At 40.0% G+C, this 68,634-nt stretch overlaps 2 protein-coding genes across 5 annotated transcripts; both read left to right on the top strand.

The window, feature by feature from the left end:
- The first annotated feature begins 7,955 nt into the window (after positions 1-7,955).
- Positions 7,956-34,531, top strand: rfng (RFNG O-fucosylpeptide 3-beta-N-acetylglucosaminyltransferase). Of its 3 annotated transcripts, XM_063002804.1 has the most exons (10): positions 7,956-8,082; positions 8,200-8,334; positions 14,667-15,130; positions 21,267-21,315; positions 23,236-23,338; positions 26,042-26,195; positions 26,527-26,612; positions 26,696-26,861; positions 29,299-29,384; positions 33,059-34,531. In XM_063002804.1, exons 3-10 carry the CDS (start codon positions 14,753-14,755, stop codon positions 33,123-33,125), a joined length of 1,089 nt encoding a protein of 362 aa, XP_062858874.1. In that variant the 5' UTR covers positions 7,956-8,082; positions 8,200-8,334; positions 14,667-14,752; the 3' UTR covers positions 33,126-34,531. The 3 variants fall into 3 exon arrangements, with proteins under 3 accessions (XP_062858874.1, XP_062858875.1, XP_062858876.1); XM_063002805.1 differs by having other exon boundaries at positions 7,956-8,334; XM_063002806.1 differs by lacking the exons at positions 7,956-8,082; positions 8,200-8,334 and adding an exon at positions 14,250-14,551.
- Positions 34,532-37,290: 2,759 nt separating this feature from the next.
- Positions 37,291-48,147, top strand: dcxr (dicarbonyl/L-xylulose reductase). Of its 2 annotated transcripts, none has more exons than XM_063002808.1 (9): positions 37,291-37,381; positions 37,482-37,590; positions 39,601-39,698; positions 40,179-40,333; positions 40,418-40,460; positions 40,564-40,663; positions 44,257-44,321; positions 46,139-46,256; positions 47,978-48,147. In XM_063002808.1, the coding sequence occupies exons 2-9, from the start codon at positions 37,539-37,541 to the stop codon at positions 48,079-48,081; spliced, it is 735 nt and encodes a 244-aa protein (XP_062858878.1). In that variant the 5' UTR covers positions 37,291-37,381; positions 37,482-37,538; the 3' UTR covers positions 48,082-48,147. The 2 variants fall into 2 exon arrangements, with proteins under 2 accessions (XP_062858878.1, XP_062858877.1); XM_063002807.1 differs by having other exon boundaries at positions 37,300-37,389.
- The last annotated feature ends 20,487 nt before the right edge of the window (positions 48,148-68,634 follow it).

The following is a 68,634-nucleotide window of genomic DNA, read 5'->3' as shown; positions in this document are numbered from 1 at the left end:
TAGTCTCCACATTCCCATTAAGAAAGGCTATTTTTGCTCCAGCTAAAGAAATACCACTGGGGATACGTGTATGAGCTTTGTTTGTTTTTAATTCATGTTTAATATTTTGGTGTCTAATAGTTGGTTGCCAGTAACCTAGGCAACAGATCTACGCTCACTGTCCATTTTATCAGCTCCACTTACCATATAGAAGCACTTTGTAGTTCTACAATTACTGACTGTAGTACATCTGTTTCTCTACATACTTTTTAAACCTGCGTTCACCCTGTTCTTCAATGGTCAAGACCCCCACAGGACCACTACAGAGCAGGTATTATTTAGGTGGTGGATCGTTCTGGTATGAGTGGATCGGACACAGCAGTGCTGCTGGAGTTTATAAATACCGTGTCCACTATTAGACACTCCTACAGAGACGTCAAAGGCGATCGCTCATCTGTTGCTGCTGTTTGAGTCGGTCATCTTCTAGACCTTCATTAGTGGTCACAGGACGCTTCCCACGGGGCTCTGTTGGCTGGACATTTTTGATTGGTGGACTATTCTTAGTCCAGCAGTGACAGTGAGGTGTTTAAAAACTCCAGCAGTGCTGCTGTGTCTTATCCACTCATACCAGCACAACACACACTAACACACCACCACCATGTCAGTGTCACTGCAGTGCTGAGAATAATACCACCACCCACCCAAATAATACCTGCTCTGTAGTGGTCCTGTGGGGGTCCTGACCATTGAAGAACAGGGTGAAAGCAGGCTAAAAAGGTATGTAGAGAAACAGATGGACTACAGTCAGTAATTGTAGAACTACAAAGTGCTTCTATATGGTAAGTGGGGCTGATTAAATGGACAGTGAGCGTAGAAACAAGGAGGTGGTTTTAATGTTATGGCTGATTAGTGTATATTTTAGACTAATGGGGTTGTTTTTGACACTTACAAAAAAAAGTACAATCAAAAGTTAAATATTAATAAAAAATACAACTAAACCTGAACTTCACTTCTTTCTTGTTTCCTTATGCTTCTTAATTGTGGAGATGCTTGATCCTGGAATACCATATTCCATTCAGTACAGGCACATTCACATGAGAAGCGGCACGATAGCTTTTGCGTTGGCTGTGCCGTATTTCCTATGGAGTGTAGCGGTGCGCAAAACTTGACTGACTGATCGTGACTGATTGTACTAAATTGAGTGAGGAATTTCAGTAGTGGAGAGAACTTCTGAGCAGTAATAATTAAGAGAGGTTTAGTGTTTCTATGTCGTTTTTTTAATACATTTAGTCACGTTAACCTAAGCGTTTTAGACTCTCGAAAAAGCTGATTCTTACAATTTCTCAGCACCCTGAGCTGAGAACACAAGTTTAAAAGTGAAACAGGAGGACAATCCAGCTAAACACAGATACATGTGTCAGAGTGGATTTGACGGTTATTCCAGACAAATGCAGATTCGTCTCATATGCACACTTTGATGACGTTTTACTGCACCGCTCAAGCGAAGCGCTGAACAAAGCGGCTGCTTTTAGTTAATCTGAAATTAAATTAATCAAATAATAATAAAAAAAAGCTGAACACGTTGAGTTTAAGGGTACAAAGAATTTGAGTTTAGGGGACGTTGAGTTACAAGGTACCACTGTGTTAGGAATAACAGCTGTACTTCTTACTTTCTGCCGACAGAGGTCACAATAGACACAAAAATAATCAACTGAAGATACTTGGACTGGATACCGTTGCTTATAATAAACGTGCAGCAATATTAGTTATGGGTGATTCTTCAATTGGGGGAACTTTTACGTCCCTAGGTTATAAATTTTACAAAACAAATATTTTAGGTATTAAAAAGATCATTCATTGCATCACAAAAAAAAATTACATACCAAAATAATTATGAATTTAATTTTTTATGATGATTTAAACATCAATATTTTGCTACTTTGGCCTTGTCCCCAACCCAGACTTTAAAACTTCTCTGCTCTAATAAAATGCTAAAAGTGATCAATTCATTATAAAAATCACAATATGAGTTTTATAATAGCTTAAAAAGAAACAAAATGTCTTTTTTTTTTCATATTTGTACAACCTATGCATGTTTTTGAGCAATATAGTACTGTCCCCAGCATTATGGTCATTACCGCAACAGTGTATGGTTTCTGTAGGGAATCATTTGAAGGTAACACTTTATGTTTATGTTGTAACCATGGAAACAAAGTCTCGCAAGGAAGCACATGCCAGCCATGAGAGAAGATTGACATTTTAATGTCTGGAAATTTGAGTAATTTGATCATGTATTCCTCCTGATCATAGAATATATTTATTCAGCGTCATTACCATTTACATCAATATGGCAGAAATTTACACATTATTTATATGTATTTAAAGTGCATCTTGTACTAGCTGTTGACTAGCTTTAGCAAATCTATGGCCTAGCTAGTTTTTTTCTTAAAAAAAGTAAAAATTGTGATTACCGCAACACGTCATTACCAACACATAATGACATTTTGCTATGCCACTTCGCTAATAAATATGAAATATTAAAGTCTTTGCTCTAAAAGCATGTAAGCATTATCTTGACAAAATTAAAACTAAATTATTACTAATTTTATTTTTCAAAAGTTAAGATGGTAAAAAGAGCCCCCAATTGAAGAATCACCCTTATACAAAAGAGACGCATCTCTACAAAGGATGTTTGGAATGTATTTATACCAATGTCATATCTAATAAAGGAGCAACAATATTAGTTATGAAGAATATAACTGATACATTGAATTATTGACTGTTGAGCATCTGGTAGGTTCAGACCCACAACAACAACACACAGTATTAAACAGCATTTAATTTTACATTATAGAAAGCTATTACTATAATATAATAATTAAATAATAATGCTACTGTTTCCTAACTTTAAATGATTGTGTAACCTTTAGCCACTAGGGCAAAGGGAGACCCGACCATTCAAACCCTGCCCACCTAATTCCAACCTGCATTGCACATACAATCACTTCGAATCATTACGGTACAAAAGGACAGCCGGCTGACAAAGCTTAGTTGTTTGAGGCGATCAGCCGACCGCCCTTTTTTACCGTAATGTTTCGAAGTCGAAGTAAGACGCAAAGTGAAACTGCTCAGTTTTGCTTTTCACACTGTTGTGACTGCTCTTTAAACAACTGCTGCTGAACAAACGGAATGTGTTCATTTCATATGGAGCTATAAGTGCTCGTTTTTACTTTATGTTCATAGTAAGCAGTGTAAATACAGTCTATAATGCCTGAAGTTTCTACAGTAGACGGAAATGCTTCATTTAGGTGAACTTTGCTACTAGTTTCTGCACGAAGACAAGAACAATAACAAGCTACCCACGTTTATGCATTTTATTACTTTTACATGGACTTTTATATAATACACGGGTGTTTTTTCCACAGTGAAGGACCCGCTTTTGCTTCAGCGACTTTGCATTTTAATCGTTAATTGCTACTTTTTAATAATAAGGACAGTCGAAAGGATGGTAAGAGTTGGTTTGGGACTGAGAAATACTGCTATACGCCAGTTTTTCCATGGTAAGATTATATATTTTAAAAAATATTTAATTACAGACCCATTAATATTACTTATATTGACTGGAAAAGTCTTTATATTGTGCTCGTATAGATGCTAGCTGGTGCATAGCAAAATGTAGCCAAGTGAAGAGAGAATCGACTCTTCAACCGTGAATCGACTCTTCAACAGTGAATTGACTCAACTCTTTAACCGCGAATACTCTTTAACCATGAATTAACTCTTTAACCATGAATTAACTCTTGTAACGTGAATTGACTCTTTAACCGCGAATTGACTCTTTAACCGTGAATTGACTCTTTAACCATGAATTAACTCTTGTAACGTGAATTGACTCTTTAACCGCGAATTGACTCTTTAACCATGAATTAACTCTTTAACCTTGAATTAACTCTTGTAACGTGAATTAACTCTTTAACCGCGAATTGACTCTTTAACCATGAATTAACTCTTTAACCATGAATTAACTCTTGTAACGTGAATTGACTCTTTAACCGCGAATTGACTCTTTAACCGCGAATTGACTCTTTAACCACGAATTGACTCTTTATCCGCGAATTGACTCTTTAACCATGAATTAACTCTTTAACCATGAATTAACTCTTTAACCATGAATTGACTCTTTAACCATGAATTGACTCTTTATCCGCGAATTGACTCTTTAACCATGAATTGACTCTTTAGCCGCGAATTGACTCTTTAACCATGAATTAACTCTTTAACGTGAATTGACTCTTTAAACATGAATTAACTCTTTAACCATGAATTGACTCTTTAACCATGAATTAACTCTTTAACCATGAATTAACTCTTGTAACGTGAATTGACTCTTTAACCGCGAATTGACTCTTTAACCATGAATTGACTCTTTATCCGCGAATTGACTCTTTAACCATGAATTAACTCTTTAACCATGAATTAACTCTTTAACCATGAATTGACTCTTTAACCATGAATTGACTCTTTATCCGCGATTTGACTCTTTAACCATGAATTGACTCTTTAGCCGCGAATTGACTCTTTAACCATGAATTAACTCTTTAACGTGAATTGACTCTTTAAACATGAATTAACTCTTTAACCATGAATTGACTCTTTAACCATGAATTAACTCTTTAACCATGAATTGACTCTTTAACCATGAATTAACTCTTTAACCATGAATTGACTCTTTAACCATGAATTAACTCTTTAACCATGAATTAACTCTTTAACCATGAATTGACTCTTTAACCATGAATTGACTCTTTAGCCGCGAATTTACTCTTTAACCATGAATTAACTCTTTAACTGTAAATCTTAACCATGAATTAACTCTTTAACGTGAATTGACTCTTTAAAAATGAATTAACTCTTTAACTGTAAATCTTAACCATGAATTAACTCTTGTAACGTGAATTGACTCTTTAACCATGAATTAACTCTTGTAACGTGAATTGACTCTTAACCATGAATTGACTCTATCCGCGAATTGACTCTAACCATGAATTAACTCTTTAACCATGAATTAACTCTTTAACCATGAATTGACTCTAACCATGAATCAACTCTTTAACCATGAATTAACTCTTTAACCATGAATTGACTCTTTAACCATGAATTGACTCTTTAACCATGAATTGACACTATAACCATGAATTGACTCTTTAGCCGCGAATTGACTCTTTAACCATGAATTAACTCTTTAACTGTAAATCTACGCTTTTAACGTGAATTGACTCTAACCGTGAATTGACTCTTTAACCATGAATTGACTCTTTAACCATGAACTGACTCTAACCATGAATTGACTCTTTAACCGTGAATTGACTCTTTAACCGTGAATTGACTTTTTAACCATGAATTGGCTCTTTAACCATGAATTGACTCTTTAACCATGAATTGGTTAAACCATGGTTGGTTTTAGAGTTACTATTAAATCTGTTTGGTGACCCTAACATCTGTTGGGCTCACAGCTGTCTCTGGACAAACTATACAACTACACTGATCAGCCATAACATTATGACCACCTTCTTGTTTCTACACTCACTGTCCATTGTATCAGCTCCACTTACCATATAGAAGCACTTTGTAGTTCTACAATTACTGACTGTAGTCCATCTGTTTCTCTGCATGCTTTGTTAGCCCCCTTTCATGCTGTTCTTCAATGGTCAGGACTCTCCCAGGACCACTACAGAGCAGGTATTATTTGGGTGGTGGATGATTCTCAGCACTGCAGTGACACTGACACCACCATGTCATTGTCACTGCAGTGCTGAGAATTACATGGTGGTCTGGTGGGGGTCTTGACCATTGAATAACAGCATGAAAGGGGGCTAACAAAGCATGCAGAGGAACAGATGGACTACAGTCAGTAATTGTAGAACTACAAAGTGCTTCTATATGGTAAGTGGAGCTGATAAAATGGACAGTGAGTGTAGAAACAAGGAGGTGGTTTTAATGTTATGGCTGAACAGTGTGTATTGAAACTGTACTTTTGCTTTGCTGTAGGTTTAAGATGCAGATTGCTGTTTATATCACCCTTTTGCTGACCAGTAAAATGACATTAAAACTCAGACTAGCTTTGGGGAAAAACATGTGTTGCTGGAATAAAGAAACATACTAATTTATTTATTGATTAGAATTTAACGTCATGTTTTACACTCTTTGGTTACATTCATGACGGCAGGTAGTTACTGGTTACACAAGATTCATCAGTTCACAAGTTTAATGTCAAACACAGTCATGGACAATTTCATATCTCCAGTTCACCTCACTTTGGACTGTGGGAGGAAACCCACGCAGACACGGGAAGAACATGCAAACTCCACACAGAAAGGACCTAGACCGCCCCACCTAGGGATCGAACCCAGGACCTTCTTGCTGTGAGGCGACAGTGCTACCCACTGAGCCACCGTGCCGCCCAATAAACTTACTAAACCTTTTAACAAATCACAAAATTGTCCAAATTCAACAGTTCAATTTCGTGATTTGACAGGTTTAGTAACTACGGAAGCGTATTGCTGCCACGCAGATAAAAAAAATACCGTCAGTATGTCGTTATAACGAGAAAAGTATGTCGTTATAACGAGAAAAGTATGTCGTTATAACGAGAAAGGATGTCGTTATAACGAGAAAAGGATGTCGTTAAAACGAGAAAAAAATGTCGTTAAAACGAGAAAAGGATGTCGTTTGAAAAGATGTCGTTAAAACGAGAAAAGGATGTCGTTAAAATGAGAAAAGAATGTCGTTATAACGAGAAAAGGATGTCGTTAAAACGAGAAAAGATGTCGTTAAAATGAGAAACGGATGTCGTTAAAATGAGAAAAAGATGTCGTTATAACGAGAAAAGTATGTCGTTATAACGAGAAAAGTATGTCGTTATAACGAGAAAGGATGTCGTATGTATGGTTTCTGTAGGGAATCATTTGAAGGTAACACTTTATGTTTATGTTGTAACCATGGAAACAAAGTCTCGCAAGGAAGCACATGCCAGCCATGAGAGAAGATTGACATTTTAATGTCTGGAAATTTGAGTAATTTGATCATGTATTCCTCCTGATCATAGAATATATTTATTCAGCGTCATTACCATTTACATCAATATGGCAGAAATTTACACATTATTTATATGTATTTAAAGTGCATCTTGTACTAGCTGTTGACTAGCTTTAGCAAATCTATGGCCTAGCTAGTTTTTTTCTTAAAAAAAGTAAAAATTGTGATTACCGCAACACGTCATTACCAACACATAATGACATTTTGCTATGCCACTTCGCTAATAAATATGAAATATTAAAGTCTTTGCTCTAAAAGCATGTAAGCATTATCTTGACAAAATTAAAACTAAATTATTACTAATTTTATTTTTCAAAAGTTAAGATGGTAAAAAGAGCCCCCAATTGAAGAATCACCCTTATACAAAAGAGACGCATCTCTACAAAGGATGTTTGGAATGTATTTATACCAATGTCATATCTAATAAAGGAGCAACAATATTAGTTATGAAGAATATAACTGATACATTGAATTATTGACTGTTGAGCATCTGGTAGGTTCAGACCCACAACAACAACACACAGTATTAAACAGCATTTAATTTTACATTATAGAAAGCTATTACTATAATATAATAATTAAATAATAATGCTACTGTTTCCTAACTTTAAATGATTGTGTAACCTTTAGCCACTAGGGCAAAGGGAGACCCGACCATTCAAACCCTGCCCACCTAATTCCAACCTGCATTGCACATACAATCACTTCGAATCATTACGGTACAAAAGGACAGCCGGCTGACAAAGCTTAGTTGTTTGAGGCGATCAGCCGACCGCCCTTTTTTACCGTAATGTTTCGAAGTCGAAGTAAGACGCAAAGTGAAACTGCTCAGTTTTGCTTTTCACACTGTTGTGACTGCTCTTTAAACAACTGCTGCTGAACAAACGGAATGTGTTCATTTCATATGGAGCTATAAGTGCTCGTTTTTACTTTATGTTCATAGTAAGCAGTGTAAATACAGTCTATAATGCCTGAAGTTTCTACAGTAGACGGAAATGCTTCATTTAGGTGAACTTTGCTACTAGTTTCTGCACGAAGACAAGAACAATAACAAGCTACCCACGTTTATGCATTTTATTACTTTTACATGGACTTTTATATAATACACGGGTGTTTTTTCCACAGTGAAGGACCCGCTTTTGCTTCAGCGACTTTGCATTTTAATCGTTAATTGCTACTTTTTAATAATAAGGACAGTCGAAAGGATGGTAAGAGTTGGTTTGGGACTGAGAAATACTGCTATACGCCAGTTTTTCCATGGTAAGATTATATATTTTAAAAAATATTTAATTACAGACCCATTAATATTACTTATATTGACTGGAAAAGTCTTTATATTGTGCTCGTATAGATGCTAGCTGGTGCATAGCAAAATGTAGCCAAGTGAAGAGAGAATCGACTCTTCAACCGTGAATCGACTCTTCAACAGTGAATTGACTCAACTCTTTAACCGCGAATACTCTTTAACCATGAATTAACTCTTTAACCATGAATTAACTCTTGTAACGTGAATTGACTCTTTAACCGCGAATTGACTCTTTAACCGTGAATTGACTCTTTAACCATGAATTAACTCTTGTAACGTGAATTGACTCTTTAACCGCGAATTGACTCTTTAACCATGAATTAACTCTTTAACCTTGAATTAACTCTTGTAACGTGAATTAACTCTTTAACCGCGAATTGACTCTTTAACCATGAATTAACTCTTTAACCATGAATTAACTCTTGTAACGTGAATTGACTCTTTAACCGCGAATTGACTCTTTAACCGCGAATTGACTCTTTAACCACGAATTGACTCTTTATCCGCGAATTGACTCTTTAACCATGAATTAACTCTTTAACCATGAATTAACTCTTTAACCATGAATTGACTCTTTAACCATGAATTGACTCTTTATCCGCGAATTGACTCTTTAACCATGAATTGACTCTTTAGCCGCGAATTGACTCTTTAACCATGAATTAACTCTTTAACGTGAATTGACTCTTTAAACATGAATTAACTCTTTAACCATGAATTGACTCTTTAACCATGAATTAACTCTTTAACCATGAATTAACTCTTGTAACGTGAATTGACTCTTTAACCGCGAATTGACTCTTTAACCATGAATTGACTCTTTATCCGCGAATTGACTCTTTAACCATGAATTAACTCTTTAACCATGAATTAACTCTTTAACCATGAATTGACTCTTTAACCATGAATTGACTCTTTATCCGCGATTTGACTCTTTAACCATGAATTGACTCTTTAGCCGCGAATTGACTCTTTAACCATGAATTAACTCTTTAACGTGAATTGACTCTTTAAACATGAATTAACTCTTTAACCATGAATTGACTCTTTAACCATGAATTAACTCTTTAACCATGAATTGACTCTTTAACCATGAATTAACTCTTTAACCATGAATTGACTCTTTAACCATGAATTAACTCTTTAACCATGAATTAACTCTTTAACCATGAATTGACTCTTTAACCATGAATTGACTCTTTAGCCGCGAATTTACTCTTTAACCATGAATTAACTCTTTAACTGTAAATCTTAACCATGAATTAACTCTTTAACGTGAATTGACTCTTTAAAAATGAATTAACTCTTTAACTGTAAATCTTAACCATGAATTAACTCTTGTAACGTGAATTGACTCTTTAACCATGAATTAACTCTTGTAACGTGAATTGACTCTTAACCATGAATTGACTCTATCCGCGAATTGACTCTAACCATGAATTAACTCTTTAACCATGAATTAACTCTTTAACCATGAATTGACTCTAACCATGAATTAACTCTTTAACCATGAATTAACTCTTTAACCATGAATTGACTCTTTAACCATGAATTGACTCTTTAACCATGAATTGACACTATAACCATGAATTGACTCTTTAGCCGCGAATTGACTCTTTAACCATGAATTAACTCTTTAACTGTAAATCTACGCTTTTAACGTGAATTGACTCTAACCGTGAATTGACTCTTTAACCATGAATTGACTCTTTAACCATGAACTGACTCTAACCATGAATTGACTCTTTAACCGTGAATTGACTCTTTAACCGTGAATTGACTTTTTAACCATGAATTGGCTCTTTAACCATGAATTGACTCTTTAACCATGAATTGGTTAAACCATGGTTGGTTTTAGAGTTACTATTAAATCTGTTTGGTGACCCTAACATCTGTTGGGCTCACAGCTGTCTCTGGACAAACTATACAACTACACTGATCAGCCATAACATTATGACCACCTTCTTGTTTCTACACTCACTGTCCATTGTATCAGCTCCACTTACCATATAGAAGCACTTTGTAGTTCTACAATTACTGACTGTAGTCCATCTGTTTCTCTGCATGCTTTGTTAGCCCCCTTTCATGCTGTTCTTCAATGGTCAGGACTCTCCCAGGACCACTACAGAGCAGGTATTATTTGGGTGGTGGATGATTCTCAGCACTGCAGTGACACTGACACCACCATGTCATTGTCACTGCAGTGCTGAGAATTACATGGTGGTCTGGTGGGGGTCTTGACCATTGAATAACAGCATGAAAGGGGGCTGTTATTCAGAGGAACAGATGGACTACAGTCAGTAATTGTAGAACTACAAAGTGCTTCTATATGGTAAGTGGAGCTGATAAAATGGACAGTGAGTGTAGAAACAAGGAGGTGGTTTTAATGTTATGGCTGAACAGTGTGTATTGAAACTGTACTTTTGCTTTGCTGTAGGTTTAAGATGCAGATTGCTGTTTATATCACCCTTTTGCTGACCAGTAAAATGACATTAAAACTCAGACTAGCTTTGGGGAAAAACATGTGTTGCTGGAATAAAGAAACATACTAATTTATTTATTGATTAGAATTTAACGTCATGTTTTACACTCTTTGGTTACATTCATGACGGCAGGTAGTTACTGGTTACACAAGATTCATCAGTTCACAAGTTTAATGTCAAACACAGTCATGGACAATTTCATATCTCCAGTTCACCTCACTTTGGACTGTGGGAGGAAACCCACGCAGACACGGGAAGAACATGCAAACTCCACACAGAAAGGACCTAGACCGCCCCACCTAGGGATCGAACCCAGGACCTTCTTGCTGTGAGGCGACAGTGCTACCCACTGAGCCACCGTGCCGCCCAATAAACTTACTAAACCTTTTAACAAATCACAAAATTGTCCAAATTCAACAGTTCAATTTCGTGATTTGACAGGTTTAGTAACTACGGAAGCGTATTGCTGCCACGCAGATAAAAAAAATACCGTCAGTATGTCGTTATAACGAGAAAAGTATGTCGTTATAACGAGAAAAGTATGTCGTTATAACGAGAAAGGATGTCGTTATAACGAGAAAAGGATGTCGTTAAAACGAGAAAAAAATGTCGTTAAAACGAGAAAAGGATGTCGTTTGAAAAGATGTCGTTAAAACGAGAAAAGGATGTCGTTAAAATGAGAAAAGAATGTCGTTATAACGAGAAAAGGATGTCGTTAAAACGAGAAAAGATGTCGTTAAAATGAGAAACGGATGTCGTTAAAATGAGAAAAAGATGTCGTTATAACGAGAAAAGTATGTCGTTATAACGAGAAAAGTATGTCGTTATAACGAGAAAGGATGTCGTTATAACGAGAAAAGGATGTCGTTAAAACGAGAAAAAAATGTCGTTAAAACGAGAAAAGGATGTCGTTTGAAAAGATGTCGTTAAAACGAGAAAAGGATGTCGTTAAAATGAGAAAAGAATGTCGTTATAACGAGAAAAGGATGTCGTTAAAACGAGAAAAGATGTCGTTAAAATGAGAAACGGATGTCGTTATAACGAGAAAAGGATGTCGTTAAAATGAGAAAAAGATGTCGTTATAACGAGAAAAGGATGTCGTTAAAACGAGAAAAGATGTCGTTAAAACAAGAAAAGGATGTCGTTAAAATGAGAAAAGGATGTCGTTTTAACGAGAAAAGGATGTCGTTATAACGAGAAAAGGATGTCGTTATAATGAGAACTTCATTACCTTAAACGCTGTATCGCTGACAGAAGCGTATCTGCTGATGGAGAGACAGTTTGCACACATGCATGATGCTGTAGCTTGTGTAACCTTGCAGCTTACCGGGCCGATCAAGATTCTCCTTTAGGAACAACAATGTCTAAACTTACTTTAATATTCAACATTTGTCTGACATTCGGCATTCCGATCTAAATAAGTGCTTCAACAAACACATAAGACCCACTTATTTTATGATTTCTTACACGAATGAAAATAGTCAACATACTACAAAAACAATTTTATGTTAATTTTAAGATTACATCTATTCATCTAAAGAAAGGTTATAATGAAACCGTTTATCAAACAACCACTTCATCTAACGAGCTAGGTACCATCAAAAACTAACGGTGAAACATCTTGTATGATTTGGTGAATTAATGTCAAACAATTTTTACACAAACACATCAATGTTTCTCACCTACTACAAACACCTTATTTTTTTAAATAACATAGTATTTATTTTATATTACATTTAAATAAAGATCAATAAATCTGTTATACATTTATATTTCAAATATACAAATTATATTTCCAAAAATACAAATCATACAAGATTTAAATGGATTTATTAGTCTGGATAAGTGCAGAGTAAATGTCTCCTACGTTTCTCAGTTAGTTTTATGACGGTACCTAACTCGTTAGATGAAGTGGTTGTTTGATAAACGGTTTCATTATAACCTTTCTTTAGATGAATAGACGTAATCTTAAAATTAACATAAAATTGTTTTTGTAGTATGTTGACTATTTTCATTCGTGTAAGAAATCATAAAATAAGTGGGTCTTATGTGTTTGTTGAAGCACTTATTTAGATCGGAATGCCGAATGTCAGACAAATGTTGAATATTAAAGTAAGTTTAGACATTGTTGTTCCTAAAGGAGAATCTTGATCGGCCCGGTAAGCTGCAGGGTTACACAAGCTACAGCATCATGCATGTGTGCAAACTGTCTCTCCATCAGCAGATACGCTTCCATCAGCTACGCAGCATTTAAGGTAATGAACTTTTCTCGTTATAACGACATCTTTTCTCGTTTTAACGACATCCTTTTCTCGTTTTAACGACATCCTTTTCTCGTTATAACGACATCTTTTCTCGTTATAATGACATACTGACGGTATTTTTTTTTATCTGTGTGGCAGCAATACGCTTCCGTAAGTAACTTATGTAGCCCAGCGGTTAAGGTACTGGACCAGTAATCAGAACGTTGCTACTCTTGGGCCCTTGAGGAAGGCCCTTAACCCTCAATTGCTTAAACAATTACAGTGACAAATCTACCCAATACCAGCCTTGCTGAAGCACCCACAGATCATCACCAATCTTCCACTAAAGTTCACAGTGGGGGCAAAATCCCGTTGCTTGTAGGCCTTTCAGGTCTCTGTCTAAACATTAGATGACCAGTCGTTGGGTCAAGCTGAAAACAGAAAAGATGACCTTCCTGTAGTCCTCTATGATTAAATCCTTATGGTCTTGTGCAAGGCTCAGCTTGGCACTTTGCTCCTCATTGATGAAGTGCTTTTTCCAGCATTGCGCAACTCCAGTCCTCCCCTAGAAGCCTGATTTGAATTTTACTGATTCCCTCCAGCACTGACTGCCTCCACTATATGAAAATAATCTCATTTATTATCTTTAAGCATCATATAATCCTGATTTGAGCTGCTACTAGCTGTCTGAAGCCTTTCTGGCAGGAATACATACTGGCCGAGTGCCAAAGTAACAACGGTTCTTCTTTTTTTTTTTTCTTTTTCTCCCTTTTTAGCGCGTCCAATTGCCCGATTGCATCATGCGTCCTCTCCACCAATGCCGATCCCCGCTCTGATTGAGGAGAACGAAGCTAACCCACACCCCCTCCGACACGTGGGCAGGAGCCGTATGCATTCTGTCACCTACATTTTAACGAGTGCAATGCGGATCAGCACCGTGTACGGAGAGACACACCCTGATAGCACTCTTTTCCCGTCTCTGTGCAGGCGCCATCAATCAGCCAACAGATGTCATACTTGCATCAGTTATCTAAACAACAGGCCAATCGTTGTTCATGTGGCCGCTCAGCCCAGCCAGCAGGCAGAGCTGAGACTCGATACGATGTATTCGAGATCTCAGCTCTGGTACCAGCGTGTGTTTTTACCGCTGCGTCACGCTGGTTCTTGTTTTCTATTTTTATCAAGCACTTTATGCTGGTCAGGGTTGTGGTGAGTTTGGTTCTATTCAGAATAATTGGGCGCAAGGCACGAACACATCCCGGACAGGGCGCCAATCTATCACAGTGATTCTCTGCCTTTCAGGTATAGCCAGTCATGTCTGTGTAGACGCCGGTCGGCCGATAGCACTGCCGAGATTCAAGCCCAAGTCTTAATGTCGGTGGGCTTGTGTTATAGACGGCTGCGCCACCCAAGCGCCCAGTAACGAAGGCGTCTGGGAAAATGTGGTCAGAGCAAAAGCAACTATATTTTTTTATTGTATTGATATGTGCCACACGTATTTAGAATGTTGCTATGCCTACTTCTTGACTAATCTTTCTCTGTATTTGCTTTCTTATACAGATTCCCGTTTATTGCACTGAAGATGGGCACCAGAGAGCCGAGGTGGTCGAGCCCAGGCGGCTAGTCCGGCTTTCCGAGCAGGAAGAATGCATCTCTCGCCAGTCGGCACGAGTAGACGTTGCTTTCTCGCCTCCTTGGCCCTTTGTGCTCTCGTGCTGTTACTGATCCCCACGCTCCAAACACAACCGAGGCAAGGCAAGCTGCCCCAACCTCTGCCTCGAGGAAGATCCTCCAGCTGCGAGGGTGCTAATAATGCCATAGGTCTGAGTGTCACTGGGCTGCCCACTGTAGATGCCAAATTCCAGGGGGTGCAAGGAGACGCACATTTCAGCGTATCCGGCTCACGGTCCAGAGAAGCTCTGGAGCTAAAAGACATTTTTATTGCTGTCAAAACCACCAGGAAGTATCACAAGTCCCGGCTGCAGCTGCTTTTCCAGACCTGGGTGTCGAAAGCCAAAGAACAGGTAGGGAATGCTACACTATATAGCCAAAAGTAAGTGGACTGTGAGTTTGTTAGACATCTAATTACAAACCCATATACATTCATATGTAGTTGGATCTTATTTGTCATTATATCAGCCTCAGGATTTCGAAGTGTGCCTATGGAAATTTGTGCCTTTGAGCATTTGTAAGGTCAGGGTTTAATATTCAATAAGAAGAAGGCCTGGCCTGCACTCACTGTCCATTTCATCAGCTCCACCTACCATATCGAAGCACTTTGTAGTTCTACAATTACTGACTGTAGTCCATCTATTTCTCTACATACCTTGTTAGCCCTTTTTCATGCTGTTCTTCAATGGTCAGGACCCCCACAGGACCACCACAGAGCAGGTATTATTTAGGTGGTGGATCATTCTCAGCACTGCAGTGACACTGACATGGTGGTGGTGTGTTAGTGTGTGTTGTGCTGGTATGAGTGGATCAGACACAGCAGCGCTGCTGGAGTTTTTAAATACCATGTCCACTCACTGTCCACTCTGTTAGACACTCCTACCTAGTTGGTTCACCTTGTAGATCTATCGCTCATCTATTGCTGCTGTTTGAGTCGGTCATCTTCTAGACCTTCATCAGTGTTCACAGGACGCTGCTCAGTGTGCTGTTGGTTGGATATTTTCGGTTGGTGGACTATTCTTAGTCCAGCAGGGACAGTGAGGTGTTTAAAAACTCCATCAGCATTGCTGTGTCTCATCCACTTATACCAGCACAACACACACTACTGAAGAACAGCATGAAAGGGATGCAGAGAAACAGATGGACTACAGACAGTCATTGTAGAACTACGAAGTGCTTCTATATGGTAAGTGGAGCTGATAAAATGTTACAAATTTGATAAATGAACATAGCATTTGGAGCATGGTTAAGGATTTATTAGATAGATAGATAGATAGATAGATAGATAGATAGATAGATAGATAGATTAAAGGTAGAAAACTGTAAATTTGACATGATACTGTAGGTGTGCGTGAGTTTGAGTCCGGCTAACATCCCTGCCATCGTGTGGTGTTAAACAGTCTGACTGCCTGAGGTACAAAAGACTTTCTCAGCCTGTCTGTTGACCAGGACAGAGACAATTCTATCACTGAATACACTCCGCTGTCTTGTGATTGTACTAATAAGAGTTAGCACTCATTAACAAGATAGGGTGACCATACGTCCTCTTTTTCCCGGACAAGTCCTCTTTTTGAGACCTAAAAAATTTTTTTAAATCACCAAAAATGTCCGGGATTCGACTTTTCTAATCTGCACTCGCTATTCTGTGTGTATGTTTTTGCATTGGTTTGTTTTTAGGTCTTTTTAGGAGTGCATCTGTTTTTTTTTTAATAAGTCTGATTTTCACGTGCACGTACTAACACAGAGGCTCTTGTCAACACCGTGATGGCACTGCATTCTGTGGAAATTGCTCAGCAAGCTCTAGAAGACACATCTCACTGCTGGGTTTCTACTAGGGTTGCCAACCGTCCCGTAAAATACGGAATCGTTCCTTATGGGGATGCATAAGTACATGTATTTTTGTACTTGCCGATACCGATACCAATACCTATTTAGAATACCGTTTTTTTTTTTAAACAAAAACACACGTGAGAAGTGACGAGGGGTTTAATGATACCACGTCCAAAAATGCACGTCAACAAGTAGCGAGTGATCAAAGTGTTTGTGCGCTGACGTGATGAAATCAAGGAGGAAAAATAAATGAATCTGAGTGGATTTGGCAACACGAATAGCACGGATTGTTCTGTAGCGAGTTGGAGGTTATTAAATATTTTTGCAATGTTGGTGTTTTGTTGTTATGTTTTGTAGAGAACGATCAGGTCAGAAATACTGTAAAACGTGTGTGTGTGTGCTGATGTATTCTGATATAAACTATATTATTCCCCTGTCCCACCTGTTTACACTTCTCTCCTACGTTTCCCCTCACACCGTATCCTGCGTTCTCATTGGCTGTTCGACATGTCACTCATTTCCAGTCGCACATCTCAGATCAGATATCTGACGTGCTAGAAAACTCGAGCGCTCGGCGAGCCGGTCGGATCGAGTTGTCGGATAGTTCACACTTAGAAACGAACGCCGAGTCGCTCCCGAGCCGGCAAATCTAGCGCCGACCGGTCGCCGAGTGAAAATCAGGGCAGAAATCGTGTAGCGTGAACCAGGCATAACGCAGCAACGTGCACTAGGCACACGGTATCGGATGTTTAGTATCGGAGCCTCGTTTGCGAGTACGAGTACAAGTTAATGAGCGCGGTATCGGTCAAATACCCCATACCAGTATCGGTACACATGCATCTCTAGTTCCTTATTTGGAAACTAAACGTGGTGTTCCGTATTGAACCGATATAACCGAAGACGCGCTTTATTCCGTATTTTTATCAACGGGAGAGAAATGCTGCAGATTAGACTGAGACTTCCACACTGGAAGAAGCTGAACTACAGTGAAATTACCCTAGGAAGAAATCTAGTTTGGTTAACTAAAATTACTTTGTGGAAGAAAATATCAAATTGACAAGACCCGTAATATTTTTTGTAGGTGTAAACACCCGCCAAAGCAACCCCCACCCTATGCCTTCCGCCAACCTGCCAGCCCAGGGTGTTCCTAATTTCCAGTTCTGAAAGTTGGCAACCCTAGTTTCTACTGATGGGAGCAAGTAATTAAAGTGAATCAAATTAAAGTTAAAACACTCTTAATAAGTCGGCTGATACGATTGTACAATACATCAAAGAAACTAAAAAATAAAGGGATTTTTATTTATAGGTGACTGCTGTTTTTTAATTTGTTGTTATTATTGTTTAGGTCTTAACGCTGAATGTGAAGGAATACGATTATCTGACCATAAAGGCCCTTGTTAAAGAGCAGCTGTACATTTATTAAAGTTCAGTAACACAGCTGGATGGTTATTGACTCATTTGTCAACTATTTAAATCTCTACCCCATACACATTGCCATGGTGTCACCGACGACATGAAATACCCCCCCCCCCTCCTCCTTCCCCGAACCAGGCGTCCTCTTTATTTAAAAACCAAAATATTGTTACCCTATAATAAGAGCACTGTATTAATAAAAGTTTGCAGAGTAAAGGTTGGAAGGAAGTGAGCAGCTGGTTTTGGCTGCATGCCTGGCAAGTTTAGATTTATTGGTAAAGCTGTGATGGGATTAGGGACTAAAGGCACCAGCATGGCGTTTATTCTAGTGCAGAATCAAAAAAGCCATGGGTTATGCATAAAACAGCTTAGCATGTTGTTTATTATTACAGTTTTTATGTTCTTGTTAAATTCAAGCCAGGAAAAAGCTCAGGAATGAGGTTTTTTTTTTAAACAAGCCTTACAATGCTGTTTGCATTGTGCAGTCGTTTCCCCCAATTTCCTACATTACTGAGCCGTCGACTAACGGCTATAACCAGAGGCAATAATGTTTCACAATCCCCCTCTTTGCAAGGTAATGGGTTCCACTCAGGTCCTATTAGCCTAACTAATGCAAAACATATTTTCCATGTCGAAACCTGTGTTGTTGACCTATCTGTCAATAAATTGTGTTGTATAAAGCTTAAATCTTAATCATCATCCAAAGAAAAATGTCCTCATCAGCCGTAGATTGTGCCATCTTGATTGGTAGTACAAGGCTCTGTTTATGGAAAAGAAGTCATGTATGCTTTGCCAAAATGAGCCAGAGACAGTCAGAAAGAAGCCTTTTGTTCAGGCAGATTATTTTTCCATTGGGTGGAATAAAATCACAGAGCATGAACACTGACCCTGGAAACTAGGTTTGGAAAAAATATGTTTAAAGGGAAAATAATAATAATAATAATAATAATATATATATATACACAGTACCAGTCAAAAGTTTGGACACACCTTCTCTTCAGTGGTTTTTCTTGATTATTTTTATTTTCTACATTGTAGATTAATACTGAAGACATCCAAACTATGAAGGAACACATACGGAATTATGTAGTGAACAAAAAAATGTTAAACAAACCAGAATATGTTTTATATTTAACCAACTCTACCTCTGCACAGCTCTAGACAAGGCACAAACATTAATTGAAAACCATTCCAGGTGGCTACCTCATGAAGCTGATTGAGAAAATTGCCAAAAAGTCTGCAAAGCTGTCATCAAAGCAAAAGATGGCTACTTTAAAGAATGTAAAATATAAAACATATTCTTGGTTGTTTAACCCTTTTTTGTTTACTACATAATTCCGTATGTGTTCCTTCATAGTTTGGATGTCTGCATTATTAATCTACAATGTTGAAAATTTAAAAAAAAATCAAGAAAAACCACAGGAATGAGAACGTGTGTCCAAACTTTTGACTGGTACTGTATATATATATACAGTATATATATACAGGGGTTGGACAAAATAACTGAAACACCTGGTTTTAGACCACAATAATTTATTAGTATGGTGTAGGGCCTCCTTTTGCGGCCAATACAGCGTCAATTCGTCTTGGAAATGACATATACAAGTCCTGCACAATGGTCAGAGGGATTTTAAGCCATTCTTCTTGCAGGATAGTGGCCAGGTCACTACGTGATGCTGGTGGAGGAAAACGTTTCCTGACTCGCTTCTCCAAAACAACCCAAAGTGGCTCAATAATATTTAGATCTGGTGACTGTGCAGGCCATGGGAGATGTTCAACTTCACTTTCATGTTCATCAAACCAATCTTTCACCAGTCTTGCTGTGTGTATTGGTGCATTGTCATCCTGATACACGGCACCGCCATTGGATGCACATGGTCCTCCAGAATGGTTCGGTAGTCCTCGGCAGTGACGCGCCCATCTAGCACAATTATTGGGCCAAGGGAATGCCATGATATGGCAGCCCAAACCATCACTGATCCACCCCCATGCTTCACTCTGGGCATGCAACAGTCTGGGTGGTACGCTTCTTTGGGGCTTCTCCACACCGTAACTCTCCCGGATGTGGGGAAAACAGTAAAGGTGGACTCATCAGAGAACAATACATGTTTCACATTGTCCACAGCCCAAGATTTGCGCTCCTTGCACCATTGAAACCGACGTTTGGCATTGGCACGAGTGACCAAAGGTTTGGCTATAGCAGCCCGGCCGTGTATATTGACCCTGTGGAGCTCCCGACGGACAGTTCTGGTGGAAACAGGAGAGTCGAGGTGCACATTTCATTCTGCCGTGATTTGGGCAGCCGTGGTTTTATGTTTTTTGGATACAATCCGGGTTAGCACCCGAACATCCCTTTCAGACAGCTTCCTCTTGCGTCCACAGTTAATCCTGTTGGATGTGGTTTGTCCTTCTTGGTGGTATGCTGACATTACCCTGGATACCGTGGCTCTTGATACATCACAAAGACTTGCTGTCTTGGTCACAGATGCGCCAGCAAGACGTGCACCAACAATTTGTCCTCTTTTGAACTCTGGTATGTCACCCATAATGTTGTGTGCATTGCAATATTTTGAGCAAAACTGTGCTCTTACCCTGCTAATTGAACCTTCACACTCTGCTCTTACTGGTGCAATGTGCAATTAATGAAGATTGGCCACCAGACTGGTCCAATTTAGCCATGAAACCTCCCACACTAAAATGACAGGTGTTTCAGTTATTTTGTCCAACCCCTGTATATATATATATATATATATACTGTATATATATATATATATATATATATATATATATATATATATATATTATTTTTTGTTATTTATATACACCGAATAGGCATAACATTATGACCAACTTCCTAATATTGTGTTGGTCCACCTTTTTCTGCCAAAACAGCCCGGACTCATTATTATCCGAAGTCCCCATCCCACATTCAGGACTTGTATGACTGCCGTACTTAATACTTTTCTGAGATTAAAATACTGTTATTGGTTTCTGTTATTTAGTCACTACTATATTGATTATACTGTTAAATCCATTATTGTTCTATGTGGTTGTGGTTGGATTGTCTCTGCCTGACATACACCAATGTGGTGTTAAAAAATGCTCAATGAGTTGATCAAGCTGGCTGGGGTCTCTCAATTAAGTCAGCTTAATCACAGAAGGCTTGGGGAATGAGGTACTTTGTCTAACTCCCAACACTTAAGCAACTGTGTTTAAAACCTTAATCACTCTGTCTGTCTTTTGCAGACATTCATCTTTACCGATGGCGAAGATAAGGAACTGAGGCAAAAAGCAGGTAATACAACTACACATGCAACGTGATTGTGAGTTTTGAGACTACACACGAACAACCACACCTCATCAATGAAGTCGCAAATGTTCACAATAATGTAAAGCAGGAGTTGAGACCATAATATGAGTTACATCATCAATAACGAAGTTTAATATCACACAACTGGTTTATTACCTTGCTATAGAGCAGTGTTTCTCAACCTTTTTTCAGTCATCCTTTAAAAGTATGCAAAATCTCAAGTCGCCCCAGTCTAAAATGTATTAAAAAACGTACACTCTGCAGCCCTCGAACTGCTAACACACACACACACACACACACACACACACCATAAGGTGTCATTTAGGGAGGGAGGGGTAAACATGACTTACTTTTAATGGGAAACCTGAGCCTGCGATGATGCACACAATCACCCTATTCTGGCAGGGATGGATGAGAGGCAGACACGGAGCCCCTGGTCCAGAGCCCTCAGTCGCTCCCTGTACTTGTTCTTGATGTAAGTTAGGCTCGAAAAGCTCAGTTCGCGCCATGAACGAATCAGATTTAACATAATTAAACAAGTTTATAGTTTATTTCTCAATTATTTGTCATTATACTAAGAGCACTGCTTCTTTTCTGCATGTTCTCTCTGTAGCTCGGTTACGGCTCTCAACTCAAACTCAAAAGAAGCTTTATTGGCATGACAAATAAAGACATTCGTATTGTCAAAGCAAGTTAGAGAGAAATAATAAAAAATAACAGTAAGAAAAAACAAATATATACAAAAGTTACATGTGCAAAAAAATATGAAATAGAATAAAATATTAATAAAAACAGTGCAAAATAATAACAATAAAAATTATAATATTTACAGTAATGAGGTAGTAATAATGATCAGTGTGTGTGTGTCTCTCTTTTTCTTTCGCTCTCTCTCTCTCTCTGTGTCTCTCTCTCTCTCTCTCTCTCTCTGTGTCTCTCTCTTTCGCGCTCTCTCTCTCTGTGTCTCTCTCTTTCGCGCTCTCTCTCTCTCTGTGTGTGTGTCTCTCTCTCTCTCTGTGTGTGTGTGTGACTCGATTCCTTTTTGTTCATTTTAAAGAGCTGTTCAATAGAATCGGATCGTTCGCCAACGACCCATCATTATCAGAATATTTTTGACGGCACCCCGGTTGAGAAAGGCTGCTATAGAACATCACATTACAAATCTAGAGTTGTCAAGTAGTAACAATCTTTGTGGGTTGATAATTTCAAATTCAAATGTAACTTGACTTGATACATTGTATTTTATAACATTATGACCACTGACAGGTGAAGTGAATAACACTGATTATCTCTTCATCACAGCACCTGTTAGTGGGGGGGTATATTAGGCCGCAAGTGAACATTATATCCTCAAAGTTGATGTTAGAAGCAGGAAAAATGGGCGAGCGTGAGGATTTGAGTGAGTTTGACAAGCACTAAGTTGTGATGGCTACAGCCAGATACCACAGCACATCTTCAGGGGTCTAGTGGAGTCTATGTCTTGACAGGTCAATATTAGGAAGGTGGTCATAATGTTATAAACGTCATGACATAAGCCTTTGTAAATCTATTTTTATTGACTGCTCTCAGCATGGGGCCAACATGACTTCCCTACAGTTTATTATTTAAAAAACGATCTTTAAACTCCTCACTCGATTATACGAAGGCTAGGGGCCGGCCCCACTCTGTCATAGAAGTGCTGGCTTTTAAATAACAGGTACAGAAACATTTTGGGTTGTATCTGACAGTGATACTGTGTCCATTCACTTTTACAACAATATTAGTTATGAATATGAATCAGGCAACACTCGTCTAGGTTTATTAATCATCTGTAAAACCTTTAATAAATGTAGGTGTACTGTTTGATAATAAAGTTGCAAGTGCTGTCCTTTTACCTTTTCTGTTTTTACCCCTCTTTTATTATCCTAGGTGGCAACGTCATCAACACCAACTGCTCAGCTGCGCACACACGTCAGGCCTTGTGCTGCAAGATGTCTGTGGAATATGACAAATTCATTGAATCACAGAAGAAGTTGAGCTTGTTTTTATCTTCTTTTGCATGCAAGACTCTCAGAAAGTTTGGGACAGGGTCAATTCAAGACTAGGAACAATTTAACCTGGCGAATTAGTCATGATTTGGTATTAAAAGAATACTTCACAAGCAGTTACGCGTCAAAGCTTTTCACCGTTCTAGAATGTGTATCAACTAGAGATGGGACGATCGATCGGCTACGAATCGGTATCGGCCGATATTTCCTAAAAGTAGCCGATCCGATCGTGTGATATATAAAGACCGTGTTAAGTTAACAGCTCAGTGGATTGATCCAGACTTTGAGCTACGAAGCACCAACCATCACATCACCATGCATCAACCATCGTACAGAAACCATCGTGCAAGCTCTTACGATGTAATTTTGCTGATTGTAATATTTACTTTAAAAAGATAATTCAACCTGGTCACATCTGAGTCGATTCTATCAGCACGTTATATAAACTCCTGGTTCACTTTGGTAAATCGTAAGCGGTTCTTACTTGTGATGTACTGTAGATGAGAACAGAAGACGTTACAGAGCCAATCCGAGGCAAAAGTTTATTCATTACCAAATTCGTTAGTTCAGGATCATCTGCTGAACTTTTAGAAAACTTTTAGCTCCTTAGACGGAACGAGTCTGACTCGGTTACAGATCTGTGGTAATAGCAGTTTAATGAAGCTTTTTAATGAAGCTTTTTAATGTAAGAGAGTCACACAGAATGTTCTGTAGTAGCTGGTGTTTATTTAAAACCACGACATTTAATTAATAACAGTAAACACGGAGAGATAACTGAGAAGAGAAACTTACGCTTCACATAAAAACGAATCAACTCATGAATCAATGAATCACTTATAGCGATACTGTGAACAAAGCGTCTCTTCTAAAGGCACAAACACACACACACACACACGCGTGCGCGCTGCTCCGGTTTATCTTTACTGTGAGGCTCTTTTTAAGTTTATTTACTGCTAATCCCCCCCCCCCAGACCCCCCCCGATCGAAATCGGCTATCGGCCGATGTCCCTGAAAGGAGATCGGAGATCGGAATCGGTGCCAAAAACCCCGATCGGTCCATCTCTAGTATCAACAAATAATCCAATGTGTAGAAGAAAATTGCCAGGTTGCCAGTGTTGGGCCCTGGAGCAAGGCCATCAAATCTCAATTGCTTAGACTGTAAGTCGCTTTGGATAAAAGTCTGCTTAATGCCGAAGACGTAGATGTATATGGCTAAAGGTATGTAAACAGACATTATTGATTTGGGTATAACAGCTACACCCATTGCTGGGTGATTATTATTAGCCATGGGTCATGGGACGTAAAGGTTTTCGGACAGACCCAATGTTTTGCAAGTGAAACACAAAACTTTAGGTGCTCAACAGTCTGTGGTCGCCGTCGTCTGATTCTCCTCTTAATGCTGCACTTGTATTTTTAATACAAGACCGATCTGGACAGCAGGCAGGCCAGTCAAGCACATACACTCCTTGTTGTAGCTTGTACAGAATGAGGCCTGGCATTTTATTGCTAAAATAATCATGAAAAAAGCTCCGGGTCAGTGGAACTTTCACACAAATGCAAGTCACCCATAGACCACTGAAGTCGTGCGTCATTCTGTAGTCCTCGTTATGCCCATATTTGGAGACCCGGGTCTAAGTCAGATTTCCTATGGGAAAAATGAATGGCGGTTTCAAAAAATCGACTCTAACGCATCCTGTGCTAAATAAACATGTTCAGAACCCTGTACGTTTTGTCCTGTGTACATTTTTCTCTTGTACATCACTGGATCCTCTGAATTACGAGGTTTTTAAAGGATCGTAATACTAATAATGCTACACGAAAGCTAATGCTACTGCACATTAATTAGACGTCACTAAACTACACCAGTCGAATTGCCGGAAAGAGCGGCCCGCGTTTGTTGAGTACAACCAAAGGCGTAACACCCGACCATCCTCGCTTTCTACTTTAATGTAGCTAGCTACTAAAAATATAAAGTAAAACTCGTGAATATCACTGCACTGTTACACCGGTGAATCGCGCCGCTTCGTGCGGTTATTTAAGAGGCTTATAAAAGAAAACAATTTTTTATGACTACAGGATGCGAGAGAGGCAATTTGTGAAATCTCCATTCATATTTCCCATTCAAAATTTCTGTTAGACCCGGGTTACCAAATATGGGCATAACAACATGGCGTGGACTACAATATGACGACACGACTTCAGTGGTCTATGCCGTGGGCACTGATGCACTCCTAAACCATAACAGAGGTAAATTAGACATCCGTTTTTCTTTAAAAAAAAAACTCATCTGACCACAGCATATGTTTCGACTGTCTTCTGGACCATCTGTGATGACCTTGGGTCCAGAGAACTTCTTAATGCAGAGGCAGACTGTGTCGTGTCAACAGTTTTCCACAGCACATCCAAGCCCGTATGGCTATATTTATCACAGTAGCATGAACGTGAGCTCAAAGCACACACATTCAGCAGTGGTTTCCAGAGATCTCTCCAGAATCCCTGAATCTTTTGACAATATTATGAACGGTAGATGGTGAAATGATTTGCAATCGACCCAAAACATGACCCATGGTTGCTTGTAAACCCTGATCCTTTGATGATTCCTTCTGTTATACCCTTCTTTTATAATTCCTTCACCTGTTAGCAACATTGTGAAATTACATATGAATTTTCGTTCTCCTCTGTTCTAGATGGTTCTGTCACGTGGACGATGATAATTACGTCATCCTTCCGAGTCTGCAGCGGCTGCTCTCATCCTATTCCCACACGCAGGACGTGTACCTGGGACGGCCCAGTCTGGATCACCCAATAGAGGCTGCGGAGAGGGTCAAGAGCGATGGATCGGTGTGTTACTCTGCTAGTTCTAATGTTTTTTACTACTAGTTTTACACTGAAACAGACCGGGTCGAATCTCGACATCTGCAGGGCATAATTGGCAGTGTGTGCAGCAGAGACAAATCAGCCGCCGTGTCTGCTGGGTGGGGAAATGACCGGACTAAGTGGGTGGGGTCTTCAAACACTGTTACTGTAGAAGCACGGGGGTAAAGAAGAGGTCCGCTAGGACATGGTGAACGGTTGACTCCTTCACCACACTCCATGATTTTAGTGAGTAAGTAATTGGTGCCAGGATGAAGTAAGTCGGTGTCATGTTGTTTTTTTCATGCATATTTTTCAGACATCTGTGAAGTTTTGGTTTGCCACTGGAGGCGCTGGGTTTTGCATCAGTCGAGGGCTGGCGCTCAAGATGAGCCCATGGGCAAGGTACTTAATACCTTAGTGTTTTACACACCCAATGAATTAAGCTTTCCTGAAATGTTTAAGCCTTGTGTTGGTTATTTTTCCAGTCTGGGTAATTTTATCACCACCGCAGAGAAGATCCGTCTCCCGGATGACTGCACGATTGGTTACATCATCGAGGCACTACTGGAGGTTTCGCTGACACACACCCACCTCTTCCACTCACACCTGGAAAACCTGCAGAGAATGCCAGCTGACGATATCCTAAACCAGGTTAGAATACGTGACTACACACAAACATTGTTTTGTTTGTAGCAGCGGTAAAACACGCTAGCACACCAGAGCTGGGATTTCGAATACATTGTATCGAAATCCGGCTGGGCTGGTCGGCCACATGGACAACGAATGGCTGTCGGCTGTTGTTCAGGGATGGGACGAGCCGGACCAGGGTTCCTCATAACTGATTGATGGCGCCTGCACAGAGTTGGCGAATAATGCTGATCAAGGCTGATCCGCATATGAACTCCACTCGTGCAGGTGAAAAGATGCAGTCGGTAGTGCTGGCGTGTGTCAGTCGTGAAGCTCCTCATTCAGCAGTGGAGGGTTGTATTGGTAGAGGTGAAGCGTAACGCTTTTGGATACGACCAGAGCTTTTTCTTTAGCTCTCGTGGAAGACGGACGCACTTTTCCCTCCTCCTCCCTTATCTTTCCTGCTTGGCTCTACTGTATCGTCTTGTCTCGTCTGCTCTACTTACAGAGATTTTCTTAGCACTGCTTCTCAAAGAAGAAATTATGGAATTGGTTAAATGGTCTCTGAATGCTATTGACACCATCTTCTCATCGAGAAGTTCGGGTTCGGGGGAACCCACATGCCCCGACGGAACGCAGATGGCAGGATACGCGATGGACTCGTGGGGAGTCGTGTGCCTGGCACCTCTTTCGTTAGAGGACATCGAGGATGTTTATTTATTCGGAACTTTGATGGTGGGGTTTCTGCTGATTGGATTAGGCGTTACCCTGCTGTATCGGGAAATTAAAAGAGTTGGGTCAGTTGTCAAAGGTCCCCAGAAACTGCCCAATTTGATTGATATGGTGGGCAGAGCCGTTGGAACTCAGACTGAATATTAATCGCACTATGGATTCCATTTTGGAGAAACTAACGGCTTTGCGAAATGAGGTGAACCAGAGACGCATTAATCCTGAGACTTTGTGTTAAAATTGATTTAGAGCTCAGTCAAAACAAAAGTCATTTCTGTTCTTGGCTCCCCTGTTATCAACGGCCTTGACGATAACAAACTCCCCCAGAGGATCTGCTGAAGTACCTACCCCCCCCTCCACAGACTGTTTTTCATTCTGGCAGGAAGAGCTGCAGCCATATTATCGCGAACTTTGCACAGACTTTTCTTACTGAAGGAATGAAGGACTGAACAGAACTTTTTCCTAACCCAAACCAACGTCTCCACTCTTAGCTTAATCCCACCACTATGGTAGGACGGGTCTGTAGCGCGCGCTGTTATGGCTGCGAATCGCCAGATGGCTGCCTCCCGTAGTGGTTACTTTTATCCCTAACCCTGGCTGGTTGTGTGATTATGTTATGCTATGTTTATATGTGCTTGTGTGCTGAAAGGGTTTTTTTTTTTTTCGTGTTACCATAGTGTGCTCCTTACGGGAACACAATCTGGTTGCTGTTGTTTTTTTTATCTCCTACTATCCCTATGTGTTCATTATTTCTTATTTCTTAAAAACCTGTCTTCCTGTCCTGTCTCCCCATCGTGTCATATTGAATGTTCTGGACGGGTTGATGGCTAATTTCACTGTAATTGTACCTGTTGCAATTTATAGTGACAATAAAGTTCTACTACTACTACTACTACTACTATTAGGGGCCGATTTTCATATTAGTATTGGTAACATTGTATGGTTCAGCAGTTTATACATGCTGGTGCTGTGGTATGTTTATCCGGTTACACTGGTATCATGTTGTAGTAAGATTAGAGAGGCTACATATTCAAAAAATTAAGAAGCTTATGCAATTCTTCCCCCAATTTTTTAAGTCGTGTCCTATTACGCGATTGCTTTTCGCTTCCTATTTACTGCTGCTGACCTGCACGCCTGACCGAGGAGAGCCGTAACTAACATACGCCCCCTCCGACACGTGTGCTGTAACCGACTTCATCTTTTCACCTGCACGAGACAGCTCAGTTTCGCACGTGGAGAGTCACTCGGCACCCTCTCTATAAATGAGCCAATTATGGTTCATGTAGGCGCCCAGCCTGCCGGTAGCAGAGCTAAAATTCGAACTCAGGAGTTCAAGATGTCAGCTTCAGTGTATTAGTGTATTTTACCTCTTTTACAAATAGAGTCTGAGGATTGTTAAATGTCCTACAGCACTGATTTGTCATATCAGGTGCCTACTGATTGTGTTTAAAAAATAAAAAGTATATATTATATTTCAACCATTAAATCAGGTACATTTCTTAGAGCTGTAGTCTTTTCAGTATTGAGAAAAATAAATCTTGGTAGGAACATTGAGAAAAATGCATGAAAAGCAAGGTCATAGCCATGAATTGAAAAGATAGGAACACTGATGGATCCTAACATCATGCAAAGCTAGTTATTGATTTTCTTAAAATATAATTGTAATAAGTGCTCTTGCTAAGTTTGTGTGTGTTAACATCATCTCTACATTTAACATCACTTATCCCTGTAGGTTACCCTCAGCTATGGTGGTTTTGAGAACAGGAGGAATGTGGTCCCCATTGCTGGAATGTTTTCATTGGCTGAAGACCCTTCACGGTAATGCACTTCTTTTAGAGTTCTATAACAGACCCGGGCGCTTGGGTGGCACACAGTCTAATGCGCTAGATCCCGGGTTGTATCTCAGCGTGTTTTTGTGAGTGGCTATGTCTGAGGGGTGGGGTGGCCAATGTGCTGTGATGGATAGGTACCCTATCCAAGGTATTCCTGCCCTGTGCCCAGAGTTTCTGCGACCCGGACTAGGATTAAGCTGATGATGAAAAATATATAAAAACGAAAAAACTGACAGACCCAACCAGGAACATGGTTTTTAATAACATAAAGCATGACTGAAACTATTGTTGGCATGATTTACAATTATTTATACCAAGAGCACTCATTGTTTCTGATTGGCTGGCAGGTTTAATATTTAACGTTAATGCACCTGATGGAAAGTAGAGTAATAATCAGATGAGTATTACCATTACAATAGGCATACATTTACATTTACAGCATTTAGCAGACGCCTTTATCCTAAGCGACTTACAGTACAGTTACAATATACAATCTGAGCAATTAAAGGTTAAGGGCCTTGCTTAAAGGCCCAACAGCAGCAATCTGGCATTGGTGGGGCTTGAACCAGCGAGCTTCTGATCACTAGTCCTGTACCCTAACCCTCGCCCGAACAGGGACTTGAACCCTGGACCCTCAGATTAAAAGTCTGATGCTCTACCGACTGAGCTATCTGACCAAAGAGCTATCAAAGGACGTCAGGGACACGATTGTAGACCTGCACAAGGCTGGAATGGGCTACAAGACCATCAGCAAGAAGCTTGGTGAGAAAGAGACCACTGTTGGTGCGATAATTCGAAAATGGAAGAAATACAAGATCACAGTCAATCGCCCTCGCTCTGGAGCTCCATGCAAGATCTCACCTGGTGGGGTAAGAATGATTCTGAGAAAGGTGAGGTCAGTCCAGAATTACACGGGAGGAGCTTGTCAATGATCTCAAGGGAGCTGGAAGCACAGTCACCAAGAAAACCATTAGTAACACACTTCGCCGTAATGGATTGAGACCCTGCAGTGCCCGCAAAGTCCCTCTGCTCGAGAAGGCTCATGTACAGGCCCGTCTGAAGTTTGCCAATGAACACCTGAATGATTCAGAGAAAGCTTGGGAGAATGTGATATGGTCAGATGAGACCAAAATTGAGCTCTTTGGCATCAACTCCACTCGCCGTGTTTGGAGGCAGAGAAATGCTCGGTGGGGATGGTGTTCTTGGGGTCATATCCAGCATTTCTCTGCTCCCAGCTCCCTTGAGATCATTGACAAGCTCCTCCCGTGTAATTCTGGACTGACCTCACCTTTCTCAGAATCATTCTTACCCCACCAGGTGAGATCTTGCATGGAGCTCCAGAGTGAGGGTGATTGACTGTGATCTTGTATTTCTTCCATTTTCGAATTATCGCACCAACAGTGGTCTCTTTCTCACCAAGCTTCTTGCTCATGGTCTTGTAGCCCATTCCAGCCTTGTGCAGGTCTACAATCTTGTCCCTGACGTCCTGTGATAGCTCTTTGGTCTTGCCCATGGTGGTCGAGAGATTTGAACGGAAGAAACTGATTCTGTGACAGGAGTCTTTTATACAGGGACAGGACTAATTTGTGTGCCTCATGGGCACATAACCGGTCTGTGGGGGTCAGAATTCTTGCTGGTTGGTAGGGGATCAAATACTTATTTCCCTTAATTAAATACAAATAATTTATAACTTTTATTTAATGTTTTTTTTCTGGATTTTTTGTTGATATTCTGTCTCTCTCTGTTAAAATAAACCTTCCATAAAAATTATAGACTTTTCAAGTCTTTGTAAGGGGGTAAACGTACAAAATCAGCAGGGGATCAAATACTTATTTTCCTCACTGTATATAATGGCACCCAGGTGGCACAGTGGGATATTCTGCTAGCACACCAGCGCTAGGATTCTGAACTCTGAATGTCAGCTCCGCGACTGGTCGGCTGGGTGCCCCCTAGCAGGCACAATTGGCCACTAAGTATGATGGGTGGGAAAAGACCAGACTAATAAGGGGGTGGGGTCTTCGACACTGTGTAAGGATCTTGTTTAGTACCCTGAGGTGCCTGTAGAGCAGCGTTTCTCAAAGTGTGGGGCGCGCCTGACCGAAATTAAGCGCGGAACCAATGTTTTAACGTCGGAATTTATTTTTTTACTATGGACATTAAACAAACCGTGTTTTCAGGTCTGTCAGTATTAATTCTGACAGAGTCTAGATCAGGGGTGCCCCCCCACCACCGCTTTGCCGGCAACTTTGTTGCGGAAGCATTTCTGCACGCAGGTGTTCCCACAGAGACACAGTTCAAAAGCGCACCTCAAACAAGTAGTTCTCCATCAAAACAGTGCAGTAATACAAGTTAAGTAAGTAAGTAAGTAAGAGGTAACTACTACTACTTACTGCTACTAAGTACTACTTAGTGCTACTGCTACTTACTACGTTGTGGCGCGTTACGAGTAAAGGCACCAACGGGCTCTGCACGTTCCAGTGTTGCCAGATTGGGCGGTATCTGCCAAATTGGGCGGATTTTGTTGAAAAACTATTTAATAGCAGTTAAATAACACTTCTATTTAAAAGAAAATATTCCGCTTTAAGAAGCTCCAGCATTGTAGAAGGCTATTAAAAGTAAAGTCAATTTTCATTGCTGATTTGGCTTAATAGTGTTGGTCAGTCTGTATCATATTGTTAAAAGAAAATTCAAATTTGTTTTCCATGCATTCACGCTAGCATGTTCTGGGGTTCAATTGAGTGTCCTCATTACACACAAGTTGGCAGCCAAATGAAGTATTGCAAAGCAATATCTTTGAAATTCTTCCTCATAATGTTAAGGGTTTTTTTCAGTCACTTGCTCTGTAAAGCTGAATATCAATATTGGAACTGAAGCGCATTTAAGAAAGCTTCAAAGCTTTTTTGAAAAATGATGAGGCCGACCTTAAAAAGTAGATCAGGATGACCAGTAGACTAAAACAGGAGATCTCAAGCCATGAAAGAGTGTAAACCCCTGGTCTAGATTTACAGAATGGAGAGGTATTTGACAGGGATAAAAAATAAATGTGATCAGACTTGAACTCTCACAAATGACTTTTTTTGGCACAGATTCAACTTTATATTTTTTTGCAGTGTTTGCAAATTTAATCTCCTTTTTTTAAATAGCGGACTGGTTGAAGGAGCAGTTTAGTGATGGCAAAAGTGGTTTGATAAAGTGAAGTACAATAGAAATGACTGATATAAAGGTCAAAGGAACATTAATGATCCTTGAAGTTATATCAACAAAGTTAAAACTGGCCTATTTGTGTCAGCTGTTTTTGTGGGGGGGGGGGGGGGGGGGCTTCGGGTGACATTTTCATCTTCCAAAGGGGGGCGTGACAAAAAAAGTTTGAGAACCACTGCTGTAGAGGAATGTGGAGATTAGTGTGTGACTCTCCATGCGCAAGACTGGCCTCACACGTGAACCCACCGAAGCATCTGCAAATAACAGGGGGTCGCATGGGTCGGCAGGAGCATGTGTCTGGCAAATATACCCCAGCAACGGAAGAATGATATATATTATATTATATATTCACATTTTGTTATGGCTTTGCTCCACCCTGTTGTGCCACAGTGGTGAGATTTGGTTGGTGATTTGGTTGGTGATATTGGTATTTATTTGTATGTTTTTCCTCCTTTGTAGGTTTAAGACTGTTCACTGCTTACTTTATCCCGAGACTGACTGGTGTCCTCGCAACATTCATCACTGATTTCTGGAGATTCTTCTGGAGACTGAACAGGCTGCCCTCCTCCCATATAAACCTAGTGAGCTGCCTTGCTGCCTAAGTAGAGAGGATCCTAGTAAGTCAGGTTATCGAACGCACTACTTAGACAGTGATTCCATCAGCTTTCGCTTACTAAGCTAACACAGTTAGCCTCATGTCAACTAACTTCTCCCTTTGTGTCCCGAAAACGGCTAAATTTGCTCACAAGCCTACTTTTTTTGTGAGAAAAGTGTGCCGCACTGAATTCTGGGATTGCCTTCATTGCTAAGGCAGCATCAGATGCTTCCTCATTATTTAATCAAAACACCATTCAGATTTAAGGTGCCTCAGTAGGCAGCATTTTAAGGCATCCAAGAATTCGAACAGCCTACTTCTCGAGAGAGCGCATAGGGTGATGTAAAATGCTGCCTATGTAGAGAGCTCACTAGGTTTTGGACTCTTATCCCAGTGGGCACTGCTGTCCAGTAGTGGTACTGTGGTCAGCCGGCTGTCTGAGATGGCAATTTAAACCAACTCGGAACTGCCGTGGTACACTGTTGTACGTTGATTTATTTCGTCATCCCAAAGTCTGTTGTTATGGTTATAAGATCTAGTGAGAAGTTGTGGACGTCCAGCTCGAGACTTTAAATTTAGGAGCTTAGACGTTCTTTGGCTTGTTATGCCACAACGTCAGGTAGCTTGCATAGAAAAATGCTTATGACCTTGATCCCTGAACTCCAAGCAACTGTTAAAAGTTCAATTGTGGGTTCGAAACTCGGAGTTGCCACCAGTCGGCTGGGCGCCTTCTAGCGAGCATAATCGGCAGTGTCCGCAGCAGACACGTTTCTGCTAGGGCGGGATGACCGGACTGTGTGTGTGGTCTTCAAGCACTGTGAAGGGACCCTGATTAGTGGGTGGAGGGGAAAACCGGTGGACGTTTGTCCCAGTGAAGACGCACTACATCAGTTCAGTTCTTGTAGAAGCCTGGATTTCAAGAGTAACCAAGTAGCCCTGTTATTTTATCGTGATTTGAATGCGTAAATTAAGGCACGGCTGGTACATTTTAAGTCGAAGTGTGGATTAATCTGCCGTGGATAGGTGACAAAAAATTAAACCAAAGCAAATTATACAGAATTCTATAAAACTCTAACGCAGTAAAATTTAAAAAGGCACTAGTATCTTCCAAAGACGTTTTTTTTTTTTTACAAATAGTTCTGCGTATTTATGCACAAACATGGCTTTACTGCAGGTCAGTGGCTAATGTAAGCATGCCAAATGAAGCTAAGGCTTTGCTTTCCTATAGTGAGTGAGACAAATTCCGTTACTGTTTAAGCTGTATTATTCCACATTATGGTGCTGACAAGTATTGTTGCTGATTTTTTTTGTTATTTGAATAAACCCTTTTGCTAAAAGTATACTGTCTGCTTATTGTATTATGAGAACTAACGTTTGCTATCTGTACTCTCTGGTTAAATGGCCTTCTTTGGCCTCAGTTAACTCAATTACTGCAGCTGGTGTCTGTGCCGAAGTATAATAACACAAGGTATAATAACATATTAACAGTATTAGTCTAATAACACTTGCCTGCAACTACACAGCCCCATACACATAAATGTTCAAAACACTGTTGCCAGTATTTAAATTATCTACAGTTTAAACCACAGTAGCTTTCCTGTTGTTCCGTGCCAGACTATTTAGCCTTTAGGTTCCCAGACATTAATGAGTCTTGGCAAGGCAGCCCAGGACCTCAGTAAGATTTGTCTGTAAGCACCATTCACTGGTTCATAAACACTTCAACCCAGTCGACTGGCCATAATGATTTGAGCCTTATCAAAGTCACTTAGTCCTTTATGATGATCATATCTGCTGCATTTAACACGTGAGCGACTACTATCAGTCCAACATTCAAGATTAAAGGTTTTTTATGGTGCAATTATAACCCTGTTAAAACAACCTGGCTTTAGCTATTACAGTGCAGGCAGTATGTAGTTCAATCCAAGCAGTAGGTTGTAGGCCAGTGTACAGGTTGAGTACAATTGTACATTATAAGTTAAGGTGCAGTAAAATGAGAACATACTGTAGTTATACATAAAAATGTACACATTATGGGTGTGTTCGAAAACCTAGGGAGCAAAAAAGACCTGGAATGCTGATTCATCTGACCACAATACACGTTTCCACTGTGTGATGGTCCATCCTAGATGCCTCTGAGCCCCGAGAAGTCGACGCTGCTTCTGGACATGGTTAACATAAGGCTTCTTTTTTGCACAGTAAGGTTTTAAGTAACATTTGTGCATGTAACTCTGTATTGTAGTACAGAGTAATCCCTCACCCATGTGGTTATATCAGCTATTGTTGAGTGGCGGTTCTTGATGCGGCGCCGTCTGAGGGATGGAAGATCACGGGCGTTCAGGTTAAGCTTGCACCTTTGGTCTTTACGCACTGAAATTCCTCCCGATTTCTTGAATGGTTTAATGATATTCTGCACTGTAGAGGGAGAAATATGCAAATCCCTTCCAATCTTTCTGAGGTTTATTGTTTTTAAACATTTCAATCATTTTCTCACACATTTGTGAACAAACTGCTCATCAAAGACTTTCCTGGATGCTGCTTTTGTACCAAACCATGATTACAATCACCTGTTGACATAAACCTGTTTAAAATCGCATCATTATTTAGTTTTTTCACCTCATTACTAGCCCTAAATTGCCCCCATCCCAACTTTTTTTGGAATGTGTTGCAGGCCTGAAATGCAGGAATGGATGTTTATTAAACAATGAAATGAAACTGAGCAGATAAAACATGAAAAATCTCGGATTCAAACTGTCTGTAATCAAATAAAAGTCAAAGTAAATGTAAGGAACATTGCATTTTTATTTTATTTGCATTTTCCATACTGTCCCAAATTTTTGTCGCTGGCCATTTCTACACCTACTGTACATTTACTTCTTTACTTACATTTTCTTGGACGCAAGAACATGACGTCACGTCTGTTGTCATCTGTGCATTTTACTTGTTTTTTTGTAACTGATTGCAGGAATTAATCAGCATCAATCGTCGTCGTGTAACCAGTTTAAAATCTGATTTTCTCATGGCATTGTTTAATGATTTTTGATTTTTAATACTGATAATGTTCCTGCTTTTTCTTTGTCTGTTAACTCAGGATTTTTGTTTTTGTGAATAATTGTGAAAATATGTTACATAAATCTTCAAAATTTTGTCATTTTCAGTTACTTGGGATTTTTGTGGCAAGATCTTGGGAATTCTTAAAATAAAGAGTGGCAGCACTGCACACAAAGAATAGCAAAAGCCGAGTCCCGGACATTTTTGGTGATTTAGAAATCCCATCCGGACGCATTTTTAGATACAGAAAGAGGACGTATGTATGCTCACCCTGGGTATATTGATATAATAATGCATAATGCACTAAAACGTGCTTTATGAAGCCCCCACTGAAAAGTGAATCACGTGGTACGTTTTATCTTAGCAAAACAATATAAACATTGTACTTTCTACAGGACTTGGATTAATTATTACACTTAAATGATTTCAGACTACAGTAACCAGGAGTCTAAGATTAAACCCGAGCTGTTTCTCTACAAACTTTGTTAGCCTCCTTTAATGCTGTCCTTCAATGGTCAGGACTATCCCAAGACCACTACAGAGTCTATTATTTGGGTGGTGGATCATTCTCAGGTGGTGTGTTAGTGTGTTGTGCTGGTATGAGTGGATCAGACACAGCAGCGCTGCTGGAGTTTTTAAATACACTTTATTAGACAGTCCTACCTAGTTGGTCCACCTTGTAGATGTAAAGTCAGAGACGATCGCTCATCTATTGCTGCTGTCTGAGTTGATCATCTTCTAGACCTTCATCAGTGGTCACAGGACGCTGCCCACGTGGCGCTGTTGTTTGGATATTTGGTGGATAGTGGACTATTCTCAGTCCAGCAGTGACACTGAGGTGTTTAAAAACTCCACCACCTATAATGCATAATGCACTTAAACGTGCTTTATGAAGCCCCCACTGCAAAGTGAGTCACGTGGTACGTTTTATCTTAACAATACAATATAAACATCGTACTTTCTACAGGACTTGGGTTAATTATTACACTTAAATGATTTCAGACTACAGTAACCAACAGTCTAAGATTAAACCCAACCTTTGACCTTGTATTTAAACCTTGCACAGGGGAGTCGCTTCCTTCCTTCTCTAGCTTCCAGCTAAAGCTCGGCTAGCCTTGCTCAGACGACCAGCAACCCGCGTAAGAAGGTTGTGTTCAACCATTATAGTCGTTTTAATACAGTTTATAAAGAAACTTTGTGTATTTTGTAATATAATGGCGGGTTTGTGTGTCTTTCCAGCTGAACGGTTTGAACGAGTCGGTTCCTAACGGTCGCACTGATTTTGAACTTGTAGTCATGGAGATCACGTTCACAGGCAAGCGCGCGCTAGTCACGGGAGCTGGAAAAGGTAACCGCATTATACTCGTCGTTTTTTTTCGTCTTGTTCTCGGTCAATATACATCCAAAAATTAATAAAATTACATATACTGACTCTGCAGTAAACATGGAACACGTTACAATCAAATATAATTTAAAAAAGTTCTGTAAATTTTTTAGTAAATGCTGTTTATTTAAAAGCGTGGTTCATCTGTGTTGAAAAACTAAGGGAGCGTCTCAAAAGTGCATGAAGCCGAGCTGCAGTAGTTACCCAATAACGTGTACCATTTGCTCCAACTGTATTTTATTAAAATATTACATTAAAATTTACACTAATTGCATTACATAAACTGCATAATCATAATACTAATAATTACAATGATGCAGAACTCATTTTTGGATGTATTTTAACCAAGAACGAGATGAAAGAAACTTGTCAGTCGAACGTCCAATATAAAACTTTACCACGGTCTTTTACCTTTGGGTTTACAAAAAAAAAACACAAAACTGCAGCTAAAGGAGAGAGTTTGACAGGTAAATTAACTATTTTGTGAGATATAAAACTTTAACAATCTTTTATATTTGGGTCCCTAACACAAAAGTACTTAAACATATTTGATAACAGGTCATTTTTTAAGTAAACAGGGAACACGCTACAATCAAATATATCTGCAAAAAGTTCTGTTAATTTTTAGTAAATGCTATTTAATAAAAGCGTGGTTCATCTGCATTGACAAGCTAAGGGAGCGTCTCAAAAGTGCATGAAGCCGAGCTGCAGTAGTTACCCAATGACGTGTACGGTACAACTGTATTTTATTAAAATAGGACGTTTATTACATTGAAATTTACATTAACTGCATTACATAAACTGCATAATAATCATATTAATAATTATAATTATGCAGAACTCATTTTTGGATCAATTTTAACCGAGAACGAGATGAAAAAACTCAAATGTCAGGTGAACATCCAATATAAAACTTTTACCTTTGGGTTTACAAAACTGCAGCAAGCCGTAGCCTAGTGGTTAGGGTACTGGGCCAGGTTGCTGCTGTTGGGCCCTTGAGCAAGGCCCTTAACCCTCAATTGCTTACATTGTATACTGTAACTGTACTGTAAGTCGCTTTGGATAAAGGTGTATGCTGAAAATGTAAATGCAGCTAAAGGAGAGAGTTCGACAAGGTAAATGAACTATTTTGTAAGATCCGGTAAAAAAAGAAGATGCTGTTACTGCTGCAGAGGGAGTTTTTGCATTTCACACCACGAAGCATCACAATAATTACAGATTAATGGACTGCCTGTCCGCCCTTTTAAAAAGTCTCTTCCTGATTCTGAAAAAGCATAAACATTTCCAAATGCGCGTACTAAGACAGAGGTCTAAAAAGTTGTGGTAGTTACCCAGTAACATGTTTATTTGTTTATTAGGATTTTAAAGTCATGTTTTACACTTTGGTTACATTCATGACAGGAACGGTAATTTCTCATTACACAAGATTCATCAGTTCACAAGGTTACATCAAACACAGTCATGTACAATTTAGTATCTCCAATTCACCTCACTTACATGTCTTTGGACTGTGGGAGGAAACCCACGCGGACACAGGGAGAACATGCAAACTCCACACAGAAAGGACCTGGACTGCCCCACCTGGGGATGGAATAACGTGTACCATTCGGTCCAACTGTATTTTATTGAAACGGGACATGTATTATATTAAAATTTACATTAATTGCATTACGTAAACTGCATAATTATCATATTAATAATTGTAATGATGCAGAACTCATTTTTGGATGTATTCTAACTGAGAACTAGACAAAAAAACTTGAATGTCCGATATAAAACTTTATGACGGTCTTTTACCTTTGGGTTCCCAACACAAAAGGACTCAAAAATAACTGATAACAGTCATGTATACTGTCTATAAAAAACATTCTTCAAACATAGAGTAAAATATAATCTACTTCTGATACTTCTTAAAGATTTATAAAGAATAATGCAGAATTTATTAATAAATTATTACATTGTATGTGCTTGCAGGCATTGGACGAGCCACCGCTCTGGCTTTGGCACGTGGTGGAGCAGATGTTACAGCAGTGACAAGGACCCAGGCCGATCTGGACAGTCTTGTGCAGGAGGTAATGGCCCCTGGGGTCAGGGATCAGGAGCAAGCGAACACGCACAAAATCCCAAGGCTGAGCCTTTGTGCTCAGGGTGGCATCATTAGTTGCAAACCGAACAACTTCTGATTCTATATATCTCTCTATTTCCTCGGCTGCTCCCGTTAGGGGTCGCCGGCGGATCGCGTTGCGCATTATTGATTTGGCACAGTTTTTACACCGGATGCCCTTCCTGACACGACCCTCCCTATTTATCCGGGCTTGGGACCGGCACTACAATGCACTGGTTTATGCATCCTAGCGGTTAGGTACCTATAGGACAATTCACTGTCTCCAATTAGCCTGGCTGCATGTTTTTGGACTGTGGGAGGAAACCGGAGCACCCGGAGGAAACCCACGCAGACACGGGGAGAACATGCAAACTCTGCACAGAAAGGACCCGGATATGTCAACTTTTTTTTCCATTTCCAACCACTTTGTCAATGCTTTTTTATCCAGTGTCCGTCTATACAGCCTGTTTGTGTGGACCTGGCAGACTGGGATGCGACAGAGCACGCGCTGAAGAACGTAGGTCCTATCGACCTTCTAGTCAACAATGCGGGCTGTGCCATGCTCGAGTCATTTCTCGAGATCACGGAAGCCCAGTTTGACAAGTAAAAACAGTCCCTTAAATACCTAAATATAACTATATGCTTTTAAATTGCATATGCTGCATACATGTACATCTGTAATTGCAGGTCTTTCAACGTCAACGTGAAAGCTGCTCTGCACGTCGCACAAGTAAGATAAATAAAATACAGCCTTAAATACAGTACTTGGCTCGCGAAATGGCATAAAATGCATAAATCTGGAACGTAACGGTGGTGCTTGACCTTAAAAATAGATCGTGGCCCGAGGAATGAAGGCCAGGGGAAGTCCCGGCGCCATCGTGAACGTCTCCAGCCAAGCTGCACAGTGCGCCTTTAAAGATCATGCCGTGTACTGTAAGTAAACATTATTTAATTATATAACCTGAGTAAACACAAATGGTCATTCTATTGAATTAATGTTACAAGGTTATTCAGCACCAAGTAATTGCCTGATTTTAATTGTATTAAATAACTGGGTGCAACTACACTGTGTTCCAAATTATTATGCAAAAAGTGTTTAGGAGTGATAAGGTAAGAATTTTTTTGTTTGTCAGTTAAACTCATTGATGGTGATGTGTGTCAGGGCTCTTTATATCACTGAAAGCAATTGCAGACACCTGTGCTAATTAGTTTGGCAGGTGTGTCCAATTAAAGGCAAGACTACTTAAGAAGGCTGTCCCACATTATTAAGCAGCCTACATTTTCAGCCAAAATGGGAAAGAAAAAGGATGTGTCGGCTGCTGAGAAGCAACAAATTGTGGAGTGTTTAGGTCAAGGCATGACTACAATCAACATTGCCAAGACACTTCATCGTGATCATCGCACAATCAAGAAGTATGTAGCTGATTCAGAGCACACACGTGTGCGTGCTGATAAGGGAAAATTGAGGACTCTTTCCAACAGGCAATTACGTCAGGTTAAAAGAGCAGCTGCAAAAATGCCTTGTCATAGCAGCAGACAAGTTTTTGAAACTGCTGGTGCCTCCGACGTCCCCCGAACAACAAGATGCAGGGTCCTTCAGAGGTTTGCAGCTGTGCGTAAGCCATCCTGTCGACCTCCTCTATCCACTGCACACAAGCAGAAACGGCTCCAGTGGGCCAAACGATACATGAAGACTGACTTCAAAACTGTTTTGTTCACCGATGAGTGCCGTGCAACGCTCGATGGTCCAGATGGATGGAGTGGAGGATGGCTGGTTGATGGACACCCCATGCAAACAAGGCTACGGCGCCAACAAGGAGGAGGTGGAGTAATGTTTTGGGCTGGAATCATGGGGAGAGAGATTGTCGGCCCCTTTAGGATCCCTGAAGGGGTAAAGATGACCTCCATAATGTATGTGGAGTTTCTCAAACAGCACTTCCTGCCATGGTTCAAGAAGAAGAACCGTGCATTCCGCAGCAAGATCATTTTCATGCATGATAATGCACCGTCTCATGCTGCAAAGAACACATCTGCATCTCTGGCTGCTATGGGCATAAAAGGGGACAAACTTATGGTGTGGCCCCCATGCTCCCCTGACCTCAACCCCATTGAGAACCTCTGGAGCATCATCAAAAGGAGTGTCTATGATGGCGGGAGGCAGTTCACATCTAAGCAACAGCTCTGGGAGGGTATTCTGTCCTCATGCAAAACAATTGAAGCAGATACCATCCAAAACCTGACAAATTCATTGGACGAGAGAGTTCAGAAGTTCCTTTCGAACAAGGGGTCCTATGTGCAAATGTAACATCACCTACAATAAAGTTTTGACTTGAAAACTGTTTGATTTCAGTTTGTAATAACCTGCTAATGCTTATAATTTCACAAATGACCATTTTTTTGTTCTTTATAAAAATGAAAAGGTTGAAAACTCTGCTGTGCATAATAATTTGGAACATGCATTTTGAGTACATTTTGAGTGTTTTATTTTTTTTTAAATATACTGTTATCATTGGCAGTTTGTTCAAAAACCTTTCAATTGTACTCTAATAGTTGATGACTGGAAAATTACAATGACTGCAATTCATATAGGTAATTTTGGAAAATCTGAGAAAATATTATTTGCATAATAATTTGGAACACAGTGTAGATGCCACTCAACCAGCTTGTATTATTGCCAGCATTGTTAAACCTGAACATCTGGCCTCAGATAAGGTCAGCGTTTATAATTCCATCATTGGAAATAAGTTGGTATCCATGGAAGAGTCCATGGCAGGTCATTTCTAACCAAGGAAACACTTGTAACCCAGAGGAACACAAAGGCTCCTGTTTTTCTTTTCAACCGTGGCACAGAGACCACTATTTACATGAGCACAGAGAAGTCACCAGCTGAATTATAAGGCCACAAAGTTAACTTTTTAGTTCTCCACATTACCCAGATTAAATGTGTTAGGTTTATTTCTGATCTATCGGCATTTTAAAGTTTTACAAACTTAGAAAAGAACTGAAATGAAAAATTTTTTTTGGACAAAACGTTTTTAGTCATTAAAATGGTGAGATGTGATATTGTGTGTACAAATATGTATTTGGTGGGGTTGTGAACAGCGCGCCGTCAAGGGGGGCGGCCATGGCCACCCTTAATCGCTGCCCCCCCTCGGAGAATTGATTTGCATATGCATAATTAGATTAGATTAGATTAGATTCAACTTTATTGTCATTACACATGTACAAGTACAAGGCGAAATGCAGTTTAGCATCTAACCAGAAGTGCAGGATATACAGTATTTATGATATACATTATCTACAGTGGGTAAATAGCACTGGTATGAACAGAATCTATAAACTATACTATAAACAAGATATGTAGCTAAAAACAATATACATATTAAGGTGCAGATTAATATTAAGGTGCTATGCAGGTTAAAGTGATATGCTTCTTTCTGATATATTTCATTTGGTGCTGTCCATTTCAGTCACTAATGTATATTTTTACAATAGTTCATGTACAAATGAAAATGCAGCCAGCCAACCGCCATCGCTGTATCACACTACTTGAAAAACAGCTGTATAAACCAATCAGAGCTTCTGATTTTTTTTTTTGCATTCCTCTATTGTGCATCATTCTGGTGGGCTGGCAATTAAAAACTCTCTTTTTATTGGTTGTAGAATTATTGGTTGTAGCATTTAACCACGAAAGCCAAGAGAATAAATTATCCGTTGGTATGGATATAAATATTCCGGAAACAAGTGGATTTTATCCTTAATGAAACAACACACGGGTATAAATTTGTCTCGATTTGAAGAAGAGAAGCTCAGGTAAGCAGCGGCAATGATTTTATATTGCTGTGTGGTTGCTCTTGGTCGCGGTGCTGCTGTCGGGAATTTTTTATTCTCATTTATTTGAAGTAAAATGGCAGTGGCCTGTACAGTTTACAGTAAATGATTTGTTCCTTATGATTAACGTACTAACTCAAATTAAACCTGGATATTTGTCTTTTTAAGAAATAAGTTAACTAGCCTATTTGAAGAACAATGAATCACAATATTTGTATATACAGATACATTACACAGTAAAACAGGATTGTTGTTGTACAGTAAAATGTTAATTGTACCATATTAGTATATGCCCATCAGATAATTGGTTATCAGCTAGTCTGTATACCACAATAATAGACTTCCTGAAATGTAGTTATGGCTTTTTGCTTTGGTGTGCCACCCCAACATTTTCAGTGGCCCCATCTGGCCACCCCTATGAAAAATTTCTGGGGGCGGCACTGGTTGGTTGTGAATATTTTTGCTTAGACATGTGATTATAATAAAAGTTTATGATTATGTTTATTATTAGGGATTTTTTTCTTGCTGCATTTCCTTGCCACCTGAATTGCTCATCAGATGATTTTAGACCTTCAATGTAAAATTGCTTTTAGACAATGTCCACTATAAAAAGGCACTACAGAAATAAATTTGACTCGACATGACCAAATATGGGTTCTACCACTTTCTTCATAATGTCACTGCCTTCTTCTAAGGTGCCACCAAAGGAGCTCTTGACATGCTTACGAGCGTGATGGCACTGGAACTGGGGCCATACCAGGTGAGGAAAATCTCAAATATAAACCTAGGGCTTTTACCTTATGTAAGCATTACATTGTGTTATCTTAATATATCTAGTGTGGTATAGATATAACAGAATACCTACTGGCGTGTTAGACTAGTGTACTTACAGTGTATCACAAAAGTGAGTACACCCCTCACATTTCTGCAGATATTTAAGTATATCTTTTCATGGGACAACACTGACAAAATGACACTTTGACACAATGAAAAGTAGTCTGTGTGCAGCTTATATAACAGTGTAAATTTATTCTTCCCTCAAAATAACTCAATATACAGCCATTAATGTCTAAACCACCGGCAACAAAAGTGAGTACACCCCTTAGTGAAAGTTCCTGAAGTGTCAATATTTTGTGTGGCCACCATTATTTCCCAGAACTGCCTTAACTCTCCTGGGCATGGAGTTTACCAGAGCTTCACAGGTTGCCACTGGAATGCTTTTCCACTCCTCCATGACGACATCACGGAGCTGGCGGATATTCGAGACTTTGCGCTCCTCCACCTTCCGCTTGAGGATGCCCCAAAGATGTTCTATTGGGTTTAGGTCTGGAGACATGCTTGGCCAGTCCATCACCTTTACCCTCAGCCTCTTCAATAAAGCAGTGGTCGTCTTAGAGGTGTGTTTGGGGTCATTATCATGCTGGAACACTGCCCTGCGACCCAGTTTCCGGAGGGAGGGGATCATGCTCTGCTTCAGTATTTCACAGTACATATTGGAGTTCATGTGTCCCTCAATGAAATGTAACTCCCCAACACCTGCTGCACTCATGCAGCCCCAGACCATGGCATTCCCACCACCATGCTTGACTGTAGGCATGACACACTTATCTTTGTACTCCTCACCTGATTGCCGCCACACATGCTTGAGACCATCTGAACCAAACAAATTAATCTTGGTCTCATCAGACCATAGGACATGGTTCCAGTAATCCATGTCCTTTGTTGACATGTCTTCAGCAAACTGTTTGCGGGCTTTCTTGTGTAGAGACTTCAGAAGAGGCTTCCTTCTGGGGTGACAGCCATGCAGACCAATTTGATGTAGTGTTTCAATCTCTGCAGCAATGCTGACAGCACTCCTGCGCCTATCTTTCAAAGACAGCAGTTGGATGTGACGCTGAGCACGTGCACTCAGCTTCTTTGGACGACCAACGCGAGGTCTGTTCTGAGTGGACCCTGCTCTTTTAAAACGCTGGATGATCTTGGCCACTGTGCTGCAGCTCAGTTTCAGGGTGTTGGCAATCTTCTTGTAGCCTTGGCCATCTTCATGTAGCGCAACAATTCGTCTTTTATGATCCTCAGAGACTTCTTTGCCATGAGGTGCCATGTTGGAACTTTCAGTGACCAGTATGAGAGAGTGTGAGAGCTGTACTACTAAATTGAACACACCTGCTCCCTATGCACACCTGAGACCTAGTAACATTAACGAGTCACATGACATTTTGGAGGGAAAATGACAAGCAGTGCTCAATTTGGACATTTAGGGGTGTAGTCTCTTAGGGGTGTACTCACTTTTGTTGCCGGTGGTTTAGACATTAATGGCTGTATATTGAGTTATTTTGAGGGAAGAATAAATTTACACTGTTATATAAGCTGCACACAGACTACTTTTCATTGTGTCAAAGTGTCATTTTGTCAGTGTTGTCCCATGAAAAGATATACTTAAATATCTGCAGAAATGTGAGGGGTGTACTCACTTTTGTGATACACTGAATTCTAAAGTCCCATGCCATGAATAAACGTCTATGCTTGTTGTCTCTTGTGGATTAAAAGCATTATTTCGTGCAATTAAACATACAGATCCGAGTGAATTCCGTGAACCCCACCGTGGTATTGACGGACATGGCAAAAATAGGATGGAGTGACCCTGTGAAGGCCAAGGGCATGATATCACGGATACCAATGGGCAAATTTGCTGGTAAGGTTTTACGTACATACAGTGTATCACAAAAGTGAGTACACCCCTCACATTTCTGCAAATATTTCATTATATCTTTTCATGGGACAACACTATAGACATGAAACTTGGATATAACTTAGAGTAGTCAGTGTACAACTTGTATAGCAGTGTAGATTTACTGTCTTCTGAAAATAACTCAACACACAGCCATTAATGTCTAAATAGCTGGCAACATAAGTGAGTACACCCCACAGTGAACATGTCTAAATTGTGCCCAAAGTGTCAATATTTTGTGTGACCACCATTATTATCCAGCACTGCCTTAACCCTCCTGGGCATGGAATTCACCAGAGCTGCACAGGTTGCTACTGGAATCCTCTTCCACTCCTCCATGATGACATCACGGAGCTGGTGGATGTTAGACACCTTGAACTCCTCCACCTTCCACTTGAGGATGCGCCACAGGTGCTCAATTGGGTTTAGTCCATCACCTTTACCTTCAGCTTCCTCAGCAAGGCAGTTGACATCTTGGAGGTTGTGTTTGGGGTCGTTATCCTGTTGGAAAACTGCCATGAGGCCCAGTTTTCGAAGGGAGGGGATCATGCTCTGTTTCAGAATGTCACAGTACATGTTGGAATTCATGTTTCCCTCAATGAACTGCAGCTCCCCAGTGCCAGCAACACTCATGCAGCCCAAGACCATGATGCTACCACCACCATGCTTGACTGTAGCCAAGATACAGTTGTCTTGCTACTTCTCACCAGGGCGCCGCCACACATGCTGGACACCATCTGAGCCTAACAAGTTTATCTTGGTCTCGTCAGACCACAGGGCATTCCAGTAATCCATGTTCTTGGACTGCTTGTCTTCAGCAAACTGTTTGCGGGCTTTCTTGTGCGTCAGCTTCCTTCTGGGATGACGACCATGCAGACCGAGTTGATGCAGTGTGCGGCGTATGGTCTGAGCACTGACAGGCTGACCTCCCACGTCTTCAACCTCTGCAGCAATGCTGGCAGCACTCATGTGTCTATTTTTTAAAGCCAACCTCTGGATATGACGCGGAACACGTGGACTCAACTTCTTTGGTCGACCCTGGTGAAGCCTGTTCCGAGTGGAACCTGTCCTGGAAAACCGCTGTATGACCTTGGCCACCATGCTGTAGCTCAGTTTCAGGGTGTTAGCAATCTTCTTATAGCCCAGGCCATCTTTGTGGAGAGCAACAATTCTATTTCTCACATCCTCAGAGAGTTCTTTGCCATGAGGTGCCATGTTGAATATCCAGTGGCCAGTATGAGAGAATTGTACCCAAAACACCAAATTTAACAGCCCTGCTCCCCATTTACACCTGGGACCTTGACACATGACACCAGGGAGGGACAACGACACATTTGGGCACAATTTGGACATGTTCACTGTGGGGTGTACTCACTTATGTTGCCAGCTATTTAGACATTAATGGCTGTGTGTTGAGTTATTTTCAGAAGACAGTAAATCTACACTGCTATACAAGCTGTACACTGACTACTCTAAGTTATATCCAAGTTTCATGTCTATAGTGTTGTCCCATGAGAAGATATAATGAAATATTTGCAGAAATGTGAGGGGTGTACTCACTTTTGTGATACACTGTATATATGTATATGTCTGTATGTATAACGCAATGTATAAAATATAGACACGTGTATGTATATATGCCTGATAACTTAAATTTGCTGTTTTTGTTCTTTTCTTTCTTTTAGAAGTGGAAGATGTTGTGAACTCCATATTGTTTCTTCTGAGCGATAAAACTGCTATGACCAATGGAGTGACCCTTCCGGTAGATGGCGGCTTCCTTGCTTGCTAGATGAGACATGAGATATTGCTTGCGTCCTGTTTAGAAAGAATAAACAGTAACACCAAAAAAGCTTAACACTGTGTTTTTGTCCTGGCTGTTCCAATGTGTTAATTGTTTTATTAGTAATATACACTGACCAGGCTTAACATTAATAACACGGATTATCTCTTCATCACGGCACCTGTTAGTGGGTGGGATATATTAGGCAGCGATTTGAGTGAGTTTGACGAGGGCCAAACTGTGATGGCTAGACGACTGGGTCAGAGCATGTCCAAAACTGCAGCTCTTGTGCAATAATCCGATCTGCAGTGGTCAGTATCTTTCAAAAGTGGTCCAAGGAAGGAACAGTGGTAAACCGGCGACAGGGTCATGGGCGGCCAAGGCTCATTGATGCACGTGGGGAGCGAAGGCTGGCCCGTGTGGTCCGATCCAACAGATGAGCTACTGTAGCCCAAATTGCTGAAGAAGTTAATGCTGGTTCTGATAGAAAGGTGTCAGAATACACAGTGCATCGCAGTTTGTTGCGTATGGGGCTCATGCTGACCCCTGCCCACCACTGAAAGCGCCAACGATGGGCACATAAGAATCAAAACTGGACCACGGAGCAATGGAAGAAGATATATATATATTCACACACCCATCTTCATGCGTATTCACTTGGACCTTTTAGATAACCTAGGGACGAAAGTATTTTAAACAAACCTAATACATTTATTGGTAGTAATACTGTATGGTTGAAGCACTAACATGATGAACTAATGAGGAAAAAAATAAGTAGGAATCTAAATGCAAATGAGTTAAGGAATTGACTCCATTCGCTGGGATTTGCCGTACAAAACTAACTGAAACTAAGTACCAGCTACTCGATCCACCAACAAGCTGACTCTCATTTATTGTCCCAATGCTTCTCTTTCAACCATGAAAAATACAACAGATAGAGTAGAACAGGTGCTGTGATGAAGAGATAATCACTGTCATTAACTTCACTTGTCAGTGGTCATAATGTTATGCCTAGTCGGTGTAGGTGTCACATTAAGTCGTAATATTTATATATTATAATCTAATATAGTATAGTATATTATATATTATTATTATTTATGATATATTTTAAAAATTTTAATTTTAAATTTAAAAAATGTAAAAAGATATTATTATATAAAGAATTATATTATTATATTGTATATATTAAAAAATTATATTGTTATGGTATATGTAATAAAATATTATATATAGTAATATAATATATTATAGTATAATATATTATTGTTATTATTAATTATATTATTGTAAAAAAAGAAAATTTTTAAAATTATTATTATATAAATAATATCAATTCCTCCTTCAAGTGTATGTAAACTTTTGAGCTGTGCTGTAAATAGGGTGTAGAGGAAATTTCTAATTAAAGACGGTCACACGTGTGCAGGGTGACAAGGGATTTTTCCTGTGCTGAAGGAATTTGCTTTGGGACACGCCTACTGATTTACTGGTGGTTTTACCCAGAGCCATAGAGATCTCGTAGAGACCTTGATCTCGCCGCCACGCAGTCACGTGGTTCATGTGCCCCTTTAATAGTTCCAAACAGAGCCCGCGCTGTCATTTTCACGTTAAGCGTTGTTCGTACTGTCAGTGGTCATAATGTTATGCCTCGTAGGTGTAGATGTAACATTATGTCGTAATATTTTTTTAACCTGCAAGGATCTTATAGAATAGAAAGATTGGCAAGTTTGGAAAGTTTGTCATTTGCGGTTACAAACAGGTAATGTGAAACTGGCACCATTTATATGTGCACAGAGAAGTCAACAACTGCAGTGCAGAAATTGGGAGGTCATGCCACAGAGTACATTATTATATTTTTATATTTTTAAACATTATATTATTCTATTGTTATATATAATAATATAAATAATAACATAATATAGTATAGTACATTACATATGGGTGGCACGGTGGCTTAGTGGGTAGCACTGTCGCCTCACAGCAAGAAGGTCCTGGGTTTCGATCCCCAGGTGGGGCGGTCCGGGTCCTTTCTATGCGGAGTTTGCATGTTCTCCCCGTGTGCGCGTGGGTTTCCTCTGGGTGCTCCGGTTTCCTCCCACAGTCCAATAACATGCCACCAGACTAATTGGAAACACTGAATTGTCCTATAGGTACCGAGCCGCTAGATGCACAAACCAGTGCATTGTAGTGCCGGTCCCAAGCCCGATAAAAATAGGGAGGGTCGTGTCAGGAAGGGCATCCGGCGTAAAAATTGTGCCAAATCAATGTGGATCATGATCCGCCGAGAGCCGACCCTGCAACCGAACGGGACAAAGGCCGAGGAGGAAGAAGAAGTATAGTATATTATATATTAATATTATTTAAGATATTTAAAAAAAAAAAATTTAAATGTAAAAAGATATTTTATGAAGCACTATATTATTATATTTTATATACTAAAAAAATGTATTGTTATGGTATATTTTATAAAGTATTATGTATTATAATATAGTATATTATATATTATTATTTATGATATATTTTTTTTTAAATTAATTTAAAAATGTAAAAAGATTATTACATAAAGAATTATATTATTAAATTGTATATACTAAAAAATTATATTGTTATGGTATATTTAATAAAATATTATATATAGTAATATAATATATTATAGTACAGTATAATGTATTATTATTATTAATTATATTATTTTAAAAAATGAAATTTTTAAATTGTAAAAATTATTATTATATAAATAATATCAAGAATTATATTATTCTAGAACATTATAGAATTTTCCCCAAAAAGATTAAATTTAATATGCTGGATGTATATGTTTGACCCAACAGAGTTTTATATATATACCGTTCCGATTCGGTGGAAAAGGGGTATGATTGGTGTGATCGCTTCACGCTTCTTTCATTTTGACAATGTTACATTTTCATTCAGACATAAATCAAAAGGAACCACAGATGTTCATAATGTAGTGGAGTCAAAGAACACAAATCTGCTGAAACCTGTTAGAACCAAAGTGTTGGCTTTGTAGGCGAGCATCAGTGTTTTAAACTGAATGCGAGCAGCTACAGGAAGCCAGTGAAGAGAACGCAGCAGTGGGGTGATGTGGCAGTGTTTGGGCTGGTTAAGCTTAAGTGTAGTATACTTAAGTATGGTAACTAGTTACATTTACTTAGTTACTCTCCAACACTGCTAATGTATGCCTTAATGCAGGAGCAATATATTAATTATTTTAGTAATTAAGATAGATAGATAGATAGATAGATAGATAGATAGATAGATAGATAGATAGATAGATAGATAGATAGATAGATAGATAGATAGATAGATAGATAGATAGATAGATAGATAGATAGATAGATAGATAGATAGATAGATTTAACTTTATTGTCATTGCTCAGTACAGGTACAAGGCAACTAAATGCAGTTAGCATCTACCAGAAGTGCGAATAGTAGCATTGTGCAAAGAAAAACAGAGAACATCAGTAAACATGTATCTATGATTAATATGAATATAAAGTTATAACTATAACTATTTACATATGTGAAATTATATCTATGTACATAGTATTATATACATAATAGCAATAATAACAATAAGCATATTAATAAAAATAAATATGTATTATAATAATAACAGTAATAATAATAAAGATTAGTTAGGTATACATTATAATAATAACAGTAATAGTAAATATTAGTTAGGTATACATTATAATAATAATAGTAATAATAATAAAGATTAGTTAGGTATACATTATAATAATAACAGTAATAATAATAAAGATTAGTTAGGTATACATTATAATAATAACAGTAATAATAATAAAGATTAGTTAGGTAGTAAATAGGTTAGTAAATAGTAACTATACAGCTGTAACTATAACTATATAAGGATGGTGAAAAAATAACTATAACTATACGTATATATGTATGACGTGTGAAAAATACAGGTGTAATGATAAATAATTACGACAGTTCAGTGTGCAGTCCGGGGTGATGGTAAAGTGCAGGTGCAACTTGTGCAATGATAAATGTGCAATGATAAATAATAACACAACAGTCCAGTGTGTAATCCGAACAGTGCAATGATAAATAATAAATAATATGCTGGTGGTGAAGGTCTCCGATGGTGGGGAGCTGTGTACCGATGATTCGTTGAGCAGTCCTCACCACCTTGTGAAGGGCCTTCCCGTCAGCCAGAGTGGAGCTGCCGTACCTATATAAGATGCTCGCCTGGCAGTATGGAACGCAAAAACTAAAAAACAGTAGACTAATAACTACTAATATGCAAAGTCTGGAGAGACGCTGAGCCTGGCGTTGTGCACGAGCCGCCAAAGGTACAAGCGTCATCAGTTATTCATGAGATTCATACAGGTCATCAGGATAACCATCACAAAAATAGTGAAAGGAAGTGCTGTGCTATTTAGCATTGCTAAATATTACCTCATGTCATGTTTGTGGTGCTTAAACTGAAAAGTGAAATATTCCTTATTTAATAATGTTCTGTTGCGGATTAAATAACTGAAGATTTGTCATGAAGTTACTGAAAATGCTTGCTAAGTAGTGCAAATGAATGTGGCTCGAAAGTGAATGTTCGGAACTATTCACAAGCCCCACAACCCAGATTTCGCCAGGTATGTTACACATACAAGGAATTTGCTTTGGTGATACACATTATAGTACACATAATAGTCCACATAGTAGTACAAACAATACTCATAATAGTACAGATAATTACACATGTATGACATGTAACATAGAACATATTTAACAGACCCGACAGCACACGGACTGTTAACCGTGTGGTAAATTCACCAGCATTTACCCAAGAGAACAACTGTGTTTGAGAAGTGTTACAGCTCTGGGGAAAAAGCTGTTGGCGTGTCTGGATGTGTTTGTTTTTATTGTCCTGAGTCTTCTGCCAGATGGAAGAGTTTGAAAAAGGTGATGTCCAGGATGAGAGGGGTCTGCTGTAATTTTGCCGGCACGCTTCAGGACATCTAAAACAGCAGACTACATCCAATGATCCTCTCCACTGTCCTGATTATACGCTGGAGTTTGGCTCGTTCTTGTGATGTGAAGGAACCAACCCAAATGGTGATAGATGATGTAAGGATGGACTCGATGATTGCTGTGTAAAACTGGATCAGCAGACTCTGTGGCAGGTTGAATTTCTTCAGCTGTCTCGGGAAGAACATTCTCTGCTGAGCCCTCTTGGCGATGGAGAGTGTGTTCTTTTCCCACTTTAGGTCCCTGGATAAGGTGGTGCCCAGGAACTTAAGTGACTCCACGTGGGTAAGGAAGGGCGGTTGCGCCTGAAATCCACCACCATCTCTACAGTCTTTTGTGTGTTGATCAGCAGGTGGTTGTCGCTGCACCGGGAGACCAACTGCTCGACTTCCTTTCTGTAGGCAGACTCGTCACCATCGGTTATGAGGCCCACCACAGTGGTGTCATCAGCAAACTTAAGGATCTTTACAGCTGGTTCCTTAGAAACACAGTCGTTGGTATGGAGACTGAAGAGGAGGGGTGAAAGCACACAGCCTTGTGGTACACCAGTACTTAGGTTCCGCTGGTCTGAAATGTGTTTTCCTAGCCGTACCTGCTGTTTCCTATTTGTCAGGAAGTCCATGATCCACCGGCAGATGGCATACGGCACAGACAGTTGGGACAGTTTGACCTGCAGCAGCTCTGGCACTATGGTATCTCCGCCCCTTTACAACAGTTCCCTATGGGTGTGTCGCCACTCTGTTCTCTCTACCGCTCTGGTCTTATCAAGTGACTCAGTGTTTAAGTGTAAGTGTAGTTTACTTTCATTATCAGTTCGTTTTAGGTACGTCTCTTCAGGTACAGTTTACAGTTACAGGTACACCTCTACAGGTACATCTCTACAGGTACACCTCTACAGGTACATCTCTACAGGTACATCTCTACAGGTACATCTCTACAGGTACATCTCTACAGGTACACCTCTACAGGTACGTTGAACATGTCTGATTTAATAATGTGTAAGTTATTATTGTGGTATTATTGTGTTTTTCTGGTGTCTCTTGTGGCATGGAGTGTAGATTGACGCCTTGCGGTTCTAAACAAACTACAATCTCCAGGAACTGCAGCGCTAATCAGCTCTTATCTATCAATGTGCTTTAACTACTGTTTACTTGGAGCTCGCTTTCTGTAAAGGAAGTGATTCTTTTACTGATTCGGTTGTAGCCTAGTGGTTAAGGTACTGGACTAGTAATTGAAAAGTCACAGGTTCAAGCCCCTCCACTGCCAGGTTGCCACTGTTGGGCCCTTGAGCAAAGCCCCTAATCCTTAGTTGCTTAGACAATATACTGTCACAGTACTGTGTCACTTTGTATTAAAGTGTCTGCTAAATGCTGAAATATGTAAATGATTAATTTTACTGAGTCGATTCCCTGATTCTACACACACTCCTTTATAGACTCTCTCTCTCTTTTTCTAGCTTAACATTTTTTCAGAGAAGCTTTGAAGCTTTGATAGCAAACAGGTCCCTGGTGGATCGAGTAGCTGGTTGGCTGACCTCCATTCTCAAGCATCTCTATCTAACTCTCTATCGTCCTGCTATTGGGTCCAGACACCCTCTGCTGTTACAGTTTGGCTTTATAACAGTAACAACATGCCATCATGTTTATTCAAAGTGATCCATGACTGTAACCGAATATATGAAAGCAATAGAGGCAAAAGTGCTTTGCTCAGGGGTCCAACAGTGGCAAATTGGTGGCGGTGGGGCTTGAACCAGTACCTTTACCACTAAGCCGCTGCTACTCTGATTTGTATATAGACCTCATCATATTGAATCATTCTGGTCCACATACCTGATCTGATTAAAGTAAGGCAGATGTCCTTCTTGGCACCTTTCACTGGCCTCCCATTTCCACCATTCATACTAGATAAAGGCTTAGAACCGCCACTCAACAATAGCTGATATAACCACATGGGTGAGGGATTACTTTGGCAAACCTTTGTCGAGCACTACAATACAGAGTTACATGCACAAATGCCACTTAAAACTTTACTGTGTAAAAAGGAAGCCTTATGTTAACCATGTCCAGAAGCGGCGTCAACTTCTCTGGGCTCTGAGGCATCTAGGATGGACCATCACACAGTGGAAACGTGTATTGTGGTCAGATGAATCAGCATTCTTCGGCATCCATTTTTTACAAATGTGCTCCAGACCAAAGATGAAAAAGAACATCCAGACTGTTATCAGGAACAAGTCCAAAAGCCAGGGTCTGTCATGGTATGGCGTTGTGTCAGTGCCCTTGGCAAAGGTCATTTACACTTCTGTGATGGCAGCATTAATGCAGAAAAGTACACTGACATCTTAGAGCAACATGTTCTGCCTTCAAGACGTCGTCTTTTCCAGGGACGTCCATGCATTTTTCAACAAGACGATGACAAAATAAAGGCTAAAACACTAAATGACTTGGTATCCTCGGTGCCAAAACGGTGGTAAATGCTTTACTGTCTTAACTTTTTTTGGAATGTGTTGAAGGCCTGAAATGCAGGAATGGATGTTTATTAATAAATGAAATGAAATACTGTATCTCAGGTTCATATGTATATATATATATATATATATATATACAGTGTATCACAAAAGTGAGTACACCCCTCACATTTCTGCAGATATTTAAGTATATCTTTTCATGGGACAACACTGACAAAATGACACTTTGACACAATGAAAAGTAGTCTGTGTGCAGCTTATATAACAGTGTAAATTTATTCTCCCCTCAAAATAACTCAATATACAGCCATTAATGTCTAAACCACCGGCAACAAAAGTGAGTACACCCCTAAGAGACTACACCCCTAAATGTCCAAATTGAGCACTGCTTGTCATTTTCCCTCCAAAATGTCATGTGATTTGTTAGTGTTACTAGGTCTCAGGTGTGCATAGGGAGCAGTTGTGTTCAATTTAGTAGTACAGCTCTCACACTCTCTCATACTGGTCACTGAAAGTTCCAACATGGCACCTCATGGCAAAGAACTCTCTGAGGATCTTAAAAGACGAATTGTTGCGCTACATGAAGATGGCCAAGGCTACAAGAAGATTGCCAACACCCTGAAACTGAGCTGCAGCACAGTGGCCAAGATCATCCAGCGTTTTAAAAGAGCAGGGTCCACTCAGAACAGACCTCGCGTCGGTCGTCCAAAGAAGCTGAGTGCACGTGCTCAGCGTCACATCCAACTGCTGTCTTTGAAAGATAGGTGCAGGAGTGCTGTCAGCATTGCTGCAGAGATTGAAAAGGTGGGGGGTCAGCCTGTCAGTGCTCAGACCATACGCCGCACACTACATCAAATTGGTCTGCATGGCTATCACCCCAGAAGGAAGACTCTTCTGAAGTCTCTACACAAGAAAGCCCGCAAACAGTTTGCTGAAGACATGTCAACAAAGGACATGGATTACTGGAACCATGTCCTATGGTCTGATGAGACCAAGATTAATTTGTTTGGTTCAGATGGTCTCAAGCATGTGTGGCGGCAATCAGGTGAGGAGTACAAAGATAAGTGTGTCATGCCTACAGTCAAGCATGGTGGTGGGAATGCCATGGTCTGGGGCTGCATGAGTGCAGCAGGTGTTGGGGAGTTACATTTCATTGAGGGACACATGAACTCCAATATGTACTGTGAAATACTGAAGCAGAGCATGATCCCCTCCCTCCGGAAACTGGGTCGCAGGGCAGTGTTCCAGCATGATAATGACCCCAAACACACCTCTAAGACGACCACTGCTTTATTTAAGAGGCTGAGGGTAAAGGTGATGGACTGGCCAAGCATGTCTCCAGACCTAAACCCAATAGAACATCTTTGGGGCATCCTCAAGCGGAAGGTGGAGGAGCGCAAAGTCTCGAATATCCGCCAGCTCCGTGTAGTCGTCATGGAGGAGTGGAAAAGCATTCCAGTGGCAACCTGTGAAGCTCTGGTAAACTCCATGCCCAGGAGAGTTAAGGCAGTTCTGGGAAATAATGGTGGCCACACAAAATATTGACACTTCAGGAACTTTCACTAAGGGGTGTACTCACTTTTGTTGCCAGTGGTTTAGACATTAATGGCTGTATATTGAGTTATTTTGAGGGAAGAAAAAATTTACACTGTTATATAAGCTGCACACAGACTACTTTTCATTGTGTCAAAGTGTCATTTTGTCAGTGTTGTCCCATGAAAAGATATACTTAAATATCTGCAGAAATGTGAGGGGTGTACTCACTTTTGTGATACACTGTATATATATATATATACAGTGTATCACAAAAGTGAGTACACCCCTCACATTTCTGCTGATATTTAAGTATATCTTTTCATGGGACAACACTGACAAAATGACACTTTGACACAATGAAAAGTAGTCTGTGTGCAGCTTATACAACAGTGTAAATTTATTCTTCCCTCAAAATAACTCAATATACAGCCATTAATGTCTAAACCACCGGCAACAAAAGTGAGTACACCCCTTAGTGAAAGTTCCTGAAGTGTCAATATTTTGTGTGGCCACCATTATTTCCCAGAACTGCCTTAACTCTCCTGGGCATGGAGTTTACCAGAGCTTCACAGGTTGCCACTGGAATGCTTTTCCACTCCTCCATGACGACATCACGGAGCTGGCGGATATTCGAGACTTTGTGCTCCTCCACCTTCCGCTTGAGGATGCCCCAAAGATGTTCTATTGGGTTTAGGTCTGGAGACATGCTTGGCCAGTCCATCACCTTTACCCTCAGCCTCTTCAATAAAGCAGTGGTCGTCTTAGAGGTGTGTTTGGGGTCATTATCATGCTGGAACACTGCCCTGCGACCCAGTTTCCGGAGGGAGGGGATCATGCTCTGCTTCAGTATTTCACAGTACATATTGGAGTTCATGTGTCCCTCAATGAAATGTAACTCCCCAACACCTGCTGCACTCATGCAGCCCCAGACCATGGCATTCCCACCACCATGCTTGACTGTAGGCATGACACACTTATCTTTGTACTCCTCACCTGATTGCCGCCACACATGCTTGAGACCATCTGAACCAAACAAATTAATCTTGGTCTCATCAGACCATAGGACATGGTTCCAGTAATCCATGTCCTTTGTTGACATGTCTTCAGCAAACTGTTTGCGGGCTTTCTTGTGTAGAGACTTCAGAAAAGGCTTCCTTCTGGGGTGACAGCCATGCAGACCAATTTGATGTAGTGTGCGGCGTATGGTCTGAGCACTGACAGGCTGACCCCCCACCTTTTCAATCTCTGCAGCAATGCTGACAGCACTCCTGCGCCTATCTTTCAAAGACAGCAGTTGGATGTGACGCTGAGCACGTGCACTCAGCTTCTTTGGACGACCAACGCGAGGTCTGTTCTGAGTGGACCCTGCTCTTTTAAAACGCTGGATGATCTTGGCCACTGTGCTGCAGCTCAGTTTCAGGGTGTTGGCAATCTTCTTGTAGCCTTGGCCATCTTCATGTAGCGCAACAATTCGTCTTTTAAGATCCTCAGAGAGTTCTTTGCCATGAGGTGCCATGTTGGAACTTTCAGTGACCAGTATGAGAGAGTGTGAGAGCTGTACTACTAAATTGAACACACCTGCTCCCTATGCACACCTGAGACCTAGTAACACTAACGAGTCACATGACACTTTGGAGGGAAAATGACAAGCAGTGCTCAATTTGGACATTTAGGGGTGTAGTCTCTTAGGGGTGTACTCACTTTTGTTGCCGGTGGTTTAGACATTAATGGCTGTATATTGAGTTATTTTGAGGGAAGAATAAATTTACACTGTTATATAAGCTGCACACAGACTACTTTTCATTGTGTCAAAGTGTCATTTTGTCAGTGTTGTCCCATGAAAAGATATACTTAAATATCTGCAGAAATGTGAGGGGTGTACTCACTTTTGTGATACACTGTATATATATATATATATATATATATATATATATATATATATATATATATATATATATATATATATATGTATATATATATATATATATATGTATATATATATATATATATATATGTATATATGTATATATATATACAGTATATATGTATATGTATATATATATATATATATATATATATATATATATATATATTCTGCAAATGTTCTATTTATGATATATTGTTTTGTGTTCTTCTTTTGCAGCAGTTTAGTTTCTGTTGTCACAATGAATCCAGTTGCTTTATTCCTGATTCTTGGTAAATACATTTTGCTTTACTTTTGCTTTTGTTTCATTTTTTATTGAACCACCTTTTACAACAAGCTGAAAACGAAAGAATGAAAAGCAGATATGATCATGCAGTGAAAAAGAAACTGAAATATTTAGTGCATTATTAATATCATTATTATGTACATTGATCAGCCATAACATTAAAACCACCTCCTTGTTTCTACACACACTGTCCATTTTATCAGCTCCACTTACTATATAGACGCACTTTGTAGTTCTACAATTACTGACTGTAGTCCATCTGTTTCTCTGCATGCTTTGTTAGCCTCCTTTCAAACAGCAACAATAGATGAGCGATCGTCTCTGACTTTACATCTACAAGGTGGACCAACTAGGTAGGAGTGTCTAATAGAGTGGACAGTGAGTGGACACGGTATTTAAAAACTTCACTCAGACCAGTACAACACACACTAACACACCACCACCATGCAGAGAAACAGATGGACTACAGTCAGTAATTGTAGAACTACAAAGTGCTTCTATATGGTAAGTGGAGCTGATAAAATGGACAGTGAGTGTTGAAACAAGGAGGTGGTTTTAATGTTATGGCTGATCAGTGTATTAGAATAAATAACACATTTAATAATAGTAATAATTACAATAATAATTAATTGTTATTATATCTGTGTAGCTCTTAGCTCTGTTCCTACTGAAGCTTTTGAGTTTCCGTTCCTGCTTTCTGACTTATCGGGTAAGTGTCATTTATTCCTTCCTTTATAACCTAGATAGCCCCAATCAGTATATTATAAAATTAGAATTTACTGCCAATCAGGGTCCTTACACAGCGTATGAAGATCCCACCCACACATAGTCTGGTCGTCGTCCCCTGCAGATACCGGAGATGTTCACATTGCACTGCCAATTATGCCCGCCAGATGGCTCCCAGCCAACTGGTGGCGTAGAACCAAGAAGTTCAGAATCTTTGTGCTGGTGAGCTAGCGGAATATCCTTTCAGGTCCTTTCTGTGTAGAGCTTCCATATTCTCCCCGTGTCCATGTGGCCCCGTGTCCATGTGGGTTTCCATGCAGGAGCTCCGGTTTCCTTCAACAGTCCGAAGACATGCAGTCCTGCCAATTAGAGATACTAAATTTCCCTATGTGTGAATGTGTGTGTGTGTTTGGACTGTTACCTGTCCAGGGTGTTTCCTACCTTCCGCCCAGGGAATTGTACCCACCCTGACCTTAAATTAGATAAATTGGTGGTAAGACAGTCAATGAATGAATCAAGACTTTATGAAGCTGCAAATTTAATCTGTACATTATATTTCACGTTTTATTTATCTATTTAATAAGTAAATCAGTACTAATTATGAGGGTTTAATCGTTAATAATTTACACCTGTATTTTTTAACAGATTGTATAAACGAGTTGTGCTCATTGAAGATTACGATCTGCAGATTGAGAATTCCAGAAATTGGGGTGAAAGGTTTTAAAGGTGGGTAAAATAGTGGTAAAATACGGTGTCCTCTTCTAAAGTAAGTTAAGAAACAAACCTTAAGGTGATAGTCCAGCCTCAGAAATGCAACCAGCAAACGGTTGAACCTTTACATTTATTCATGGATGATGGAGCATTTTGAAGCATCATCATGTGTTGATGTGTTCATTCTAGATGAGGAACAGACCTCCAGTTTTAAACAGATGTTATAATAAATGCTTTGTTGTTATTGTTTTATTCTCAGGGTGTCTTGCTGAGAACTGTAAAGAGTCCATGAATATATGCATGAATTTGCTTACAGAAGAAATCATTGATGAGCGTAAAAATTTATTTTTCTTGTTTTTATTATGGCTTATGATGTAATGGGGTCCCAATTCATGATGTAATATATAATAGGGGCAGGGTTAGGATGTAATATATTGGTAGGGGTTGGGTCTATGATGTAATGTACTGGGAGGATATGGGGTTATGATGTAATATATTGGGAGGGGATAGGGTTATAATGTAATATATTGGTAAGGGATGGGGTTATGATGTAATATATTGGGAGGGGATGGGGTTATAATGTAATATATTGGTAAGGGATGGCGTTATGATGTAATATATTGGTAAGGGATGGGGTTATAATTTAATATATTGGTAAGGGATGGGGTTATGATGTAATATATTGGTAAGGGATGGGGTTATGATGTAATATATTGAGAGTGGATGGGGTTATGATGTAATATATTGGGAAGAGATGGGGTTATGATGTAATATATTGGTAAGGGATGGGGTTATGATGTAATATATTGAGGGGATGGGGTTATGATGTAATATATTGGGAAGAGATGGGGTTATGATGTAATATATTGAGAGGGGATGGGGTTATGATGTAATATATTGGGAAGAGATGGGGTTATGATGTAATATATTGGTAGGGGATGGAGTTATTATGTAATATTTTGGGAGGGATGGGGTTATGATGTAACTTATTGGTAGGGGATGGGGTTATGATGTAATATATTGGTAAGGAATGGGATTATGATTCAATATATTGGTTAGGGATGGGGTTATGATTCAATATATTGTTAAGGAATAGGTTTATGATTTATTATATTGGTAAGGGATAGGGTTATGATTCTATATATTGGTAAGGGATAGGGCTATGATGTAATACATTGGTAAGGGATGGGGCTATGATGTCATATATTGGTAAGGGATGGGGTTATGAATCAATATATTGGTAGGGGATGGGGTTATGATGTAATATATAAGATTAGATAAGATAAGATATCCTTTATTAGTCCCACAATGGGGAAATTCACATCGTTAGACAAGAAATGGTAACACATTGTGAAAGTAGGAGATAAAAAAAACAGCAACCAGATTGTGCTCCCTGTGGAGCACACTATGGTAACATGAAAAAAAGCCCCTAACAGCACACAAGCACATGTAAATATAAGAACATAACATAGTCACACAACCAGCCACGGGTTAGGGATGTGGGGATAGGAAAAGTAACCAACTACGACAAGCAGCCATCCAGCGATTCGCAGCCATATGCTGGCGCGCGCTGCAGCCCGTCCTGCCGTATTGGTGGGATTAAGCTAAGAGTGGAGACGTTGGTTGGGGTTGGGAAAGAGTCTGTTCGTCCTCCATTCCTGCAGCAAAAAAGAAAAAGTCTGTACAAAGTTCGCGATAACATGGCTGTTTACAGCTCTTACTGCCCAGAATGAAAAACAGTCAGTGAAGGGGGTGTAGGTACGTCGCAGCAGATCCTCTGGAGGAATTTACTTATCAGCGAGGCCGTTGCTGATAACAGGGGAGCCAAGAGCAGAAATTACTTGTTGTTTTGTCTGAGCACTAATAAAAATTTAACACAAACTCTCAGAATGAATGCGTCTCTGGTTCATCTCATTTCGCAAAGCCGTTAGTTTCTCCAAGATGGAATCCATATTGCGATTTATATTCACAGTCTGAGTTCCAACGGCTCTGCCCACCATATCAATCAAATTGGGCAGTTTCTGGGGACCTTTGACAACTGACCCAACTCTTTTAATTTCCCGATACAGCAGGGTAAAGCCTAATCCAATCAGCAAAAACCTCACAATCAAAGTTCTGAATAGTTAAACATCCTCTACGTCCTCCAACGAAAGAGGTGCCAGGCACACGACCCTCCACTTCTTCCACGAGTCCATCGCGTATCCTGCCATCTGCGTTCCGTCGGGGCATGTGGGTTTCCCCGAACCCGAACTTCTCGATGAGAAGATGGTGTCAATAGCATTCAGAGACCATTTAACCAATTCCATAATTTGTTCTTTGAGGAGCTGTGCTAAGAAAATCTCTGTAGAGTAGAGTAGACGAGACAATACGATACAGGAGAAGCCAAGCAGGGAAGATAAGGGAGGACGAGGGAAAAGTGCGTCCGTCTTCCACGAGAGCGAGATAGAAAAATATTGGGAGGGGATGGGGTTATGATGTAATATATTGGTAGGGGATGGGGTTATGATGTAATATATTGGTAAGGGATGGGGCTATGATGTAATATATTGATAAGGGATGGAGTTATGATGTAATACATTGGTAAGGGATAGGGTTATGATGTAATATATTGGTAAGGGATAGGGTTATGATGTAATATATTGGTAAGGGATAGGGTTATGCTGTAATATATTGGTAGCGGATGGGGTTATGATTCAATATATTGGTAAGGGATGGGGTTATGATGTAATATATTGGTAGCGGATGGGATTATGGTTCAATATATTGGTAATGGATGGGATTATGATGTAATATATTGGTATGGGTTGGGCTTATGATTCAATATATTGGTAAGGGATGGGTTTTGATGTAATATATTGGTAAGAGATGGAATTATGATGTAATGTATTGTAGGGAATGGGGTTATGATGTAATGTAGTGGTAAGAAATGGAATTATGATGTAATATATTGGTAGGGAATGGGGTTATGAAGTAATGTAGTGGTACGGGATGGGGTTATGATGTAACATACTGGTAAGGGATGGGGTTATGATGTAATGTATTTGTAAGGGTTTGGGTTATGATGTAATGTATTGTAAGGGGTGGGATTATGATTTAATATTTTGCTAGGGGATGGGGTTATGATGTAATATATTGCTAGGGGACGGGGTTATGATGTAATATATTGGTAGGTGATGGGGTTATGATGTGTTTTATTGACGGGGTTGAATTTTGATGTAATATATTGGAAGTAAATGGGGTTTTGATGTAATATATAGATGTAATATATTAGTAGGAGAGAGGGTTATGATCTACTTTTCTGGGAGCGGTGAGGTTAGGAATATTATGCACTGGGCTGGGGGAATGAGGTTATAATGTAATATATTACCAAGTGGGTGGGTTTATGATGTAATGTATTGGGGGGATGAGGTTGTAATATAACATATTATCAAGGGGGTGGGTGTAATGTATATGGAAGGCATGGGGTTATGATATAACGTACTGGTAGGAAATGGATTTATATTGACAGGGGATGGGTTATGATGTAATGTATGATGGTAATAGTATTAACAAATGTATTTTTACATTTTTCTTCTAGTGGATGATCTGGATCTGATCAGACAAATAGAAGCTGGAAGAAGCATAATTGGTTTGTACCAACGAAATGATTATGTGTTTAACACCATGCCATTTTAAATCTCATTTTCCTCTTCGTTATGAGCCATACATTTTGAATAAGAGACAGATCTGGACTGCAGGCAGGTCAGTCAAACAAAGCACTCTGTGTCAACAAAGCCACACTCTTTTTTTTTTTTTTTTTTTTTCCCCCCACTTTTTCCCCCAATTTTCTCCCCTAATCTAGTCGTGTCCAGTTACCCTGATTGTGACCTCTATACGCCTCTCAACTGACATATGCCCCCCTCCGGCACGTACAGTCAGTACAGACTGCATTTTTCACCTGCACGAGTCGAGTTTATACACCGACAGGCACTGTGTATGGAGGGTCACACCCCCATCAGCATTATTCCTCAGCCCTGTGCAGGCGCCATCAGTCAGCCTATAGTCGGAAAGGCAGAGCTGAGATTCGATACAATGTATTCTAAACCCCAACTCTGGTGCGCTAGCGTACTTTACCGCTGCACCACCTGAGCGGCAACAAAGTCACACTCTTGTAGTGCATACACAAGGAGGTCTCGCATCATCTTGCAGAAATAATCACGGATTTCTTGATTTTTTGGCTTTGATGAGTGTCAAAGGACCTTCACACCTTCACACATATGCAAGTCATGATTCCCTCACCTGTTACCAGTTTACCTGCTTATTGTGGAACGTTTCCAAACACTGTAACTTCAATATAATAAGTTTTCACTTTTTTTGAGAATATTGCAGAAATCAAATTAAATAAAGATTCAAAAAGATTGGAAGATAATAAATGTCCCAATTTTCCAGAAATGTGGTTTGTAATAAGACAATATATCTTTTTACAGAAATGATCTTGGAGAAAGGCACAGATTCATATTTTCATTGCTTCAGAGTGAGTGAGATACACAACACCACCAAATTTACAGGTGAGCATCTTTTTTATTTATACTTTTTTAATTATTACTGCAGATACAGACATAGGTAGGTAAAGAGGTGTTGTAGGTAGGTAGGTCGGTAGGTAGGTAGGTAGATAGATATGTAGATAGGTAAATGGGTGTCGGTCGGTCGGTCGGTCGGTCGGTCGGTCGGTCGGTCGGTCGGTCGGTCGGTCGGTCGGTCGGTCGGTCGGTAGGTAGGTAGGTAGGTAGGTAGGTAGGTAGGTAGGTAGGTAGGTAGGTAGGTAGGTAGGTAGGTAGGTAGGTAGGTAGGTAGGTAGGTAGGTAGGTAGGTAGGTAGGTAGGTAGGTAGGTAGGTAGGTAGGTAGGTAGGTAGGTAGGTAGGTAGGTAAGTAAAGAAGTGTTGGTAGGCAGGTATGTAGATAGGTTAGTAAAGTGGTGTTGGTTGGTAGGTATATAAGTAAAGGGGTGTTGGTAGGTACAGTGTATCACAAAAGTGAGTACACCCCTCACATTTCTGCAAATATTTCATTATATCTTTTCATGGGACAACACTATAGAAATAAAACTTGGATATAACTTAGAGTAGTCAGTGTACAACTTGTATAGCAGTGTAGATTTACTGTCTTCTGAAAATAACTCAACACACAGCCATTAATGTCTAAATGGCTGGCAACATAAGTGAGTACACCCCACAGTGAACATGTCCAAATTGTGCCCAAAGTGTCAATATTTTGTGTGACCACCATTATTATCCAGCACTGCCTTAACCCTCCTGGGCATGGAATTCACCAGAGCTGCACAGGTTGCTACTGGAATCCTCTTCCACTCCTCCATGATGACATCACGGAGCTGGTGGATGTTAGACACCTTGAACTCCTCCACCTTCCACTTGAGGATGCGCCACAGGTGCTCAATTGGGTTTAGTCCATTACCTTTACCTTCAGCTTCCTCAGCAAGGCAGTTGTCATCTTGGAGGTTGTGTTTGGGGTCGTTATCCTGTTGGAAAACTGCCATGAGGCCCAGTTTTCGAAGGGAGGGGATCATGCTCTGTTTCAGAATGTCACAGTACATGTTGGAATTCATGTTTCCCTCAATGAACTGCAGCTCCCCAGTGCCAGCAACACTCATGCAGCCCAAGACCATGATGCTACCACCACCATGCTTGACTGTAGGCAAGATACAGTTGTCTTGGTACTTCTCACCAGGGCGCCGCCACACATGCTGGACACCATCTGAGCCAAACAAGTTTATCTTGGTCTCGTCAGACCACAGGGCATTCCAGTAATCCATGTTCTTGGACTGCTTGTCTTCAGCAAACTGTTTGCGGGCTTTCTTGTGCGTCAGCTTCCTTCTGGGATGACGACCATGCAGACCGAGTTGATGCAGTGTGCGGCGTATGGTCTGAGCACTGACAGGCTGACCTCCCACGTCTTCAACCTCTGCAGCAATGCTGGCAGCACTCATGTGTCTATTTTTTAAAGCCAACCTCTGGATATGACGCCGAACACGTGGACTCAACTTCTTTGGTCGACCCTGGCGAAGCCTGTTCCGAGTGGAACCTGTCCTGGAAAACCGCTGTATGACCTTGGCCACCATGCTGTAGCTCAGTTTCAGGGTGTTAGCAATCTTCTTATAGCCCAGGCCATCTTTGTGGAGAGCAACAATTCTATTTCTCACATCCTCAGAGAGTTCTTTGCCATGAGGTGCCATGTTGAATATCCAGTGGCCAGTATGAGAGAATTGTACCCAAAACACCAAAATTTAACAGCCCTGCTCCCCATTTACACCTGGGACCTTGACACATGACACCAGGGAGAGACAACGACACATTTGGGCACAATTTGGACATGTTCACTGTGGGGTGTACTCACTTATGTTGCCAGCTATTTAGACATTAATGGCTGTGTGTTGAGTTATTTTCAGAAGACAGTAAATCTACACTGCTATACAAGTTGTACACTGACTACTCTAAGTTATATCCAAGTTTCATGTCTATAGTGTTGTCCCATGAAAAGATATAATGAAATATTTGTAGAAATGTGAGGGGTGTACTCACTTTTGTGATACACTGTAGGTACAGTGGTGCTTGAAAGTTTGTGAACCCTTTAGAATGTTCTATATTTCTGCATAAATATGACCTAAAACATCATCAGATTCCTAAAAGTAGATAAAGAGAACCCAGTTAAACAAATGAGACAAAAATGTTATACTTGGTCATTTATTTATTGAGGAAAATTATTCAATTTTACATATTTGTGAGTGGCAAAAGTATGTGAACCTTTGCTTTCAGTATCTGGTGTGATCCCCCTTTGCAGCAATAACTGCAACTAAACGTTTCTGGTAACTGTTCCAGTCCTGCACTGGAGGAATTTTAGCCCATTCCTCCGTACAGAACAGCTTCAACTCTGGGATGTTGGTGGGTTTCCTCACATTAACTGCTCGCTTCAGGTCCGTCCTCAACATTTCAACTGGATTAAGGTCAGGACTTTGACTTGGCCATTCCAAAACATTAACTTTATTCTTCTTTAACCATTCTTTGTGTGTTTAGGGTCATTGTCTTGCTCCATGACCCACCTTCTCTTGAGATTCAGTTCATGGACAGATGTCCTCACATTTTCCTTAAGAATTCTCTGATATAATTCAGAATTCATTGTTCCATCAATGACGGCAAGCCGTCCTGGCCCAGATGCCGCAAAACAGGCTCAAACCATGATACTACCACCACCATGTTTCACAGATGGGATAAGGTTCTTATGCTGGAATGCAGTGTTTTCCTTTCTCCAAACATAACGCTTTTCATTTAAACCAAAAAGTTCTATTTTGGTCTCATCCGTCCACAAAACATTCTTCCAATAGACTTCTGGCTTGTCCACGTGATCTGTAGCAAACTGCAGATGAGCAGCAATGTTCTTTTTGGGGAGCAGTGGCTTTCTCCTTGCAACCCTGCCATGCACACCATTGTTGTTCAGTGTTCTCCTGATGGTGGACTCATGAACATTAACATTAGCCAATGTGAGAGAGGCCTTCAGTTGCTTAGAAGTTACCCTGGGGTCCTTTGTGACCTCGCCGACTATTACACGCCTTGCTCTTGAGTGGTTTATCCTGGGGAGGATAACAATGGTCTTGAATTTCCTCCATTTGTACACAATCTGTCTGACTGTGGATTGGTGGAGTCCAAACTCTTTAGAGATGGTTTTGTAACCTTTTCCAGCCTGATGAGCATCAACAACTCTTTTTCTGAGGTCCTCAGAAATCTCCTTTGTTCGTGCCATGATACACTTCCCCAAACATGTGTTGTAAAGAGCAGACTTTGTTCTTTAAATAAAACAGGGTGCCAACTCACACCTGATTGTCATCCCATTGATTGATTCTAATTTCACCTTCAAAT

Source organism: Trichomycterus rosablanca, chromosome 10 (genome assembly GCF_030014385.1).
Source record: "Trichomycterus rosablanca isolate fTriRos1 chromosome 10, fTriRos1.hap1, whole genome shotgun sequence".
Classification (NCBI taxonomy): domain Eukaryota; kingdom Metazoa; phylum Chordata; class Actinopteri; order Siluriformes; family Trichomycteridae; genus Trichomycterus; species Trichomycterus rosablanca.
This window is presented reverse-complemented; position numbering and strand designations above follow the sequence as displayed.

Coding starts and splice junctions, on each gene's coding strand:
- rfng (XM_063002804.1), top strand. CDS start 14,753: ATGCATCTCTCGCCAGTCGGCACGAGTAGACGTTGCTTTCTCGCCTCC. Junction 26,196..26,526: donor GGGTCAAGAGCGATGGATCG/GTGTGTTACTCT, acceptor CATATTTTTCAG/ACATCTGTGAAGTTTTGGTT. Junction 26,862..29,298: donor CTGACGATATCCTAAACCAG/GTTAGAATACGT, acceptor TTATCCCTGTAG/GTTACCCTCAGCTATGGTGG.
- dcxr (XM_063002808.1), top strand. CDS start 37,539: ATGGAGATCACGTTCACAGGCAAGCGCGCGCTAGTCACGGGAGCTGGA. Junction 40,664..44,256: donor TAAAGATCATGCCGTGTACT/GTAAGTAAACAT, acceptor CCTTCTTCTAAG/GTGCCACCAAAGGAGCTCTT. Junction 44,322..46,138: donor TGGAACTGGGGCCATACCAG/GTGAGGAAAATC, acceptor TTAAACATACAG/ATCCGAGTGAATTCCGTGAA.